At 38.7% G+C, this 72,089-nt stretch overlaps 3 protein-coding genes and 2 pseudogenes across 4 annotated transcripts; 1 reads left to right on the top strand and 4 right to left on the bottom strand.

The window, feature by feature from the left end:
* Positions 1 to 16,587: 16,587 nt before the first annotated feature.
* Positions 16,588 to 19,120, bottom strand: LOC116133327 (annotated as a pseudogene).
* Positions 19,121 to 26,054: 6,934 nt separating this feature from the next.
* LOC116133329 (pentatricopeptide repeat-containing protein At3g49170, chloroplastic) lies at positions 26,055 to 28,722 on the bottom strand. The gene has a single exon (XM_031419037.1). It carries the CDS (start codon positions 28,717 to 28,719, stop codon positions 26,134 to 26,136), a length of 2,586 nt encoding a protein of 861 aa, XP_031274897.1. The 5' UTR covers positions 28,720 to 28,722; the 3' UTR covers positions 26,055 to 26,133.
* Positions 28,723 to 29,233: 511 nt separating this feature from the next.
* Positions 29,234 to 34,288, bottom strand: LOC116133301 (annotated as a pseudogene).
* A 274-nt stretch (positions 34,289 to 34,562) lies between these two features.
* On the top strand, positions 34,563 to 36,359 carry LOC116133344. Its single transcript, XM_031419056.1, has 3 exons — positions 34,563 to 34,731; positions 35,578 to 35,744; positions 36,178 to 36,359. The coding sequence occupies exons 1-3, from the start codon at positions 34,674 to 34,676 to the stop codon at positions 36,193 to 36,195; spliced, it is 243 nt and encodes an 80-aa protein (XP_031274916.1). The 5' UTR covers positions 34,563 to 34,673; the 3' UTR covers positions 36,196 to 36,359.
* An 852-nt stretch (positions 36,360 to 37,211) lies between these two features.
* LOC116133280 (glutamate synthase 1 [NADH], chloroplastic) lies at positions 37,212 to 48,290 on the bottom strand. Of its 2 annotated transcripts, XM_031418988.1 has the most exons (22): positions 47,904 to 48,290; positions 47,686 to 47,805; positions 47,418 to 47,531; positions 47,162 to 47,314; positions 46,819 to 46,919; positions 46,632 to 46,728; positions 46,031 to 46,140; positions 45,758 to 45,861; positions 45,380 to 45,559; positions 44,959 to 45,302; positions 44,784 to 44,854; positions 44,215 to 44,684; positions 43,248 to 44,117; positions 42,758 to 42,912; positions 42,298 to 42,459; positions 40,477 to 42,078; positions 39,774 to 39,989; positions 39,427 to 39,695; positions 38,917 to 39,222; positions 38,479 to 38,746; positions 37,832 to 38,089; positions 37,212 to 37,555 (listed from the first exon to the last, which is right to left on the bottom strand). In XM_031418988.1, the coding sequence occupies exons 1-22, from the start codon at positions 48,288 to 48,290 to the stop codon at positions 37,265 to 37,267; spliced, it is 6,648 nt and encodes a 2,215-aa protein (XP_031274848.1). In that variant the 3' UTR covers positions 37,212 to 37,264. The 2 variants fall into 2 exon arrangements, with proteins under 2 accessions (XP_031274848.1, XP_031274849.1); XM_031418989.1 differs by lacking the exons at positions 46,632 to 46,728; positions 46,819 to 46,919; positions 47,162 to 47,314; ... (1 more) ...; positions 47,686 to 47,805; positions 47,904 to 48,290 and adding an exon at positions 46,428 to 46,550.
* Positions 48,291 to 72,089: the final 23,799 nt, after the last annotated feature.

Genomic DNA, 72,089 nt, shown 5'->3' with positions numbered 1-72,089 from the left:
CACACATAGTGATATTATTGTATAGTTCGTTTTTGCCTGGTCCTACAAAATGTTTTATAATTTTAGACCTTGAAATTTCCATATTTCTTTTTTACCCCCAATGTGCTGGTTTGGTACTTGCTTAAATTTTTTTGTTTTCTAATAACTAGTTGTCCAAACCACACCTCGCCTATTCCTTAAGGAAAGCTATTCCGTAATAACCCATCTTCATGGTTCTTTAGATGAATCATAGGCGAAGGTATTTAGTAACCTTTGAGTCCAATAGAATATTGTACCTAAAATTGTGGGTTCTACCCATTTGCAGCTCCCTTTAGAATTACATTTTAAATGGACATTGCAAATAATTCTTATATTAATGTACCATATTCTATACATATGTAAATAATATACAAAATGAAAATTCTTTGAGTATAGTTTTTTAATCTAGACCGCGATTTCTCTTATAGAAAATCTCTAAAAGATAAATTCGTACCAAATTTCTCATATCCAAAAATTACAAAATTTTGTCTTTCAGCAAATTCTTGTCATCAAAGAAAGAATTCAGACTGTATACAACTAATATTTAAAATATAAATTATATACATAATCAACACATTATTAATTTATGCTTGATTATTTTGTTTTACAATTATTTATATAAACTTATTTCTTATTATTAATAAGAATAGAGTAACATAGAATGAACCCATTTACCAAATTTGTTGTTATTTAAGAGAGAATTTAAAACTTATAAAAGAAACAAAAAAAAAAAGATCATTCATTTCCACATCGTGTGAGGTTATAAAGTCACAATCACTGTGGATTTCAAAACATGGGAATAGTTTGTCCACCACTAGTAAAATTGTGCCACGTGTCCATTAATTGAGATCAAATCCAAACCCTAAAAATAGATAGATTTTATAAAGATTAAGAGTTAATAGGCAAATCACGAATCTAATTTATTCGACTAATTTCTCGTGGGTATTAATATTATTAAAGGTAATCATTCCTCTCCAGTTTAGAATTTAACCTTGTAAAATGAATGAGATAAGGGAATCCTAGATTATAAAAAGAAAAAATTATAATTGATATGAAAAAAATATAAAATAATATAACTACCACTGGGTGGTCTGATGGTAAAAAAGCAACGGGGAATCTAATATAATCTCTCAAATTCGAGTCCTCACGGTTGCTAGTAAGGGTGACCACTGGAGCTCGTACCCGGTTAATAGTTTTAAGGTCTCAGAGGATTAGTTGAGGTACGTGTAAACTGATATGGATACCCCTGGTCATCAACAATATATATATTGTTAATTTTTTTGAATAATTTATATAAAAAGCAATAGTTATATTCGTTATTCTAAGAAGCAATTAATTAATGTATGGTTAGATGGATAATATTATCTTTAACTTTATGATTGTTTTGGGTAAAATTGAAGGCAGCATATAGAATAATTTCCAACTTTATGCTAAGTGCTTTTTCACTTTGATACATATATATAGATTAAAAAGAGTGATTGAAATTAAATATAAATTGACATGGCATAATGTTTATGCCTCATTTGTTATTGTTAGTGGGACAATGCTTGTGCAAGTTTCTTAATATCGTTACCATAAACAACATGCTCAAATCTTATCCTTTCAAAATTGAGATATACACAATCACTATTATTGACTCACATTCAATTCAATATTCACAAATAACTAGTCAAAAACTTTAGAATAATTCTTCATATATATAAAATTAGAATCTCGGTTAATGTGACTATCGATATGTCAACTACATTAATAGTACAAAATAACTANGGTTTGGTACTTGCTTAAATTTTTTTGTTTTCTAATAACTAGTTGTCCAAACCACACCTCGCCTATTCCTTAAGGAAAGCTATTCCGTAATAACCCATCTTCATGGTTCTTTAGATAAATCATGGGTAAAGATATTTAGTAACCTTTGAGTCTAACTAAAAATCGAACCTAAAATTGTGGGTTCTACCCATTTGCAGCTCCCTTTAGAATTACATTTTAAATGGACATTGCAAATAATTCTTATATTAATGTACCATATTCTATACATATGTAAATAATATACAAAATGAAAAGTCTTTGACTATAGTTTTTTAATCTAGACCGCAATTTCTCTTATAGAAAATCTCTAAAAGATAAATTCCGACCAAATTTCTTATATCCAAAAATTACAAAATTTTGTCTTTCAGCAAATTCTTCTCATCAAAGAAAGAATTCAGACTGTATACAACTAATATTTAAAATATAAATTATATACATAATTAACACATTATTAATTTATGCTTGATTATTTTGTTTTACAATTATTTATATAAACTTATTTCTTATTATTAATAAGAATAGAGTAACATAGAATGAACCCATTTACCAAATTTGTTGTTATTTAAGAGAGAATTTAAAACTTATAAAAGAAACAAAAAAAAAAAGATCATTCATTTCCACATCGTGTGGGGTTATAAAGTCACAATCATTGTGGATTTCAAAACATGGGAATAGTTTGTCCACCACTAGTAAAGTTGTGCCCCGTGTCCATCAATTGAGATCAAATCCAAACCCTAAAAATAGATAGATTTTATAAAGATTAAGAGTTTATACGCAAATCACAAGTCTAATTTATTCGACTAATTTCTGGTGGGTATTAATATGATTAAAGCTAATCGTTCCTCTCCAGTTTATAATTCAACCGTGTAAAATGAATGAGATAAGGGAGTCCTAGATTATAAAAAGAAAAAATAATAATTGATATGAAAAAAATATAAAATAATATAATCACCACTGGGTGGTCTGATGGTAAAAAAGCAATGGAGGATTTAATATAGTCTCTCAAATTCGAATCCCCATGCTTGCTAATAAAGGTGACCACTGGAGCTCGTACCCGGTCAATAGTTTTAGGGTCTCAGAGGATTAATTGAGGTACGTGTAAACGGATATAGACACCCCTGATAATCAACAATATATATATTGTTAATTTTTTTGAATAATTTATATAAAAAGCAATACTTATATTCCTTATTATAAGAAGCAATTAATTAATGTATGGTTAGATGGATAATATTATCTTTAACTTTACGATTGTTTTAGGTAAAATTGAAGGCAGCATATAGAATAATTTCCAACTTTATGCTAAGTGCTTTTCACTTTGATATATATAATAAAATGAGTGATTGAAATTAAATATAAATTGACATGGCATAATGTTTATGCCTCATTTGTTATTGTTAGTGGGACAATGCTTGTGTAAGTTTCTTAATATCATTACCATAAACAACATGCTCAAATCTTATCCTTCCAAAATTGAGATATACACAATCACTATTATTGACTCACATTCAATTCAATATTCGCAAATAACTAGTCAAAAACTTTAGAATAATTCTTCATATATATAAAATTAGAATCTCAGTTAATGTGACTATCGATATATCAACTACATTAATAGTACAAAATAACTACAACATAACTTCGTAAAATCATGTTATTAATATAACATTAACACATTACCAATTATATCAGTTGAGATCTGTTGCATTCCACCGCCATGATTTAAGCAGAATATTACTGGTAAAACATTAACACGATTTGCCTTCAACCGTCGTTATCACTTACTTAAATCCTAAGAGTCAAGTAGATTCGAACCTGAGTTCGTGCACTTTAACCACCCATTCTAGTATTCGTCATATGACTTGAGTTACCCAAAGATAGATAAATATCTATAAACCCTATATGAAAAATAATGAACTTCCTCTGTCTATTGAAATGATTCAAATTATAAGAAAGAAAAACAAAAGAAATTATAGATGAAAATTAAGAAACTGTGCTGAAAAAGCTCTGTAGAAACTAAGATAGTAAACAGCTATTTCTGTTCTCTAACAACGACATAAACTAAGATAGTGGAGACATGGCTTCGGTTTTTTTCCAGTTCTGGAACATCAACCTTTGGATATTAGAATTCTGGTGGTCTCAGTCGAGTTTCAAAATATTAAAAATCATATCCTCCTCCCATTTTTTTCCCACGCTCTTATTGTTTTCTCAAAACTGTCTGTGATTAACGGTTGCCTAAACCAGAAGCTTTAATTAAATAATTTAAATAGCGTTAATCAAAGTCATCAAGTTTGGTTGGAAAAACGATAAGTACACACTCTCGCTTTGACAACGTGTCTAGTTTTTTTTATATTTTAAAGGTAATTAATTAATTAAATCTTTGTATTTGTTCAAGCAATCCGTATCTCAGTGATTAATATTATAATTAATTTTTTATTTAAATTTGTACTGCTAATTAATTAAAATTAAGGCATTGACTTGTGTAAAATACATTATTCTTTAGAACCGGAAAATAATACAGTTATCGAAGGATACGCATCGAATTCGTGCACCGAATGACGTAACAAAATCCTAACCTTCGATTAATATTAATTTATAATTAATCGACGATCAGGATTGCGTCACGTCATTCGGTGCACGAATTCGATACGCATCCTTCGATAACTGTAGCATTACTCTTTAGAACCTAACTATACCATGTGTCATTTAGGTAGATAGATAAGCTTATTAGTTAAACAAAGATTAGATTAATTAAATATGAAGAGAAATTAATTAACATAAACAATGTACAATATACTATATACAATGAAGAAGATCAAAATTTCAGAGATTTTTGTTCCATCTCTCTTTTGAAAAGTAGATTAAAGCAATTTCAGAACCATTATGCTAACTAACGTGGTTGGTTTCTAGGCAAAGATGCTAAGAATAAGTTTAATATTGTATTCAATTAATCAACATCCTCATAGATAGAATATGAAATCCACTTCATATATGGTTGTCACCCATAAAGAAAACAAAAATCATGGAATTTGGAATCAAATTATCGGGACATTAAAAATACATGTCTTCATTAGTTTTCACATTCTACACGTTTCTAATCATATCATATTTGTTGAATATGGTTCATACTTTACATAGCCTTGATAGATTATCAACTTACATTGGCGCATTCGACGGTCCCGCTTGTCATTGAGCAAGCAAGGGGACAATGCCCCCTTCATGGTAAACCCAATTAGTAATTAGATTTATAATTGAATTGCAAATATTTGGGTCTAGGTCAAGTTAGATTGGATAGCCTAAATGAGATTAAGTTTACTATTATATGCATATTGTAATAGTGAAAAACCTATTGTGAGAAATAGAGAGTAAGAGTGAATTGCCGATACTTTTGATTATTGTATTATGCAGATTTCTGAAACTCAATAAAATACTCTATTTGAATGTCAGACGTAGTTCCTTTATTTGAACGAACCAAGGTAAATCAATTGTTCTTTGTTATCTTTCTGTTTTTATTGTTATGTATTTTTACTATAGTTTCAATAATATATGATATTAAGGGTGTTAGATAAATCAAATATATCACCTTATTTATATATTTATTAAATAAAATCATTTTAGATATAATGTTGTATGAAAAATTTTCTATTATGAGACAAGAATATAATTTTTTCATCTCTGTTGTGTGTGATTTCTCCACCAAGCTCAGGGAGTTGCGAGGTAGTAGCTAGACCCAGAATCAGTCCGACTCTACTAGTTGTCTGACCTAGCATAAGCTCGTTGAGATATAGCTTGACCCAGCATAAGCTAGTCGTGAACAATCTAAATGATCATTCAATCAATTCTCAGATAACTTCAAATCCCAGATATTACAGGAATGATCAAATTGACAGCAATCCTTGTGCAATCATAGCACCCAATCGCGAGAATATTGACGTTACATTTCAATCTATTTGTAATCCCTTTAATTTCGCTTTTGCTTCTTATACAAACTTTGTATATAAACCCCCTCAAATGATTAAAAAGGGGTTAGGAAAATCTGATAGAACTTAGACTATAAGCTGTCACAGCAAATACAAAGAACAGTGGATGGAGGCTTAAGAGTTTATCTCGTCTAGCCACTTTAAAAATCTATGTGTCATCTTCTTCTTTACATTCATTATTTGTTCATTGTTGATTATCCGTAATCACGCATACACCAGTTCCGATCCCACCAAGGTTGATCGGATCACTCTAGTTGGTGTAGATTTCTATATCAACAATTTGGCGCTAAAGGAAGGGCCTCCGCCAACATCTCAGAAATTTCGGCTAACAACCCTAGCAATCTAACCACTCCAAACTCAAGATGGTACGTACAATATCAAAAACCACCACCGAAAACAATGACGACATGGAAACCACCCATCAAGAGGTGCAACAGGATGCCGTTAGACATCGACCACAATTGCCCTCATCTTAGCATACCATGAATAACCAAGGGGCAGGAACGTTAAACCCCGAGAATGGCCAGCCAGTGGAAATTATCAGAACTATGGTTGCACAGCTGGTGCAATAGAACGTGGTTGAGTTAAGAAATCAGCAACCAACCGCCCAAAATCTTGATCAGCCACGCTTCACCAATGCCACCCCAATAGGTATGAATTCAGCAGGTGGCCAGTCTGGTTCATCAGCACCAAGAGGCGATCAACACCCCCGACACTCACTCATGAGCGTGAGTCTCGCAGGCAAGTTAACCCTAGGAGGTGACCAAGGAAGCAACCATTGGGTGAAGGCAAAGGAAACAGTCACCCCCAAGACGCTCGAAAATATCCCCAGCGTCAGCGTGCTGGTCTTAACACATGCCTAAAACAAGCTTGATCCTCGCAAGCTCGCGAGATGAGTCATGCATGCCAGTCTAGCAATGACTAACGTTCTGGTTATAACCGACGTCGCGAGCAACGTACCGATAAACATGATAACACTTATCAACCTAGCCATCATGACTCAACTTCGCACATCAATGTGTGCAATGGAAGGGCTTCACAAGCAACAGACTTGCGAACACACTTGCTCGAAGTAAGGCTGAATAGGGCCAGCCAGAGCAATCGCAATAAATATTTGGATTGTGTGCAAAAAATGCTCGATGATCTAAGGGGCCGCCAGAATTGTGCGATCGAAGAAATAGTGAGTTCCCCCTTCATAGAGAAGGTTCGCCAGGCGCCACTCCCATAGGGATTCAAGGCACCAGAGAGTAAGTTCGATGAGAGAGAAGACCCTAGAGACCACCTCGACAATTTCAATGACTTGATGGAGCTACACTAGGTCTGTGACCTAGCGAAATGTCGTTACTTCGCGGTCACATTAATAGGAGATGCCAAGAGGTGGTATAAAAGACTCAAGGCGAACTCCCTCAGTTCTTGGCAACAGTTATCCTCGTTATACTTGCGACAATTCCAAGTGAGAAGACAGTTTGCGATGCCGCTCAGCTACTTGAGCAATATTCATTAGGAGAGAGACGAAACTCTGACCTCATATTTAACGAGGTTCCAGAACAAGCAAGCGAAGTTCGCGGATGCACTCGAAAAGTCAATTCAGACTTTGTTAATTGTTGGCATCAGGCCAAACACGGAGCTGTGGAAAAAGCTCCAAAGCAAAGACCACGTAAATCTGGCCAAGTTTTACTAAATAGTTGCAAAACACGAACGAGTGGAAAGCTCGCTGGCAGCATTGCCCAGAAGCTCAACATGAGGAGCCCTAGATAGGCGACAAGATCGCCCATCAGACAAACGCAGGGGCCAAGACTGCAATGATAGGGATCACAACAGGTCCCAAAAAAGACGAAGAACAGATAACCGCAGGGATAAGTAGCCCTTCCCGCAGTATGCAGAATAAACCCCCCTCACGCGAGACATAGCCCACATCTATGAAGTCTCCCGCGAGGCAAAAAGATTGCCCGTTCTAGAAAGGATAAGAGGGGCTCCAAGTAGAGGAGATCGGCAAAAATATTGCCGATACCACCAGGACATCGGACATAACACCAATGAGTGTCGTGTTTTGAAAGATGTCATCAAAGACCTGATTCGAAAGAGCCACCTAAAGGAATTTGTCAAAGAGGCATCGGCTCGTGAAAGTGCTAGCGAGCAAAACAATCAAGCCTAGAACCAGGTCCAACAAGCCCCAACAAACGCCAACAATGAGGTCCTAGTAGGCATGATCTACGGGGGGCCCGACACAACAAACAGCTTAAGGTGTGCCTGCGAACAATATGCTCGTGAGGCTAGAACATGATCAAAGAATGCAAAGAATCCCCTCGCCATAATCATGATGCGATCGTAATCGCAACAAGAATTAATAATGCCAGAGTACTAAGAGTGATGGTCGACAATGAGAGTGCAACAAACATCATTTTCTTGAAAGCTTTCCAAGGAATGAGGTTCACGGAGAGAGACCTGAAGGCGTGCCCTTTGTCGCTTTATGGATTTACTGATGACAACCTGGTTCCCAAGGGGATGATCGACCTCCCTGTGACTCTGGGGACAGAGCCCAAAATCAGGATGGTGATGGTCGAATTCCTAGTGGTAGACTACCCAACCACATACAATGTCATCCTCAAAAGACCGATCTTGGATGACTTGAGTGCAGTCACATCAGTGCGTTGCCAAGCAATAAGGTTTTTGACTCTCGAGGGAGTTGCGACAATCAGCAGTTGTAGAAAGGAATCTCGGGAATGTTACAACCGGGCCATCCATGCAGCATAAAAATGGTTGCTCCTGAGAACAATGGTTATCACAGAATCTAAGCCAAACCTCAGGCCTCTCGAGGATACCATTGATCCTCACATACATAAAGAAGATCCCGTAGTAGGGCCGACAGAAGAGCTATGAGAAATATGTGTCAGCGAGGAAGATCCAACTCGCATACTAAAAGTTGGCAGCAACTTAAGCAAAGACATGGCCGACAACCTGGCCGGGTTTTTGAAGAAAATCCTTGATGTTTTCGCATGGGTGCATGCGGATATGGTAGGGATCAGCCCCAAGGTAATGTGTCACAAGCTGAACATCAACCCGAAAGCTCGACCGATAAGGCATAAAAGAAGGTTTATGGATGTAGAGCGTTCCAAAGCGCTCAAGGATGAAGTTGACAAACTCCTGAACATCAATTTCATTAGGGAAGTGAAGTACTCGGATTGGCTCGCCAACCCAGTCCTGGTTAAAAAGTCGAATAGCAAATGGCAGACTTGCGTTGACTTCACGGATCTGAATAAAGTCTGTCCAAAAGACAGCTTTCTGCTATCATAGATCGACCAACTTGTAGATGCGACAACTGGAAACACACTACTTAGTTTCATGGATGCGTACTCAGGATATAATCAAATCCCGATGTACTAGCTCAATGAAGAGCATACCTTATTTATTACTGACTATGGAATTTATTATTACAAGGTTATGCCATTTGGCCTCAAGAATGCTAGGGTGACCTACCAGTGCCTGGTGAACAAGATATTCGTTGACCAAATCAACAGGACTATGGAGGTATACATCGATGACATGCTCGTCAAGTCAAAGGTTGCCAAAAGCCATATTGAGCATCTGGGGAAAATGTTTGACATCCTCAAAAGATACCAAATGAAGCTCAATCCCTTAAAATGTGCTTTCGGAGTGAGCTTAGGAAAATTTTTGGGCTTCCTCGTACATCAACAGGGTGTCAAAGCCAACCCAGAAAAGATTCAAGCTCTACTCAATGTAAAAAGCCCGACCAGCATAAAACAGGTACAGAGCTTGACGAGGCGTGTGACCACACTCAACATGTTTGTTTCCCGAGCCATAAATAGATGCTTACCATTCTTTAAGACCTTGAGGGAAGAAAGGTTTCAAGTAGACAGAGGAGTGAGAAAGAGCCTTCTAGGAGCTAAAGAAACCTCCGAGACAACCTCTTTTGTTGTCAAAGCCCATACAGGGCGAGTCATCGCTATTGTACTTATTGGTATCAAAGTCCGCTATCAGCGTGGCATTGGTACGCGAAAGGGAGGAGTGCAATGGCCAGTATACTGTGTGAACAAGAGGCTACTCGATGTGGAGATGAGATACCCTGAAATGGAGAAGCTCGTCTTCGCCCCTGTCATTGTTGTCAAGAAGTTGCGACCTTATTTCCAAGCACACTCCATTCACGTGCTAATCAACTTTCCCTTGAAGAAAATAATACAAAAGCCCGAGACATCGAGTAGATTGATCTAGTGGACAATGGAAATGAGTCAGCACGATATCAAGTACATCCCAAGAACAACAATCAAAGGTCAGGCCTTAGCGGATTTCATATCAGAATTCTCTTATCAGCCGGAAAGGGAACTAAGCCCGCCAAGGGCAAATACCTTGGGAGAAGTCAAGCAACAGAAACCAAAGCTCGATGACCTATAGCAATGGACTATGTTTGTGGATGGCTCCTCGAACGAGAAAAGAGCAAAAGCAGGGCTTTTGATCAAAAGTCCAGAAGAAAACCCGATCATAGATGTAGTAAGATTCAGGCTCGCAAGGATCTGCCTCGCCAAGGAAATGGGGGCAGAGTCCATTAAAATTTACAGTGATTCACAACTCATAATCCGCCAAATTACCGGGGAATACCAGCCAAAGGAAGATAGGATTGCATCCTACCTCCAGTTAGTGGAAACAAAGCTCAAACAGTTTAGATCCTTCACAATTCTCCAGATCCCAAGAGAGAAGAACTCGGTAGCTGATGTTTAAGCCTGCTTAGCCTCGACAATGAACCAAGAGAAAGCTGATTTCATTCCATTCCAGTTAAGTTCCTCCCAAGACCAAGCATCTCCGCTCCACAAGAACCAGTTTTAGCCACGAGTCGGAGATACAATTGGATGGACGCAATCGTTGCCTACCTAAGGGATGGTACACTGCCAGAGGGGAGAATCGAAGCTAGAACACTCTACGCAAAGGCTGCTCGATACACACTCATCAATGATAAATTGTACAAACGCGGATTCAATGTACCACTGCTACGATGTATCGACCATAAGGACGCTGATTATGTTCTAAAGGAGATCCATGAGGGGATTTGCAGGAACCATGCAAGAGGCAGATCTCTACATACAAAGTGCTTCGCCAAGGGTATTACTGGCCAACAATTTTTTACAATGCAGCGGGCTATGTGTGCGGATGTGATAAATGTCAGAGGTTTGCAGTTACTTCTTCTTAAGGCCTTTTGGCTTCTCAACCCTAGAGGTGGGCATTTGGGATTGGGTCAAAAAACCCAACCCAAAAACCCAGTCTTCGGAGGTTTGGTCCCACTAAGGAGGAGGGCCCGGTCCCTCCACTGGGCCCTCCTCCAAGTCCCAAGCCTGGGCCCAAATCTTTTTAATCATTTTCTTTTTAGTCTCTTGTATAATTACATAAAACCCCCTATAAATTTTGAAATAAACATAAATTATAGGGGTTAAAAGGAAATTTTATAAAATTTAAAAAAAAAAAAATTTACTTTTGTTTAATAACCATTGGCTGCCAACCAATAGCCAACGGTCATTTGGATCTCTCATTTTTTCCACACCACTCAATCTCTCTACCCTCTACTTCAAATCTCCAATCAAATTCTCATTCAATTTATATTTATATTTATAATTTATTCATATTATTAATATTATTTATTTATTTATTTATTTATATTATTCAATTTTTTCTATTTTTCAATATCATCTATTATTCATATTATTAATTAATTTTTTTTCATTTTAATTATTTATTATCTTATCATAAATTCATAATGGATTCCCGAAATGATGCATTTGGAGGATCATCCCCAAATGAGTTTTACATTCCATCCACTGAAGAAATAGAAGGGTTCAATCTATTTTCACCATTTCCTCCAGAGGCAACAACTGCAATTCCACAACCACATTCAGCCGGGACGAGGGGTATGTAATTTCTGTGGAACCATTATTAGCGTTGAGAAGGGGACTTCGATGATGCAACGACACTTGGAGAAGAAGCACCCCCAAATAATGCAGTTGCCCGGTACATCTTCAACCGGATCAGGTAGACAAATGCAAACTCAACTTAATTTTAATCCACAATCCTCAACTCTCTCAACATGGCAATACAATGCACATGTTGCATGAGAGGAAATAGCAAGATTCATAGTTGTTACGGACTCTCCCATTTGTTTATCTAAAAATCCTTATTTTATTCACATGATTAAAACTGCATTTTGTCCAGCATATACCCCTATTAGTAGAAGTACAAGTAAAAGAGATATACTAAAACTTTATAACAAAATAAATAATAAACTTAAAAACAAATTTCAAAATTTTAGGAATATATCTATTGCACTTACATCAGACATATGGACTTGTAGATCAAAAACCGATTTTTAAACTATCACAGTACATTTCTTAGATCATAATTGGGGTTTACAACAAAAATTGATGGGTTTTAAACAATTATATGAAAAACATAGTGCTGAAACTATTTATTTTACAATTCTTGAAGTTTTGCAAGAATATCTATTAATTGATAGAGTTGTAGCGCTAACACTTGATAATGCAGCTGCTAACACCACGACAATCTCTTTATTTGAAAAGAGATTGGATCCGCGTGGTGAAGGCAAATTTTTTCACCAGAGATGTGCTTGCCACATAATCAATTTGATAGTTAAAGCAGGTTTAGATGCTATACATTTGAAGATGGAGAGGGTGCACAGGGCTATCGGATTTATCGTCGACGGTAGCAATAAAAGATGGCAGGAGTACATCAAATATTGTTTGTAAGAGGACCCACCAGTTCGACCTTTAAAGTTATGTACGGACATGCCTATCTGTTGGAACTCCACCTACTTGATGTTGGAAAAAGCTTTGCTAACTGCAAAATAAATTACAGATTTCGTCAACCGAAAACACTATCCAGAGGAAGTTGTCAGGTATGATGATTAGACGGTTTTTGAACTTTTTTATTCATTTCTTAAAAAAATTTATGATTCTACTAATATATTAAGTGGTATATGTTATTCGATTACTAATTTAATGTTAGATATTTTACTTCAAATTGCTAAAACTTTTGCTAAATATAGATATAATAACGTTTTAAGGGAAATTGTTTCAAAGATGAAAGAAAAATATGAGAAATATTGGTTAGATATTCTATTCTTATATGGATTAGGCCTTGTTATAGATCCTAGGTTTAAATTACACGTAGTTAACTATATAATTACTGAGTTAGGCCAGCATTTAGGACATGATTGTATGTCTTATTTGACTGACTTTAAACAAAAATTGAATAGCTTTTTTTCTTTATATGAGAACAGGTACAATGAAAGTGGAAGTGGAACGTTTAGGAGAGATGATCAGGACCCTGATGCAGACCTCCATCAAGGATCGAGCAAGTGGACGTATATGGAACATGGCGGAAGTAGCAGCTCCAGCTCGTACATACATGGACCAAATGAGCTGAATCGCTACATACAAGTGGACCTGTCCTTCATGACGATGAAGTAGAAACGTGACATGGATATTCTTTAATGGTGGCACCAACATGAAAGTCGATTCCCCATTGTAGCCCAAATGACACGTGACATTTTATCTGTGCCGGTTTCTACAATTGCATCCGAGTCAACATTTTCAACGAGTGGCCAGATTGTTGAAGACAGAAGATGTTCTTTAACCGATGAGATGATTAAAGTGATAACATATTTACGGGATTAGACTCATGCAGAAAGAAGACTACAACAGCACCCTAAAGATCCTGAACTACTCGAACTCTTTAGGAATACAGATTTGAATGATGTAAATATTGTTGACGATGAAGAAGAATAATTTAATTAAAAAAATTATTTAATTGTTTATTTGTGAAGCGTGAATGTGTGAAATGTGAATATTACATTTTTGTTAAAACTAACTATTAATTTATTTATTATTTTATAAAATTAATTAAACTTTTAGAAACTTACTAATCTAACCCTGAAAAATACTAAAAACCCCCTACAAAATTTCACTTCGCCCCTAAAATATAAAAAAAGATTAGGGGGGAAAAGAAATTTTTCAGGCCTCCAGGTCCTAAAATTGCTCATGGGTCCTAGGCCCAAAGGACCAGGCTCGGGCCTGCTTGGGACTAATCCTTGACCACCTCTACTCGACCCACATTTCTACAAAAAAGAGAAGCAAATAGTGAGCAACTATCTGTGTGGGACAAATAAGCGCGAGCAAATGATAACTTAACCTTTTTCAAGAATGGTGAGAAACTTGGCATCGACCTGACAGAAGTTGTATGCCCTCAAGTGAGGAAGCGTGATGATCTTGTTGACGTTACGCTGTCCATCAAGAAGGTCGCTAAATCGCTGAAACCTCTCAATGCTTGCAGGAGGGAGATAGTTTTATTCGAGTTTAACTGCAAAGCAAAGCAACTCAGTTAGTTTAAACATAAAGCTTGAAAACGACCTTTGCACGCACTGGAAGTTTGAAGTCTTACTCGCTTCCGAAGTAAAAACGCCGGTCTCCTGAGCCTTATAAAAGAAAAATTCTAAGTCCCAATGCATCCGTTGAAACGCATGGACGTTAACCAGCTCGTTGAAACGCACCTTTCTCGCCTTGGAAAGGTAGTACGTCTTGTCTTGCCCTTTCTTTAGTCTATACAGATGGACGAGCTCCTCGACAGATGGCTCACCCAAATCGGCAATCATATATGCTATATACAGACCTATGATTATGACGTATGAGTTCGAGGATAGCTAGAGAGGAACGATGTCGAACCGTCTTAGAATGCTATCAATAAAATAATGAGGGGGAATAGATACCCTGCATCTCAAGAGGGTCTTAGAGGTCGCTACCCACCCGAGTGGAGGATTCTTCCGAGAAGAATCCCCAGGAACCATTAAATTGAGTTACAGCGCATGAACCTCTCTTATGCTCCTCAGGTCCCCGACATTAATCGAGGATTGTGGTTCCCTCCACAGTCTATGAACTAGAGACCGCTTGCGATGAGCCAGCTGCACTGAGGCACAATCGGACGAGCTCGCTGCGTTAGGGTCTAAGTTCCGTGCAATGATTTCCTCTGAGACCTCGAGAATTATACCCCTGAGGATTGTTGAGCCTGTGGGTGAGTCAAACATGCAATCAATCGGGTGACTACTGGAAGAAGACATAATTATAGCTCGTTCTTAGGTACTTGAAACAGAAGCAAACGTGTATTAGAGCTCAAAAAACTCGGTGACAAATCTACACTTGCTTTCAGTTCAGACACCCAAGATAGCTCACGCCACATAACGAGTGTACACGACCTACCCAGGGTTCCGACGGCCACCACAATAAACCCTCCTAAAACCCAAGGCCACCGAAGATGCGCTTAAAACCCCCTAAAAGGCTCAATGTGGCCATGATAATGACCACCCTTAGCCGTGAAAATCAAGAAAGCAATTAACGAGAAGGAAGGAAGTCTTATCCGAATAAGAGAATGGGAAGAACTCGCCAGAAAGAACACCGTCATGATTATGCAGTGACAACATGATAAGCAAAAGACGTCAAAGAATTTTTGCAAGATAAGTTTCTAACGACTTCACTCGCTTTTATAGTGGCTTGCACGGGAGACAAAAGAGCGGGGTTTGATCATAGCCGTCGATCTATAGTGAATCTCGACCCCTCATTCATCAAGCAATCCTAGCCCTTGGACGTGGCCACGTGTCATCCATCGCAAGGGGCGACGAACCATCAGACTACTACAATCATAACTGTCATCGCACGTCCCTTCGACTCTGTGCGTGGACAGTTGTAGTCGCCCATGCGGGATGAAATGTGACTACCAAAGGCTGCCGCACTTAATGCGACATGACCACATGGAATTTACATAATTGCCCTAACTTTTCATATTTTGAGTTTGTCAGGTATCACAGAAGATAAAAGATCCAAGTGTTGAGTACGTCGATCAGGCTCGAGGACGACCCTTGGAACTCGACCGAGCCTGGATCTAATGGCCTACTGACAACACCAAGCTTAGTATCAAATCAAGTAATAGTCTTCGAAACTCGAAACGAGCATCAAACACTAGGGGGCAGATGTTGTGTGTGATTGTTACACCAAGCTTGAGGAGTTGCGAGGTAGTAGCTCGACCTAGAATCAGTCCGACTCTACCGGTTGTCTGACTCAGCATAAGCTCGTCGAGATATAGCTCGACCTAGCACAAGTTAGTTGCGAACAATCTGAATGATCATTCAATCAATTCCCAAATAACTTCAGATCTCAGAATTTACAAGAATGATCAAATTGAAAGCATTCCTTGCGCAATCACAGCGCCCAATCGCGAGAATATCGGAATAACATTTCAATCTATTTGTAATCCCTTTAATTTCGCTCTTGCTTTTTGTACAAACTTTGTATATAAACCCCCTCAAATGATGAAAAAGAGGTTAGGAAAATCTAATAGAATTTAGACTGCAAGGTCTCACAGTAAATACAAAGAACAGTGGACATAGGCTTAAGAGTTTATCTCGCCGAACCACTTTAAAAATCTATGTGTTATTATCTTTTTTACATTTATTATTTATTCATTGCTGATTATCCGTAATCACGCACAGACCAGTTCCAATCCCACCAAAATTGATCGAATCACTGTGGTTGGTGCAGATTTCTGTATCAGCAATCTCTATTTTACAATGAGATAAGGATCCATTATTTGTACAAGGGTAATTAAGAGATGAAAGTGGTTGAACCAATGAATCAAGAAAGGCATCAAATTAATTAAGAAGCAAAGCAAATTACAATATTCTTGCAAGGCTTATTAAGTAAAGCCGAAGTTTAGAAGGTCTAATTAAACAGGATCAAGCTTAATTCATTTCTACAATTCCAAGTTCGGTATTGCCTTAATATACATAAAATCTGCTAATTAACGGAAGATTAATTGAATCAAAAGTTATTAGAATTTAGAACTCCCCCAAATCATCATCATCATCATAGCAACATTGCCAGGCTGCAGGCTATAGCTCAAAAGATCGAAGAGATGATAATTTTAATTTGAACTAGCAGGGGAAAGTGGAGGTGGGTTTTTTAAGTTCAATTACTACAACACTAATATTATCACTGCTACCGCGAGCCATGGCGAGCTCGGCCAGCACTGCTGCCGCTCTAGTAGCTCGATTTTTGATCACGACATCGAGCGTTGATGACGCCCATTTTATGTGGCCATTGAAGCATCTTCTCACCACCTGGCATGCAACTTCGTTTGATACAACATCCCACAACCCATCACTTGTTGGTATCAGAAATTCATCGCTCTCAGTTCGCTCACTCACCATCACTTCTGGTTTCGATATCACAAATGGTTTCAGATATTGATCACCTGCATGCATGAAAGTTTTGATTAATTTTCCCCATTTACTTACTCTTTTGCTGCTAATTATGTAGAAAGGTTTTGCTTTTACATACCTATGGATCTTGAAGTGGCAAGAACTCCAAGTATTCCATGTCCATTCCAGTTTATGACTCTTCCCCCAGCAGCTTCAACTCTTTGCAACTCATCAGGTCTGTCGGGCTTTGCCAAAAAAAAATCCATTTCAATAGACGGAATTAAAACTGTAACTATATATGAATAGAACTGCCGCTAGAAGAGGTCATGCATTATTCCAACGCAAGATTGGTATCGGAAAACACCAAAATATTAGGCACAAAGCAGGAAATCACGTTGGAGTTTCATTTCTACCTCGATGTAAAAGAACCGACATCATCTTTCATCAGTTCTTCGTTTAATGTAACATAAAGATATTGACATATGATAGAATTGTAGTAATTTGATGGAGATAAAAGTCCACATTAACAGCGAGGTAAAGTAACAGGAAATTAGGGGAAACATTTGACATAAGTAGGGGACCGTTCACATTGTAAAAGGAAACATAAATATTGAAATTAACAATCCATGAATTAGGTTCGAAGTCGAACGAACCCCACTGTTGTTATTACATTTCAACAAATGTATCTACCAAAATAAATCACAGCATGCCACATGATCATCTAGATCTAAAGGTTGTCTGGCTTAATTATTATTCTAATAATGTTAAACAGTTGAAAGGATTTTTTATACTCATGATCGCAGTTTTCTAAGTACCCATGTATATTATGATATATTAATTACATCAAAGCCGTAAATCGTAATTAGCTGCTTAATGAAGACTTGGTTCTTGACCTCTCCTCATGTAGAGCTACAATATATTATAAGATTGCCCCAGATTATTTTCACATTTATCACGTGGAATATAATCATATTTTAATCTCCAACAAGGCATAAAGCAGACAAACAATGTAATGTCTCCAATAACAAGAATTCTATTCAACAATTGAACTGACAACAAAATCTCAAGACATAAACAACCATATCCCTACTCAGAATTTAATATAAACAATAGCAAATTCCCATAAATTAATCCTTTTTTTTTTTTTTTTATTTGTATAAATTTGAAGCAGAGGTTAATATTAATTAGTACCTTGTGATCAACAGAAAGAGGCACCACAACACCACCCCTAGAGAGCACAGCCCTTGAGTCTCCACAATTAGCCACCACCAACTCCTCCTTCACCACCACAGCCACCAACGCCGTCGACCCTACCATATCCTCCTTTAACCTCCCTTTATTCACCTCCTCATCCATTTTCTCAAAACAACTCTCCATCACAGTCTCCCAAACAATCTCATCATCTTTATTATTATTATTTCCTTCCTTTTTATAACTTTCTTGATTCTCTGTTACCGTCTCCACCAACACTCTGTGCAGCCTCTCTTTACACGCCTCCGCTACCCAGGACCCGCCGTGCCCATCGTACACCGCAAAAAAAAAAAAATCAAAAATTTTCCCTCCTTTTACCATTAACCCTTTCTCAACTCTCACCGTATCCTCCATCTCCCTCCTCCTCCCTATCACGGACACCATCCCATGTGACACGCACGTGACACTCTCCTTCTCCTCATTGCCCCTAATCTTCTCCTCAAACCCCATCGAAACGTCATAGTTTTCTAACGAATGATCAGAAGCAAAAGATATTGATAACGACAAAGACAAAGCCATCTCCGTTTCTTCTTCTTCTTCTTCTTCTCATCGTAGTTCTCTCTTATGCACAACACCATTACTAGAGACACGTGAACTTTGACAAGCGTACTTTTAACCCCCGGATTTGCAATCTTTTCCGACGACCATTCTTCACTCTCATCATAACAATTTTCTCGCCTGTTCTACCAGAATCTGATGCCATTCGGCGGGGCGGCTTCATTGGGTTTTTGTTGTTTTTAATGTTGGTGTTAGTCTTCTTCTTCTTCTTCATCTGAATCATTGCATGACAGGTGAAGTAAACAAGTCACCAAGATTAGAGATTACATTTAAAAGTGAAAATTTTTATTTAAATAGGAAGGCGTGAAAAGCATTGAATCAAAGCCATGAGATTAAATGTGGTCCAGTTGGTGGTTGCCACATGGGCCTATGTACGCTACTAGGCTTGGATTTTTCAACAAAGACGTGGACGGTTTAGTTTTGGCGGGCAGCATGTGGTGCTATGATCTACTGGTAAGTGATTCGATACGGTGACAGTGGGGCCCACCTGTGGACTCTAGTCTCTAGAATGGCCACTACGTGGCGCCTCGTGCTGTGGTGTTATGATGCTTTTCCAGTTTCAGTCTTTCCCGATTTGCTTTTGCAACTTTGTGTTTTCCTCTCACAAGGAATGTTCGATTGTCAACTTTTCCACTACNGGTGCTATGATCTACTGGTAAGTGATTCGATACGGTGACAGTGGGGCCCACCTGTGGACTCTAGTCTCTAGAATGGCCACTACGTGGCGCCTCGTGCTGTGGTGTTATGATGCTTTTCCAGTTTCAGTCTTTCCCGATTTGCTTTTGCAACTTTGTGTTTTCCTCTGACAAGGAATGTTCAATTGTCAACTTTTCCACTACACGTGTCCAGCATTTTCGTTCATATCTTTCGTGTCTGCTGTAGATAGGACAGCCATATTTCGGGTCGGGTCTAACCCGAATTTATAATGATCTACTATTAACTAGGCTATTGAGATATTAATTTGTATAATTTTACAAATTAATACTGACCCACTTATGGATAGTCTAACAGTAAAAACGAATCAAGAAGGTTGTTTATGAGTTTAACACTGAATCCTGGATAACATTGATGGGGTGAAAATGGCAGTAGTTAACTGAAGAATCCATAGAAATTGGCCAGCTTACGACATTTTGATGATGATACTTTGACAAACACAAGCAACATGTAAAGAATTCTAATAGCTTTAATTACTAGAATACAAATAATGATCAAATACTTTTCTTATTTATTGCGTGATTAAAAATCAAAGACCAGTACCGGATTCTACAAAAAAAACAAATTTGTTGATTCGAATTTTAACATGTATCGACAAGTTAAAACACTTTGAAAGATTCTTCAATATTTGGGCAACTGAATGGCTGGCAAATCAAAGGGCTGGAGTCAAACAAAACTGCATATGAAATATAAGTAAAGATTTCTAACTCCAAATAGCAACACATCAAAGCTCGTAGAGGGGTTTTGGTGGAGCTCTGTAATTGGCTTCCTTGGAAATGTCCTTATCCTTCAAGATACATGTGACTCCATGTGGCAAAGTTACATAAAGCTCTGTTCAAAAGCTTGTCATCACTTTAAGGGTGTGAAATTTACTTTCCATATCATAGGAAAGAGTCTTGACAAAAAGACGAAAGGAAGGGAATCCAAGAAAAATGTACAGGAAATTGAAGTTATAAGACGACGTTATTGGAATATCTTATCATCAGTAAAGCAATTGAATGTGGGGTGAATTATTACACAATCATGGTAAATAATTGATCAAAAGAGTGCATACATAGTAGTATGAACAAGCTACAAATAAGAGCTACTAAAATTACAATTAGCAGAACAAGCAAAGGATGCTTCAAAAATGAAAAAATGGGAGTATACAAATTACACTTACTTGCCAGCTAATTGATGGACCACGATAACCAAATGGTATAATCGAAAAGAGCAGAAAGAGAAAAGCAATGATTGACAGGTGGCACATCAATACAATAAGTGTGATGAGTTAGTTAGAGTAGGAACCTAGAATAAAAGAGAGGACGTTGGATAAGTGTGATATCATGGAATTTAGTGGGAAATTGTATAAGAGGAGCTGACCCTTGAAGATCAGCCTGTTATCTGCTTCTTTTATGTTCTTTTCCATTTGTAATACAGTTCTATTATTCTCTTACTACAAATATCAGTTTTATTTGATTGAATATTGTGTATTAGCATGTTTGTTTGATGCTTGTTGGCTGTAGTGGTGAACTAAGTGTGAGATTAATTGAAGAATTAGAGTCAAGTCCCAACAAACTGGTATCAAAGCTAGACGTATTCTGGGTATGGTTGGTGCAAGGATTGAAAATAGATTAGACAACGTTGAGAAAGATGTTGCTAAGGTGACAGAGACGGTGAATGCAATGAGGGAAATATTGATGGATATGCATAATTGGATGCGTAAACAGGATGAAGAAGAGGAGGAACGTAAAAGAAACTTAACTGGGAACTCGAGTCATGGCCGGGAAAGTCACAGCGAGCTAGAACTCCATGAAAATTTGGGAAACCAAGGCGCTAACGGAGGAGGTCGAACTGAAAATGGGCTTCACGGAAACTAGGGGAATCAAGGAGAGAACCCATCAAAGGATGATGGAATCAAGATGCAGAGGGATGGTATTGGCGTGATTGGAGTGGCCGGAAGCTGAAGTTGCCTATCTTTTTCGGCAAAAACCCATATGGGTGGATTTTCAGGGTAGAACGCTATTTCACATTCGACCAAATCGTCGATGAGCACCGAGTGTCGGCGACAGCGTTGCGTATGGAGGGAGAAGCCCTCCACTAGTACCAATGGATGGAGACTCGATTGGCGATGACCACTTGGCAAGAATTCAAGGTAGCCCTCTCTCAAAGATTTATTGGAACTCAAGAGGTGAGTCCTTTAGAGCTGTTGATGGCGAAGAAGCCAAATGGTACGGTGCTGGAGTACCACCACCGATTTGAGGTGGTGGTGGCGGCGTTAACTGTCGGAGAAAGAGAAGAGGTGATGATTGTTGCATTTTTTAATAGGCTCAAACCAAAAATAAAAGCTGAAATAAAACTACAGCAGCCCAATACAATCACTCGGCTCAATTCTCTAACTCATGTGACCCAACTGGCCCAAAGGTTGGAAGAAAGAAACCAAATTGTGGGTAAGGCCAGACTTGGACCAGGCCAGCAGAACAAGTGGGCTTATTCATCTATTGGACCATGGACTTCTTGCTACCTGACCTGACCTGAAGAAATCAATAGGACCCAAACCCCAAATGAGTCAACCCGATCTACAACCCCAAACCCACCCCTAAGACGAAGTTAGAGCAAGATTCATTCCAGTCCCAACTCATCCTCATCGGTCAACTTCCAACCAAACCCATTCCGGCGAGAGTTTCCTTATAAGAAAATGACCGAAGCTGAGATCCAAAGAAAAAGGGAGAAGGGTTTATGCTACCGGTGTGATGCCAAATACTCACCAGGCCACTGATGTGCAAACAAGAAAATCCAAGTGCTATTAGTGGAAGATGATGATCCAAAGATGAAAGAGATGTCCATGAAGGAAGACACAACTAAGGAAGAAGTACCGAGGACCATTGAACTTTCAATTAGTTCGATGGAAGGCATAAATGGACACAAAACCTTGAAACTAAAAGGTGAAATTGGAGGTAAGGGTGTTATAATATTAATTGACAGCAGGGCCTCTCACAACTTCATCAATTAGAAAGTGGTAAAAGAATTAAAAATCCCAGTGGTCTAGACTAAACCTTTTGGAGTCAGAGTTGGGGATGGTTATAGAGTGAGTTGTCAAGGAAAATGTCGTGAGGAAAGTTTGAAGTTGTAGAGCATCATCGTGGTTCAGAACTTTTACCCTTTCAACATGAACAACGCCGACGTCATTTTGGGCATTGCATGCCTTGAAACCTTGGGTGAGACCACAACAAACTGGAAGGAGTCGGTGATGAAATTTAACCAGTCCAGAGAAATGGTAGCTTTTGTTGGGGATCCCTCACTGAGTAAGACAACGGTGTCGTTGAAAAGGATGATTAAAACACTACAGACAAAGGGATCAGGATATTTGCTCGAATTGGAAATTTGCAGTTTTAGGAAATGGGTGAAACTGTGGTGGACAATAGCATTTCTGAATTGTTGAGGGAATATGAAGTGCTCGCAAGGGCGCATGATCATGCCATCACGCTAGAACAAGGAGCTTCAGTCCCTAATGTTAGACCCTATCGGTACCCATACTATCAGAAAAACGAGATAGAAAAGATTGTTCGAGAGATGATGGCCTCAGGGATTATCAAACCAAGTATCAGCCCTTTTTCCAACCAGGTACTTCTGGGAAAAAAGAAAGACGAAGGGTGGCGCTTTTGTGTGGATTATCGAGCACTTAACAAGATAACCATACCTGACAAGTTCCCCATCCCAACTATAGACGAATTATTCAATGAATTGGAAAGAGCCACGATGTTTTCAAAACTAGACCTCAAGTCGGGATATCATCAGATAAGGGTCAGGGAGGAGGACACCCATAAGACAACCTTCCGGACACATGAAGGACACTACGAATTCCTCGTAATGCTCTTTGGGTTATCGAATGCTCCGTCAACCTTTCAAGCTCTCATGAATGACATATTCAAGCCTTACTTGCATAAGTTTATCTTGGTTTTTTTTTTTTTTAAATAATATTTTGATCTATAGCACTAACCTAGAAGCACATTTGCATCATTTGAGGCTCACCTTTCAAATATTGTTAAGGCACCAATTGGTAGTCAATACAAAAAAATTGCAACTTCGAGCAGACTCAATTGGAGTATTTAGGCCACCTCATTTTAGCCCAAGGCATGGTTATATTGCATTGCCTCTAACCAACCTTCTTCGCAAAGATGCTTTTGTTTGGACTAAACTAGTGCAAAAGGCGTTCAAGGAACTGAAACCAGTCATGACCATAATGCCCGTCTTAGCGATGCCCAACTTTTCAAAGACTTTTATCATCAAGACTAACACTTCGGGGTAAAGGATTGGGGTTGTCGTAATGCAAGAAGGCAAGCCCTTAGCATTTCTTAGCTAAGGTCTTTCCACACAATCGCGACTAAGATCAGTCTATGAGAGAGAGTTGATGGCTATTATTTTAGCTGTCCAAAAATGGCAGCATTACTTGTTGGGCAGACACTTCATCATTAGAATTGATCAACACAATCTCTACTATTTGAATGAGCAAAGACTACAAGGAGAAGAGCAACAAAAGTGGATCATTAAGCTGCTTGGGTTAGATTATGAGATTTAATAAAAGTCGGGGTTAGAAAATTAGGCAGCTGATGCCTTATCCAGGCGTGATGGGACAGTAGAGTGTAATGCCATCTCAGTATGTTATTTTGCCAAAAGAGAGGAATGGGAAGAGGCCATTCAACAGGGTGGCAAGCTGAAGAAGATCTGTCAAGATTTGATTATCGATCCTACCAGTCACCCACATTTCAGGTTAGTTGGCCATCAATTATACTATGAAATCATCTAGTTATGCCTAAATCTAGCCCCCAAGTTCAGCAACTTCTGCGGGAATTTCATTCTTCCCCCTCATGAGGTCCTTCTGGATGTTTTTGGACTTATAAAAGATTGGCACAAGTGGTGTTTTGGGAAAGAATGAGGCAGGACATCCAGGCCTTTGTGAAAGTTTACCCAATCTACCAACAGAACAAGTATGATGCCTTGTAGCCAGCGGGACTTTTACAACCAATACCTATCCCCTCTCAAGTCTGGGAGGATGTATCCATGGACTTCATCGAAGGTCTTCCTAAAGCTCATCAGGTAGACATTGTTTTGGTAGTTGTTAATCGCCTTACGAAATACAGTCATTTCCTTACTTTGCGGCATCCCTACACAACCAAAGAAGTCGCCAACTTATTCCTTAAAGAAATTGTTAAGTTGCATGGGTGTCCTCGCACCATAATATCTAATCGGGACAGAGTTTTCATGAGTCTTTTTTGAGGAGAAATGTTTAAACAATCCGAAACATAGCCCCACATGAGCACTACCTACCACCCCCAAACGGATGGGCAATCAAAAGTAGTAAACCGTTGTGTGGAGACTTATTTATGTTGTTTTATAGGACACCAGCCGCAACATTGGCCGAAATGGTTGGCTTGGACAGAGTATTGGTTTGACATAACATATAATCGCTCTTCTAGCATGACTCCTTTTAGAGCCCTATACGGTAGGGACCCTCCCATCCTTTTGAAATGCAGTGAGAATAGTTCAGTTGTGGCTGTCGTTGATTAACAATTGGTTGAGCGCAATCTCATCTTGGAAGAATTGAAAGCCAATTTGGCTAAGGCCCAGGAAAGCATGAAGCTTTATGCCGATGGCAAGAGGCAGGAAGTTCATTATACAGTGGATGACTCGATCTATTTGAAGATCCAGCCCTACCATCTTAAGTCCTTGGCCCGCAGAGTCAATGAGAAGCTCAGCCCTCACTTCTATGGACCTTATATGATCACTGAAAAAATCAATCAGGTTGCTTATAGACTCAATCTACCTCCCACTACCCGTATACATGATGTTTTTCATGTGTCCCAGCTTAAGAAAGCCACCTCCCACCCCTTGGCAGCACAAGCCACCTCCCACCCCTTGGCAGCACAACCTCTTCCAGACATCCTTATAGGTGATATGGTGTTACAAGTTGAACCTAAGCAGGCCCTCCGAAAACGACACTTGTTAGATGGCAACTATGAAGTGGAAATCACTTACAACCTGTAACAACACTTGGGAAGCGTATGACTCCATTTGCCAATTCCCTTCCTTTCACCTTGAGGACAAGATGGCACTCCTTGGGGAGGGTAATGATGGACCCCCGACAACCAAATAGTATAACTGAAAAGGATAGAAAGGGAAAAGCAAGGATTGACAGGTGGCACATCAGTACAATGAGTGTGATGAGTTAGTTAGAGTGGGAACCTAGAATAAAAAAGAGGAGGTTGGATAAGTGTGATATCATGAAATTTAGTGCGAAATTGTATAGGAGGAGCTGACCCTTGAAGATCAACCTATTATCTGCTTCTTTTATGTTCTTTTCCATTTGTAATATAGTTCTATTATTCTCTTACTACAAATATCAGTTTTATTTGATTGAATATTGTGTGTTGGCATGTTTGTTTGATGCTTGTTGGCTGTTGTGGTGAACTGAGTGTGAGATTGACTGAAGAATTAGAGTCAGGTTCCAACACTGATCATTAATTGTAGCTGGATCAAGATTTTTAGAACTTCAAATGTAGCAAATCACCAGTAATCGTTACAAGAGCATGCTCCATCCTTGATATGGTGAAAACGATTGGAATCCCTTAACACTATTTCCCTGCCAGTAGCGGCTGAAATGTATTTTATGGCAGTATGACAGTCTCTGCAAACACGAAGATTCTTAAAAACCCGGATGGGCTTTGATTTTGATGTGCTAATAAGACCAAATGCAACAGCAATTTTCTCACTGTGTTGAAACAAATATTGAACCTTCTGTTCCTCCTCTAATTCATGAAGAACAAAACTGGTGTTAGGGATATAGCCCAGTTCTTTTATTTTAAAAGCCAATTGGTCCAGTTCAGCATAAATCTCCTGTGCTTGTGGGTGACATGTTTCTCCAACGTGGAACTTGTGTACCTTATTTTCCACCTCTACCCAGCTACAACCCGCTTCTTTTATCAAATTTCTCTCTTTCATGCTCTTTCTGATATCTGCCACATCGTCCCATTGACCTGCAGAAGCATACAAGTTTGACAATAGGATATATGCTGCTGGATCGTTTGGATCCTGCTCCAGAATCATCTTTGCAGCATGTTTCCCAAGTTCTGTGTCACCATGAACATGGCAAGCTCCAAGAAATGTACGCCATACTAGAGCATCTGCCACAAAGGGCATTGATCTAATAAATTCAAGGGCTTCCTCAAGGGATCCAGATCGGCCCAACAAATCAACCATACATGCATAATGTTCCATTCTCGGAACAATCCCATGTTCTTCATACATTGACCTGAAGTGTTTCCATCCGTCAGAAGTTAAACCCACATGACTACAAGCTGACAAAACAGCAATATAGGTAATCCCATTTGGTCGTATTCCAGCCTCAAGCATTTCGTGGAATATTTCCAAAGCTCTGGCTGCAAATCCATGTTTTGCAAAAGCAGTGATCATTGAAGTCCAAGATATAACATTCCTATCATCCATCTCCTTAAAAACTTGGAAAGCAGCTTCTATGCTGCCACACCTAGAATACATGGATATCAAAGCATTACAAGTGCAGCAGTTAGACTCAAACCCAGATTTTATTATCCGAGCATGAATTTGCTCACCCTTACTAGTTGCAACAATACTTGATGCCCCATTCAAGAGACTAGCAAATGTGTGAGCACTAACCCCAACTCCTGAATCTTCAATTTCATTAAAAAGTTCAAAGGCCTCTTCTGAATTCAAATTTTTGGCATACGCATCAACCATTGTGTTATAAGAAACTAAATTCTTCTCAAATAAGGATTCAAAAGCCTTCCGAGCATCATCCATCCTACCAGATCGAGCATACATGCTAATAAGGGAATTTCCCACACAATTATCTAAAGCAAGACCCCTTTTCACAGCATGGGTGTAAACCTGTTCACCTAAACCTGAATTCAAAAGATTTCCACATGCTTTCAATACACTAGCAAATGTGAAATGATTCGGCGCAACATGTCCCCCCTGTATCATGTCACAGAACAGCTTTATAGCTTCCTTATCACACCCTCCACTCTGCACATATCCTGTAATAACTGCAGTCCATGACATAACATTATGTTCAAGCATCCGATCAAAAACCTTCCTAGAATAATCCATAGATCCATCCGCTGTGCACTTTGCATACATGTCTACCAAACTACAACCAACACAAACGTCTAATGCCAATCCTGTTCTTATAATCCAAGAGTGCAATTGCTGCCCTAAACTCAACACCTCTAACTCAGAACAAGCCGAAACAACCCCACTTAATGTAAACATATCCGGTACAAAACCACTTAAAATCATATCCTGAAACAAACCAATCCCATCTCCCGGGTACCCCAATTTCGCACATCTTGTAATCATCAATGTCCACGAAACCACATTTCTCTCAGGCATCTTATCAAACACCCTAAAAGCTGACTCCAAATCTCCACCACCTTTCACAAACATGTCAATCAATGCACACCCAACACACACATCACTCTCAAAATACCCACATTTTAGTAAAAACCCAAAAACTATTTTCCCAATCGAAAAACTCATCATGTTCGAACAGGCCCTAATCACAGCTGTAAAGCAATACTCATTAGGGTGAAATCCGCACTCAAGCATTTCAACGAACACAAGAAGTGCTTCAAATTGTTTCCCATTATTTGCGAAACACGAAATCATTGAACTCCAAGAAACCAAGTCTCGTTTCTCCCCCATAGTTTCGAATATCATACTGGCTTCATTCAAGTCGCCGCATTTAGAGTACAAGCTAATTAAAGAATTGAGAATAACTGAGTTGGGCTCCGGTTTTGAGTGAGTCATCAAATGCGAGTGCACGTGTCTGCCGAGGTGGAAGGCACGTGACCTGATGCAGGATTTGAGGAGGAAAGAGTAGGTGAAGCGGTCTGGGTGGATGTTGTGTTCAGTCATTAGATCAAGAGTGGAAATGGCCTTCTGAAGATGGCCCTCATTGAGGTGGTGGATCAGACGGCTGTTAAGAGGCTCAAAGTTGTGGGGTTGTTTGATCAACGGGGGTGATGATAGTTGAAGGTTTTGGCCAGAAGGCTTTGAGTGTTTGAGAGAAGGTGGAGGGAACTTGGCGGGAGCGGGAAGTGAGAGAGTTATCATCCTTCTTCCTCTTAACGGCTAACCGCTATATCTCTTAGCTTCATCTAGATTTATATCCATAATTTCTTTTTTATTTAAACCTTATAAAAAAAAAAATTATGATTTTTTTTCAAAAGAAATATGAATAATTTTCATTGATTATGTTACATTGTCTCTAATAAAAAAAAAAAAATTATGAATATATTTAAATAAAAAATTCACTTGATTTATCAATAAATGTATATAAAAAGTTTTTTATTGAATTATTATATGAACAACGCATCGTGATAGTATAATACTAAAAATGTATTATAAGTCCGAATACTTATATTAAAAAAAAAAAAAAAAAAAAGGCCACCAATACTTAAGAAAAATTATATATACAAATTGATGAATATCTTCCTTTAAAACTAAAATTCCAAAGAATTATGTAAAATCTAAGGGCACAAAATTTTTTAAGCTACATTGTGTGGTGTGTGTGGTGGTAGGGGCGGCGATGGTGGTAGGTGTCATGAGGGCAAAGGGGGTGGTGGTGGTAATCTTTGAGGAGAACCAAAATTGGGCAAGAAGCATTCAAGGTAAGCCATTCATCGATGCACTCAGCATGGAAGCAATGGAGGCAATGTGGCATTGTTTTGAGGGTCTCTCTTGGCTGTATTCAGACAAGCAAATGGAGCAAGTATTGTCATCAGGTTGGCAAACGGCGGCTCTCACCCAGAACAATTTTGGGGTAAGAGTCGATTGTGAGGGCATCAAGGCCTGTTACAAATGTGTTTGGTTGTGGCGCAATTGAGGGATTGAACTCTAGAAGAGTTGGGTTACTGTTTACAAACTTGAGCTTCCCACAAAGCACACATGAAAGTCCCAAAAGACATAACATTGTGGTACTCCGCTCCCACTATCACTGCAAAACGAGCACTCCTTGGAATTCCTGAGAATTATCAAATAAACTATTAACCCACTAAGAGATTAGATTAGTTGATTAGATTATTAATATATACATAGTCAACTCTATCTTTAATGATTGCACAAGCCTTGCTCAAAGTCAATACAAATAAGTTGCTATCTACAAACAACCAAATAAGGGATCTGCCGACTCTTTGATTAACAGTTTCACATACTCAAAATAAAAATTGTGGGAAATTTTATGTATATTAAGACTGACATCATGACTTTAGTTATCTATCATTAATGATAAATCTAATTGAATTACTGAACTACCTATTATATCCAAACATTATTCTTTCTTTCTTGATTGTTATTGTTAGAATGTAGGGTCTACTGGGTGTCTCAAATGAATTAACAAGAGATTATTGGATAATCAAACAACTCTGAATAATCTGAACATCCTAATCATTCAATCAAGGCATGAAAATCAAAAAGAAATAAAGAAAGCAAAAAAGAGCAAGACACAGTAATTTAGTTGACATGTTTTTCCATAAATTCGAAAAACAACAAAACATAAAAGAATACAAGAGGTAATGAAATCAATCGAGTGATAGGCTAAAAGAAGAACAACTGAGTAAAAACCCTAACAAAGCCCTGAACCAGGCTCTAATACTACCCTGCACTGCCATCACACCTTCTTTTTCATATTTTTTCCTATTTTCTCTCAACACAGTCTCTTCTAAGGTGACCCTCCTTATGACAAAAAAAAAAAAAAAAAAAAAAAAAAAAAAAAAAAACTTCCATTTTCCTAATTTAGATTTCATTATGTCTATTTTGCCCTCTTTTTTCCAGTTTTTCCTCTTAGACCTTTCTCTAACAATAAGACATTCTCCATCACTGCTATGTTTATCTCTCATCCTATTCTCACTATCCTTAGCTGAAATAGCTTTAACCTCCTCTAATTTTGTGTTTGTCTACCATATTTTAGGGTTTCCACACAGTTAAGAGTACGGCTTTGGTAAAGAGTTTAACAATGTTACAGCTAGATCCTCATCATCAATCTCTACTAAAATGCTTTCTAGATCTTGTATAATTTTTAGAAAATCATCCTGTTATCTTTCAGAGATTTTTGTTCATCCATTTTAAACCCAAATAATCTTTGTTTTAAAAACAAACTATTGGACAACTTTAGATTGATAAAGGGCATTAACATGTTCTAGATTTTAGCAGCTGTTTTCTCATTCTAAACTCTCGAAAGACTTTGTCAACCCAATCCAAGGATAAGGAGCTTTTAGCTTTATTCACACATCCTGCTTCTCAATTGCTACCATCGTTTCAGGCAGTTCAATTTCCCCTTTTAACGTAGAGCTAACCCTTCCTTTATCAACACAGCTTCATCTTCATCTTCTATAAATTGAAGTCGTTTTCTCCTGTATACTTTTCTGTTTATCTACTCTGTGAGGAAGAATACACCCAAATTGAAAACCCAAGTTCAATTAAGATCTGCCTCCTCTTCTGCAACAGTCACACTTAAATACACCATCATCCTCTCTAAAACAACCTCCACCTGTCTTTGATTTCTCTAGCTGTGTTTTGGTTCTTCTTTGCTTGCTTACTTCTTTCCTTTTGGGTAATCAATTAGTTTATTGATTGGTGTTTGGGCTGAAGTGTTAATCAATAAACTTAGGATCTAATAGTTATTATTATTATTATTTGAACAGGGGTGTCCGGACCAGCTTGCTTGAAGTTAAACCGCATATATTCTCCGATGTTAACCCTATTAGCAATCAAGGTGATTCGAACTTAGGACTTCTTGAGTAATATGCTCAAGAGTTTTTATCAACTACTCGGCCACCCAAGGGTGGTTTATTGATTCTTTGCTTGCTTAAAACTCACACATGACAAAAATACTAAATTCTTATAAGAAATGCCAAGGACACCCTATTATAATCTTCTCATTTACATCCCAATCTCCCTTATTAGAAAATAATTCCAATTTACTTGGTCTTCAATTTCTTGTTCGAAGCCAATAATGAAGGAATGAAAGAAAAGAAACCTATACTAAACAAATTTAAAAAAAAAAAAAAAAAAAAAAAAAAAAACCAAAAAGCAAGTGATAATAAATAATAATATGAAAGAACCATCTAAAATATTTAATGCAATTCACGTTTTTCCTAAGATATGATCATTTTGAGCCTATTTTGAGACTAAAACTTGAAATATAATAAGCAAGAAAAGTATATGGTAAAGAGATAATTAATTGAAGTTGCATTTAGATTAATTATTACCTTCTTGAGATGAATATGAGCAACCAATTTCAAAGGTAGAATTACTCTGAATCACACCCGTCCATTCCGTCTTCACATTTCCCGCACTTGGGTTCACCCCAGCCAGCCTCAGATTATCACTGAGGTCGACGACGCAATCTGCTCGTAAAACGGCCATTCAACCGGCACTTCAACCGCGGCAAGAACCTTGCAAGAGATGAAGACGACAGAAAGTTGACAACTCTTTGAGATGACGAAGCAAAAACGGTGTAGTTGAGCCACTCATGCAAGCAATAGGGTTCAAACGATACAACAAATAACTTAAAGAGCAATAAAGAAGGTATACTTCTGATTATAACAGCACTGAAGGGCGACCGAGAGATTAGAGACAAAATACGTCAGGCAGGCAGATTTTAGGATCATTGATCCATATTTCTTGTTTGGAATAATCTATAGCTTGGAGTTTGAATTTTCCTGAATTCGGTAACTCAAGTACTGTTTGGTTCACAGTGCACAGGTTACATTAAAGCCTGGATAGCCACAGGATTTGTGTTGCAACATCCGGTTGACGATCCGAAAAGGGAAGCGAATCACCGGCTCGTAGCGACGGCAGACGGTGGATCTGCAGGTGGGTATGGTGGCTGCAGTGGTGGAGGAGAGGAGGAAGAAGAGATGATGAAGAGTTTGAAGATGTCCATTTGTAGAGGGGAGAATGTTTGAGGCATGATGGTAAATAGATATTGGATACTAGCAAATTGATATAATAATGAAAGTTGAATTTATTATAAGGCATAATATATTTATTTTTATGCAAAATGTATGAGCTCACTTAGATTTGGGGTCATATTGGCTTTGTTTAGTTTATTAATAATATATGGTGTGACATGAACAGGAGGCAATTGCCAATTTGGGTTGCTGGAGATTTTGTTTTGAAGTTTGTCTCTTGGCCAACCAATTAGGTAATTCTGACAGACTCTAATATTATGTAATCTCAAATCATCCTTGGGTTGTGCAAATCTAGTGGTTAGATGACCAAATCATTTTTTGTAACTTTGAAAGGTAAGAGTTGAGATTTATACACAACTATTGTGAAAAAGGACATCCTCTATGTTTATATATGTAGGAACGTGACGCTTCTGATTATAAAGAGAAAATGGTTAAAAGTAAAAAATTATAGTGCTTCTAATTGTGTTCTATATTTAAGAGTATCTTTGTATGAATAGAGAGCATCTTTATTAATTTTTAAATATAAAGAACACAATTTTTATTCAAATCTAATAGATTTTAAATTTAATAAATATACTCTTATTTTTAAGAAAAAAACTTAATGGAAAAGAAAATAGTAATAAAATGCATAAGAACTATAGTTTAATTAAAATTATGATAAAGAGTAAAATTTAACTCTTTAAATATAGAAAGTCAAACTTACTCTGTAATTTATATTTAAAAATAAATTTTTATTTTTATGAATAAACTCTTTATAATGAAAAAATTAGATTACATAAAGAACATTTGAAAATGCTCTTATAAGTGTGTTTACTCATGTGTGGCTGTTTTTCTCTTTTCACTGAAGTTCGGCCCAACTAATCGTCGAGGAGGCTAATACAATAACTCATCACGGCCAAACTGATGCTCATGTAAAAAATCTTTGATGTTCAAATAGAGAATTAAACTTGAAACTATGTGTCTATTCACACCATCTTCAATTCACTCTAATCATAATCATCTTATGACATCTTGATTGTTATTGAAATTTACATTTAAGGTTGGTGATGATCAAAATATTTCAATGGGAATTGGTTGGGAAGATTGAAGCATTGGATTTAATGAACCCACCAAGAATCCTTCTAAAACACGCTCAAAATTTTTCATTTTCAGCTTAACAACATTATCTCTTTGGTTCACCAACCCAAAACCCATTTCCATTTTCTGCTGTAAATAACAAGAATTTTCATCATTAATTTATAATTTTAAACATCCACAAAAATACAACTAAAATTAAAATTGATCTTCAATTGAGTTCTCGATTGAACCCATCTGGGTAATTCTCCAATCAAAATTTATTCATGTAAAATATAAATGAAATGGTAAAATTAAAAGTCGTAACAGCGACCGTTTCGTTCCCAGTCACCGTACCGAGTTGGCTCAGGGCCTCTAGGCCCACCGACTTCTCCAGTCTGTTTATTCACCAAATCGTCGTCTTCCTCTCCATCTTCTTGATCTTCTTCGTTGTGATTTTCAGAGTTTGCTTTGAGGGTCTCTTCTTGCTCTTTATTGGGGGTTTTCTCTTGGTGCTGCTGTTGAGGCTGTTGAGTTGACGAACTGATGAGTCGGCTCACAGAGTTTGAACAGATTGAAGACTCGGATATAGGGAAAGGTGAGGGGAGTTTGGGTGAGATTGATGTGAATAAACGGCCAAGATTGTTTCTTGCCATAGTTTATGAGCTCTGGATCTTGTTGAAGAAGAAAAATAACGCCAACAACAATAAACCCTAATTTGATTTGCCTTGAAACTGATATTGAAATGGAATTTCGCCACGTGTTAAGCTGTTGCAGAATCCACGTGGCGACAGGCAGAGCTTGCAGCGTGTTAGGCTTTTACGTGCTCGTTTGGTCATCAATTATCATCCTTTTTAAAGAATAAAAGTTAATTACGAAAAAGCCCTTTAAAAATGTTCTAAAAGTGCTTCCGCCTTAAAATTCCCAAAAAAAGCAGTCCGATCAAAATACCAAACAGGCCCTTAGGCGCATTATACATGTTATTCTGTTATTCTGTGGAAGACCCAGAGACGCAGATAAGTACAGTGAAAGGAAGAGATCATGAAGAGAGTTCCACGCATTAAATTCCCACAAAGACACAAACAATCCCCATCTTCAGGTCTGTGTTTAATTTTTTTTATTCTTTATTTTGCTTCACTGTGCATTTTCATGTCTGGCTTTTCAATGTTTTTTGTAAATTGTTGTTGGGAAGATATAAGAAAACTGAGCTCAAGCTGATTATGTAAATGCTATATCTGTTCTTTCGTGGAAATTAGTTCTGGGTTAATTTAAAGTTTTAATCTTGTCCAACAATTTGATATTGGAAAAATTGTTTGCTACTTATAAGTTAAATTTAATTTGACAGAATGATCTTCAGTTGGAGACCTGTTTTGATCAATGTGATTCGATGAAACTGATGAGTTAGAGGTGCTGGATTTAGTATGCCATGTATTATTTTAAAGATGTTTAGAGTTATAATATGCTAATCTGTGATTTTGTGTAATAATAATGGATGTCAAGAGTTTGTATATGGCTTTTGGGATTGAGGTTATGTCAAAAAGAAATAAACAAGAAATTAGGTATGGTCAAGTGTTATAAAGATTTGAGAGAATTTTGTGTTCACCGTTGTTCAATTACTTCTACTTATGCTTCCTCATCACTCAATGTCTTGACAGAAGATAGATATGATCTGTGAAATTGAGGTTTAATCGTTTTTAAGTATGTAAAAGGGAATTTCTTATCACCTTGAGGACGATTCTATAATTTGCAAATGCTGATATCATATCCCATCCACTCTGAAAATTCCTAGTCAAATCACTTATGTGGGCATGGTTTGTAAGAAAGTGTGTTTATGCCATGATAACTCTTTTCAAAATTGTTTTTGTGTTCTGTTTTCTTTTGTTAGGCTGGATCTTTGTTTCATATTTATCAACATCTTAAAAGTATCATGATATTCATTGAATAGGTTCTGCCTCCCAATCTACATCGACAAATGGGAGCACTGATAAAAATCTCAGTTCAAGGTCAAGTTCAGATGTTCCAGCACCACCTATAAACACTGCTGTGGGAGGAAAAGCTTCTCTTCAGCCAAAACGTACACCCGTCTCTGAGAAGGAGATAGAGGCCATTCTGGTGAGAAAAATATCCTTTACCATATACTATGGTGGAACTAACTGTACCGTTAATGCTTAAGATTTTTGACAAGGAGTTATGTCAAGTCATGCTTCGAAACAATCTACATTCTCTAAGCTTCTACTTGAATCTGCCTAGTTGAACTATAAACAATACAATTTTACAATGTTCACTTTACTGGGAACAATGAGATCTCACCAATGAGCTTTTCAGGGTCAAGGGGTGAAGCACCAGACAGGGCTCGATATTGTTTCTGTGCATAGTAGTTTAGACTTGAGATTCATTGTAGTGTCAATTTGAAAACTTCAAGGCGATTACGAAATATTATGCAAGGGGTGACTCATAGAACAGAGTAAAAAAATAAAAATTGGTTTGGCGTTTTAAGCCAGTAAATTTTCTGTATGCTGATTTTAGCTTCTTGTTTCTGATGCAGTTGGGAGGTTGCTTCTGATCTTAGGATTGGTATGCTGTATTGAGGAAATGCAATCTGCAATAAAAAACTTCTAAGGGAATCTTTAGCATTTTCATATTTGCATGTGAAGAGGTTGTAATCTCTTTTATTCCTTTAATCATAAATCTTATCGATGCTTATGAAGGATATATATGTTTTCTGAATCAATTGGTTATCCTTTACTACTGTCCTTTCTTTCTATACCTGCAAAAACAAAACAAAAGCAATTCTTTTTGGTTAGAAACTTAGGTGTTATAATCAAGTAAAAAACAATGTCTAGCATTATTTGAAGAAAATTCTGGACACCGCTATCCGCCACCTCTCCACACCGTTTTGGTCTCATCAATGGCCAATGTCATTGATTGCATTCCTAACATTTTTTGTAGTCTTTTATCCCTCGAGTCTTTATGCCCATTGATTAGAGCTTCTCTAATGGATTTTTGTTGAGCTTATTCAAGCTCTACTAAACTTGTTTGGAAAATTCTCCCTACACAATTTATTAACCCAAAAGATTATCACCAATTTTTGCTTAAAGCTACTGCATATACTGAAGAAGCAAAGGATGTACTATTTATTTCAATAATCTCACAGGGAAAATTACAATTACAATTACAATTCAGCTCATAAATTTAATAGGAAACGCTTGGCAACCTTGAAACCTTATTAAAGAAACACCCATAAATAGTAGCATAATAGTTTCTTTCCCAAGCAAATAATTAAGAGCCAAAACTGTACATTGTTCCTTCCCATCACAATAGATAGCTAAGCTAACTCAAACAAAAGCTGCAACAGAAACACTATAAACATGCTGTAGATAATGAACACCACAGTATCCTAAACTAACACCAAAATCCCTAATTCACCGCCCCATCAGAGCTACCCTTACGTTTTCTGTTCAACCTTTCCAACTTCCCCCAAAGATCCATAACCCGGGAGATTGATCCCTTGCTGGTTTCTTCGATATGTACTTCACTCTTTCATATTGTCCACGGGATTTGATTTGGAGCCAGTTGTGTATCAGTTCTACCGCTTTTGAGCACTGTATGAAGAAGGAAAGAATCCAGTTCACTTAAGTCATAACTCTCTGTTTGTCTTGTTGCCTCTTGGTGAAGTCCTGTTGCCTCTTCTCAACATCATCTTCATGACTGCCACTGCCAGATTCGGACTCTTCTCTCGTGAGGTATTTATCCACCTGTTCAGCGGCTTGGCGACCCTCTGAGATTGCCCACACCACAAGGGACTGGCCTCGCCGGCAATCCCCAGCTGCAAAGACCCCTTCCGCACTGGTTGCAAAGCGGCCATAATCTGCCTTGAAATTTGACCGGTTGTCTCGCTCCAATCCCAGCTTCTCTGCCACAGTCTGGGAAAAACATCAAACCGCATGAGATTCAGTTTTGCCAGCTCCTTTCCTCCTCCATTTTTTTTTTTTTTTTTTACTGATCAGTACAACTCTGACTAATTAAATTGTATATTTTATTCGTCATAATCTTCCAACTTAGATTAGTAATTTTGTATTTAACTTAGTAATGTGCAAGTTCAATCATGGTCAAGCCAATTGTTTTAGGTTAAGCATTTTCCTATGCGCTCTTCTTGTAGCAAAGAAATCATAAAGAGTTAAGGGATATAAAATACTGACCGGCTCAGGACCAAGGAAACCCATGGCTAAGAAAACTAGGTCAGCTTCAATAATTTCTTCGGAGCCTTCAACCTCCTTAAATTGAAACTTCCCACTAGCATCCTTCTCCCAATGGACGCGTACCACCTCAAGTCCTTTCACAACACCATTTTCATCTCCCACAAACCGCTTAGTCAATACCTCATAAGATCTTGGGTCTTTGCCAAACTTGGCAGCAGCTTCCTGGTGCCCATAATCTACACGGAAGACTCTAGGCCACTGCAAAAGCAAAATAGAAAAAGATAAATAACACAAAACACCTAAACAAATGGATGCAATGTCAATTTACTTGATCCTGCCTTTCATTTAATATGCGTAATTAACTTTTATTCAACATAAAATAAAAAAATATTGTGAATTTTATATATGTGAACTATAAAATATGAATGAAAATAGAAGCACCAATCAGAGCAGGGACTCAGAAGAGGCATGATACCATCAAGGACCCAAACCAAATGCAAGGAATAAATGTGACCACATGAGGGACCATACAACAGTTAATAGCCCCAAGCAGGACAATTAATACTCCCAAGCAGGTGTATATCCGAACATAAACTAAAAATGCATGCTACAATGCACAAGATAGGAGCCTGGAGGAATATCCATACCTGGGGCCAAGGGTTGCCTGGAGCCCTAGATTTTGGTGGCTGAGGTAGAAGCTCAAGATTAACAATGCTACTACAACCATGCCGGATGGATGTCCCTATGCAGTCTGTACCAGTGTCACCTCCACCAATGACGACTACTTTCTTGTCCTTAGCAGAGATGTAGTTACCATCCTGAAGATTACTATCAAGCAAGCTCTTTGTGTTTTTATGAAGGAACTCCATGGCAAAATGGACGCCTGACAATTCCCGTCCAGGTACAGGAAGGTCCCTGCATCAAGTAAAACTCATAGATTTAAACATGTTCACATATTTTTATTGATATGATGGGTTGAGCAGTTATGTTCTGACGTTACAGACTGACAAAACAAAGACATGACAGCAAAAATGTGATGTCAAGTTCAAGAAATTATTCGACTTTCCAGTCCCAGTGACACCTACCTCGGTTTTGTGGCACCTACTGCCAAAACAATGGCATCATTCTCCTCTCGAAGCTGATCAAGAGAAAACGAAGGATCAACTCCAACATTAGCATTCACAACAAAATTAACACCTTCTTCAGCCATGAGGTTAACCCGCCGCTGAACTACATCCACTTTGTCAGTCTTCATGTTGGGGACTCCATACATCATAAGCCCTCCAATTCGATCTGCACGCTCATAGACAGTCACCAAATGACCCATTCTGTTAAGCTGATCAGCAGCAGCCAAGCCAGATGGTCCACTTCCAATAATAGCGACCCTTCTCCTGTAATAATAAACATGATAACGACACTCAATATATGCCCAACATTGAACATAAAGCACTTGAAGTTGAGATATTTGAGTTGGTAAAATTCCATATAATATGGTCATTTTATTTAATTTCCTTGCTCCAGAAAATTATTTTGCCAATGGAATCACTGCAGAAAAGAAAATATCTTCAATATAATGAGAAAAAGAAAAGGCATACCCAGTTCTCCTCAGAGGAGGCCGTGGCACCATCCAACCCTCCTCAAACGCCTTGTCTATGATGCTGCACTCGATATTTTTGATAGATACTGGATTCTCAATAATGCCAAGTACACAAGAACCTTCACAAGGTGCAGGACACACTCGACCAGTGAATTCTGGGAAGTTATTTGTCTCAAGGAGTCGATCAAGTGCTTCATGCCACCTATTTTGGTACACTAACTCGTTGAATTCTGGTATTTTGTTTCCAAGTGGACAACCAGAGTGCTCCTACATTTTTGAAAGAGGAACCTTATTTAAGGTGAAATTTCAAATTCAAAGAACTAGTAAAACTATTTTAAAACATACCTGGTGGCAGAAAGGGGTACCACAATCCATACAACGGGCAGATTGAGTCTTTAAAAGTGGGCCAGGCGTTGATTCCTCCATAACTTCCTCCCAATCATTCATCCGAACATTAGGATCCCTGTATTGAACGCCCTCACGCTCATAAGCAATAAAACCCCGATGTTTAACAGCATCAGCAACCCGACTAGGCCTTTTGGTTTCTTCAGCTTGATCAACCTTCCATAAATTTCATCATTCACATTAGTACAAACAGACTAAACAGTAAAAGACATCAGTAAGAAAATGTAAAAAAATATATCAATACTCCCAACTATCAAGCATGAGCAGACTTCTTCTGATTACATAAAGTTTGTTATATTTAATGTTAAGTTGTCATAGAAACAAAAATATCAAACTCCCAAAAGGTCTAAACCAAAATGATTAGCGTAATTGAGGTTACTGCTATATAGTCTGTAGTTTAAATGATATATTAACCATATAAATAAGCGAACTTCAAAACCTAACCACCAGCAAGAGAGAATGGAGAAAAGAGGTACCCAGTTCAGGGTATAAATGTACCCACACAGGGAGTTTGAAGGTAACTCCAACTGCTCACAAGTTTTTCATGATAAGAAAGAGGGGGAAACATAGCGTCATGGCCAAATTCCAAAGTGGTAAAGTGATGTGGGAAGTTTGAAAGAAAATTTGGTGAAATAAGATTTACCTCACTGGATTTCTCATTCAAAGATGCAGCAGCCAACTTCTTGAGCTCTTCAAAAGCATCTTTTTCCATTAATTCTGCCTCATCTTGTTCCTCAGCTTCTTTGTCAGAACGTTCCATTGCCTCTTTTGAGGCAGCTTCTTCTTTCATGTTTGCAAGAACTCGTTTGTAATCCCTTGGAAAGACCTTTATAAATTTAGGCAAAAGATTCTCAAAGTCGGAAAGAACTTCTTTGGCCAACTGGCTGTTTGTGTATCGCTGATGTTGCTGTATCATCATTCTCAGAGTCATAATATCCTCTTCCTCTTCGACCTTATCAAGATCTACCAGCTCAGGATTGCATCGAGAATGAAATTTTCCATCCACATCAAGAACATAAGCAATACCCCCACTCATACCAGCCGCAAAATTCCTTCCAGTTTTTCCAAGCACAACAACTGTCCCGCCAGTCATGTATTCACATCCATGATCACCAACACCTTCAACAACAGCTTTCGCTCCTGAATTACGGACACAGAATCTTTCTGCCGCCATTCCATTGAAATATGCCTCCCCATTAATGGCCCCATAAAGAGCCACATTTCCAATGACAATGTTTTCTTTTGGATCAAAACGACTTCCCTTTGGTGGATAAACTACAACCTTGCCGCCAGACAATCCTTTACCAACATAGTCATTGCTGTCACCTTCAAGCTCCAACAAGATGCCAGGGCAAAGGAAAGCTCCAAGGCTCTGCCCTGCACTTCCACTAAGTTTGATGTGAATGGTATCTGCAGGAAGCCCTGCCAAGTGGTAACGCTTAGTCACTTCATGGCTAAGCATTGTTCCAACAGCACGGTTCACATTGCAGATTGGTGTTTCAATGTACACAGGAAGACCTTTCTCCAAAGCGGCCTTGGACAAAGCAATGAGCTTCTGGTCCAAAGCCATGTCCAAGCCATGATCCTGTTTTTGGACACAGTACTGGGCAGCTTCAGGCCGAATATCAGCAGCAGGTCTAAGTAACAGGGAGAGATCAATATTCTCCAGCTTCTCATTAGTCTTTGCAACTTCCTTATCAACCTCAAGCATGTCTGAACGACCAACCATCTCATTCAATGTCCGGAAACCAAGGTTGGCCATGATCTCCCTCACCTCCTCAGCAAGCATAAAGAAGAAATTAATAACATGCTCGGGTTCGCCAGCGAACTTTTCTCGTAGAACAGGATCTTGGGTAGCAATGCCAACAGGACAGGTATTCTTGTGGCACTTCCGCATCATGATGCAGCCAAGTGTAATAAGAGGTGCAGTGCTGAAGCCAAACTCTTCTGCCCCAAGAAGTGCAGCAATGGCCACGTCTCTTCCAGTTTTTAGTTGACCATCTGTCTGAAGAACTGTGCGGCCACGGAGATCATTAGCAACCAGAGTTTGGTGGGTTTCAACCAAACCAAGTTCCCATGGGAGGCCAGCATTTTTAATGCCAGTCCATCGAGAAGCCCCTGTACCTCCATCATGACCCGAGATCAAGACGTGGTCAGCATGCCCCTTCACAACACCACTTGCAATTACTCCGACACCAGCTTCAGATACTAACTTCACACTAATTTGAGCCCCTGGATTGGCATTCTACAGGGAAAAAAAAATTCTAGTAGACTGGAAGACCAATTGGAAATAATAAAACATAAAATTCACGTCACATAATGAACAAGACCCACATCATTACTTCATGAAGAGAATGATAAACAAGACAAGGAGAAAGCAAGAACAGCTCTCAGAACCCATAACAGCAAGACATCACAGTATAATCCAAACATAGAAGTACATGAAGCAGAAATATGCATGTACCTTAAGATCATGGATCAATTGAGCAAGGTCTTCGATTGAGTATATATCATGATGGGGTGGGGGACTAATAAGTCCAACTCCAGCAGTAGAATTTCTGGTCACTGCAATGTCTCCTATAACCTTGTGGCCGGGAAGTTCACCTCCTTCACCGGGCTTAGCCCCCTGTTCAACAAGGCAGAGCATACTTAAAATAAAATACTTCACGGAGAATAAAAGAACCCAGTTCATATTTAACCTCACCAAATCAAAACGTAGGTATCATTAAAGATGCAAAAGCACCCAGGGGTGCCAAGGTGCTTTTGCAGAGACAGCATCATCTGCCATGAACATAAAACCATAAACAAGAGGAACCTCTGTTCCAAAAGGAATACAGGGGCTAACTAGGAATAGCTGACATCAACAGCATAACTATAGCCTAACAGCTTCTTGAATATTAAAGGTTATATCATTAAGCACATACCTGTGCCATTTTTATTTGTAGTTCATCAGCATTTGTGAGGTAATAACTCGACACTCCAAATCTCCCACTTGCAACTTGCTTGATGGCACTCCTCTTTGGATTCATTGAACCATCAGGAAGAGGCTCCATACGAGATGGTTGCTCACCTCCCTCACCTAAAGCAAATATTAATAATAGTTATTACATAAGATAATATAGACAAACTCTTAAAAATAACAGAGCAAAGTAAAGCCTGGAAACCAGCACTTTTGATCCAAAAAACATAAACTAATATTGGTAGCCCTAACTTCAGAAAATACACCACGTATTTTGACCAAAAATCTCCTTAAAAATCAAAGCTTGGACATAGGAAAGCCATGATATGTAGTATAAAAATGTTCAGCAAGCGAAAAAGGTGGCTTTGATGAAAGTTATAACAAACCTTTACCAAATATTTAAATGGCACCACTGTGATTTAAGTAAGACCATGACATGATATAGCAAAACATACCTGTGTTAGATTTCCCACCAATTTTATTCATGGCAATAGCCAGTGTTGTGTGCGCCTCCAATGATATCGATCCATAACTCATTGCCCCAGTACAGAACCGTTTCACAATTTCACTTGCCGGTTCCACTTCCTCCAGGGGAACTTTCACCTCTGCCTCCTTAAACTTCAACAGACCACGTAAATTGCAGTTTTTGTTCAACTCCTGAATGCGCTTGGAGTATTCCTTATAGGCAGCAACACTGTTACCCCTGGCAGCTTCTTGCAGCTTTGCTATAGCAAGAGGATCATTCAAGTGAATCTCACCATTTTTCCTCCAATGATAATCCCCAGGATTGGGCAGTGCTACAGCTTCCGCACTTCCAGGAGGGAACACCCGCGTAGGAAATGCCAACTCATGCAAGTGAAGCGCATCATGGGCAAGCATCTCAAATGTTGCCCCCTCTACCCTGCTTGGAGTTCCAGCAAAGCACTTCTCAATCACTTCTGATGAAAGGCCCAGGGCTTCAAAAATCTGAGCACCCTTATATGAGGCTAAAGTTGATATCCCCATTTTGGCAAGAACTTTCATCATTCCGTAGTTGCTTGCCTTGAAATACTTCTTGACCAACTCCTCCTTTGAATGGAACTCACCATTAGATTTCGGTGGGATCTTGCCATCAACCTGTAATCTCCAAATTGCCTCTATGGACAAGTATGGGCAAATAGCATCTGCGCCAAATCCAACAAGCGTACAGAAATGGTGCACCTCTCGTGGTTCAGCTGATTCAACTATCAATCCTATACGAGTGCGCTCAAGCTTTTTAACAAGGTGATGATGGACAGCACCAACAGCCAAAAGGGAACTCACAGCAACACGGTTTGATGAAAAAGCTACAAGTTCAAAAAACAAAAAGGTAAATTAATACAATTATTGGGAGAAAGATAATTGTGTATACAAAACTACTGCTCTTAAAACAAAATATAATACCTCTGTCTGAAAGCACTAACAATGTATAACCCTCCTTGATTGCTTCCCGTGCCTCAGCGCAAATCCTATCCAAGGTTTCTTCCAATCCCTTCCTTCCGCGGTTCTTAGAATAAGTTATGTCAAGAACTTTACTTCGCCAACCTCTGTAATTCATCTTTCTAATTGCTTCCATTTCTTCAATGGACAACAGAGAGCCTTTCAGAGATAAGCGGTGACATTGTTCTTCTGTTGTTTCTGTCAGATCACCTTCTGGACCAATCATACATTCCATGGAAGTGACTATTTTTTCTCGAATAGGATCAATTGGAGGATTTGTCACCTGAGCAAACATTTGCTTGAAATACTCAAATGTGAGTTTTTCTCTATCAGACATAACAGCCAAGGGTGCATCATTTCCCATTGAGCCAAGAGCTTCTGTGCCATCTTTTGCCATGGGTAGCAATAACATCTCCAAAGCTTCAACAGTGTAGCTGCAAACAGAATCCAGAGTTCGAATATTATATAAAAGTCGATATAAGAAACAGACTTAAGTAAAAGTTGTATCAAATGCAAGAAGGAAATTAACATACCCAAAAGCTTTTAATGGAGCTAATAACCCATGAATTCCCAGGTTCTCCATGCTATCATCATTATTAGATGCCTATAGTTACAGTATACATTATACCACAACGAGCATTAGCCATAATGAGAATAAATCATGAAGTAGAGAAAAAAATAAATGCACCAAAGTAGAACAAGACTTACAGGCACAACTCCAGATATTTCTGGAACAACCCTTTCTGATTCTTTAACAGACTCAACTATATCCTTCAGTTCAATCTTTTGCCTTTTAAGCCACTCCCCATAAGGTCTTGCCAGTGAATATTGATGCTTCAAGGCTTCATCATCCACAACAACATGCTTCTCAAAATCCACCAGGAGCATCATTCCAGGGTTCAGTCTTCCTTTCCTGAGCACATCTTCAGGAGGATTGTCCACTACACCCACTTCACTAGCCATGATTACCCGTCCACTGTGTGTGACGTAAAACCGACCAGGACGCAGTCCATTGCGATCCAGAGTAGCTCCAAGATAACGGCCATCAGTAACTGCAAATGACATATGCATGAGTAAAAGACCACAAACTGATATCTGCAGAAAATTTTTCAAAGAATAAACAAATTACATGATATAAGAGCAGGTCCATCCCATGGCTCCATAAGAGCTGAGAAGTACTGGTATAAGGCCTTCCGCTCAGGATCCATGTTCTTATCATTTTGCCATGCTTCGGGAATCATCATCATTATAGCTTCAGGTAGACTTCTACCTGCTCGAACAAGAAGTTCAAGGACACCATCAAAAGCTCCTAAAGAAGAAAAAAGATTTTCAGACAAATGCCCACCAAAACACTAAAAATCAAACACACAAATGGTACAGTTCTTATTTATTCATATCTCCATTACTTTTCATGGACAGTATGAAGGGGGAAACACAGCCTCATTTTTAATTATTCAAATAATTGGTGTGCGAATGGTCATAAGCAATTTGTCAAGTTCAAATTCACCTGAATCAGATGAACTAGCATCCACAATTGGCAAAAGTTTCTTCATCTCATTCTTTGAGAGTCCAAGCTCCTTACACTTCAATAGACCCTCACGTGCCTTCATCCTATATTACATATAAGATAAATTAGCCAAAAATCCTCATATATCAGCGTATAGCTCAATTACAGTTATATCAATTTTATTCTCCAACTATGCTAGTGGACTAAAGTCATACACACACACCAGTTAACACATTCAACAGAACAATCAACTAGTTTTTTTTCAGTAAATACCAGTTCACATTGCCTCGTAGTGTATTAATTTCCCCATTGTGGCCCAAGACACGCATAGGTTGAGCACGATCCCAGCTGGGAAATGTATTTGTGGAAAATCGTGAGTGTATCTGCATAAACAACAAAAAGAACAAAGATTATTATTCACAATTCCAGCCATACCAGACAAATATCGGAAACTGATCTGAAACTGCAGAGATGAAATTGTGTTCAGAGCACTTCAGTAGACTTCATACTACAGTGCCAATAAAAAAATCATGGAAACCCTAAGCTACCTTGACCTAACACAATTTCCTTTCCACCAATAAACTGGAAGTTTCAACCCCAAACAACTGTCATAGAGAGCACTGCAGCAAGTTTCTGCAAACATGATTTACTTGGCAATGAGGTTTCTTACCAACTCAACCAAGGCATCCAATCCAGCATCCAAATTCAAATAGTAATCAAGGGAGTGGAAGAACTTAAGAGATCATTCAAACTTCAATGCCTCAGAAGTCATTCCTCAACCTTGCATCTCTTCAGTTACCGATGGTTCCTATGCTGTTTGTTAAAGTATTGAGTTAGTGGACAAAGAAGGAAAGTGAATGGATTATTTATTTACCAGGGCCATGTAGCTCGTAAACCTTTCATTGCCAAGATCTGCATAATAGTAATCCCTCAACTGAATCGGCTTCAATTGACCTTTGTAAACAACAGTCCTGCATAAACCAAAAACCCATATTAACAATCTAGTCAAAGCCAAATAGCACTAATCCCACTCAAACAACCCAGCTTTCTGCAGTACACACCGTGAGGAAAGAGAACATATATAAAAGTCCCTCACACCACCGTGTTGGAGGTTTAATGCAGCTCTTATTGCGACCATTGAAACCCTTCTTAGTATGTACATCTGTAAAACATAAAACATTTATTAAGCAAATGCTACAAGATCAATACAAAAATTAATCAAGTGAAATTATTCATCATTCAAATAATTCAAATTCCTGTGAGATCCTGTGACTGTGTCTCAAATGTCATCATTGGCTTATAATTGGAATTTTCTTGTCAGAATGAAAACTTAATTAGCCTTTATTTTTTGATAAACTGTTCCAGGAAAAAGCAAAATAAATTTTATACTTCAGTGTTTAATACCTGCTGTTCAAAATCAGCTTTTGACCTGGGGGTAGGTGTAAGGAAAACCTGTTCAATCACAGGTTCGGTGTTCAAAGCAGCATTTCCCAACCCAGAATTATCAGTTGGTACTAATCGCCATCCAAGGACGGTATGTCCAAGAGACTCAGCGACCTTCATAAAAAACACGAAACACTCTCATCAATTTCCACCAAAAATGGAAGTATAAATAATCTTACAATTAGACAAACAATGCCATGTAACACCAAAAAATTACCTTGGTAAATACATTTTTACTTTCTTCCTTCCGGCTCTCCGATTGGGGCAAAAAGAACATCCCAACAGCATATTCACCTGGTGGCGGAAGCTCAAACCCAACATCCTTGGCAACCTTAAATAAGACAATTCAATAACAATCATTATCAGCACTTCAAACCCCTATCACAGGAAATCCTAACAGAAGAGTGGACATATTTTATGTTAACCCAAATAAATCAAAATGAAATAAACCAAAACGGCAGTATAAATTAACAAAACGATAGTACCTCTTTATAGAAGTCATGAGGAAGAGCCACGAGAATTCCAGCTCCGTCACCGGTGTTCGTTTCACATCCACAAGCTCCTCTATGCGTCATCCGTATCAACATCTCCAAAGCATCCGATATCTACGCATGCAAATAATAATAATAATAATAATCAGAAAACTAAGCACAAAAGCAAACCAAACACATGCATGCGCTTTATCAGATATGCAAATACGCACCGTTTTACGGCTGCTTTCACCGGACAATTCCGCGACAAACCCGACCCCACACGAGTCCTTATCAAAAGCCGGATCGTAGAGTCCAAGCGGCTTCTCGGGGGCTCCTGACAATGCGGACCGGACCATCACTCGAAGCTTCGGCGACTTTCCTGGACCGTCCGATTGCCAAACATGTACCCTCTCCGATCCGGACGCGCGTAACCGGTTTCCGAAGAACTTCTTCTCCACGACCGTCGATTTTCTCAAAGCCGAGCATCTTGCGGCCCTGCCTTTGCATCGTGACAGAGTATTGACGTTAGAGTGAGGTACAATGACCGTTTTGCTCGGCAACGGAAGCGCGCATGAGTTCGCTCGGAACTGAGCGACAGAGCTCGAAGTCGCCGACATTATTCAACAAAGCGGTCAAGTCTATCAATAACACACGTTTCTTATGATTCAGATTTGATTTATTAAATCCTTTTAGATAAAAGAAAAATCTTATTAATAAACTGTTACAGATCCGACGGTCGAAATCAGAATTAAATTAGAAAATCAAACTCCCGTGAACAACAGATCTATTAGATAGTTTTCTCAGGTTTAACGAGCATGTGGAATCACGAAAATATCCTCAGCTGGCGCGAATTCTTCGAGAGATTGAACTTCAAAGGATTCGGAAGAGAACTGAAGAAATCTGATATTTTCCGGGAAAATGAAAATTTTTCCGGGAAAAAGGGCGAAGAGCGAAGGGAAAACTCGGAACGAGATTGGGGCAGAGCACCGACCTTATAGAGGCAGCTCTTTGCGTAGTTTGTTTACAAGAGAAGATAGCGCTGGATTTATAGAGAGAAATGTAGAGAAAATAATTTTGAAAAAAAAAAAAATTAAGAAAAGTAAAGAGTTGAGAAGAGAGGGGGTTGTGTGGGGGCCACGGACTTGTTCTCGCCATCTCTCGTTACGTGACAGCTCAGATTTCAGAAAATGCCACGTGGACAAGAAACTATGCGGCACGCGACAGCCGCTCATGGTGGGACCCACGTAAATAGGATAACAACGGTGGCCCCTATCTAGCTAGGCTGCTGCTGTGTAATGGTTAACAAATTAAGTTTTAGCTTCGGCTCCGAGCCTCCGCAGGCTAACATGGTAAAAATTAGAAAATATTTTAATTTTATAATTTTAATTAAATGAGTTAATGCCGTATTGGGAATAACAACTCAGCTCAGTTTTTAAAAAAGAAGATTTGAAATCGCTTAAATGACTATTCTATCCTCCTATCAGATTGTTAATTACTAAAAAGGCCTTTTATGTTGACTCGTAGAGTCGTAGTCTATCTTTATCCCTACAGAAGTTTGTTATACTGCTGATGGTATTCTCATCTGGTGACAAAACAGTTATTAAAACTGAAAATTTAAGTTTAAATAATTGTTTTTTGGTTTTAATGTTTAATACATAATTTATTAAAACAAATTTTATTCATTTATCTAAAATATTATTGTATATATCTCTAGAATATTCTAAAAATGGAAGTAAAAAATTATGTAAGCAAAAGCGGGTGGTTGGGGACGTAATGTGACGCTGGGAATGACGAAATGAGGCACGGACGCGGCCAATGGTATGTGTAATGGTAATGGAGGCGGCCGCTTGAATTTTTATGTGGCCAACAGTAACAACTTTGTTGGTTTAAGTAATTAATTATATGAATTAACTTGCCTTAAATATGTTCTTGTATGTAGATAGACCTGCATCATTATTGTGATTATTTAAGGAAAATATTTTTTAATCTTACCCTTAATTGTAATTTATTAAAATCTTACTCTCACTAATTCTCTTTACCAAAACTGATTGCGCCACTTGTTTCATCTTGTTGCTTTTGGTTACTACTACATTCTTAAAAGTTAAAAGAATTAAAAAATTAAATTCTTTTAAATGGTAAAGATAATATTTATCATCTAATTATGGAGGTATTTGTCTAAATTTATAAGCGGGTCAAACTAGCTTATAAGCTATAAAATTAAACTGACTTGTTTATTTATAACTTTTTTGAGCTTATAAACTAAAAAAAATAAGTTGGGAGGAGGTACTTTTTTTTTTTTTTCTTTGACCAAGTATATTACTACATTATCCTTGTTTAATTTTAAAATTTCATAGTATACCCTTGTTTAATGTAGTATCTTTTTTAGTCATTTTATAACAAAATATACTTATAAGCCACATTTTATCAAACACATCAACTACTTATCAGTCACTTATAAATACTTTAACCAAACACGTAATTGCTTAAAATTTCAAATGCTTATAAGCTTATAAGCTAATTTTCATAAACTCATACAAACACCCCCATATTCTTAAAGAACAAATTAAGGGATAACCCACTACTGGGTAGCTTAAGTGATAAGACGAACGTTGGGATATGTAGTCAAGGCACAAGGTCTCAAGTTTGAATTCCTTTGAGTTTTGAAATTCAAGTGGATAGTCATTATAGTGGGTCGTGGCAGTTGATCCCGATGACCAAGATTTATTCCACCCGAGTTATTGCATATAGAGCAGCAACCACCTATTTCCTGCTCAAAGCATCAGCAACCTAATTGTGCCTTCTCGGCTTGTGTTGCCATGCAAAATCATACTCAGCCAAAAGTTCTTGCCACCGAGCCTGTTTTTGGGACAACTTCTTATGTGTCTTGAAGAAGGTATTTGGCCACATTGTCTGTCAATACTACAAATTTCATGCCCAACAAGTACACTTTCCACACCTGCAAACAATGTACAACAGTCACCATCTCTTTCTCATGTGCAGAATATTGTTGCTCTGCCTCATTCAACTTTCGGCTCTTAAAAGCTATGGGATGTCCCTCATGTACCAACACCCCACCAATTGCTTTCTCTGAAGCATATGTATGCACTTCGAAAGGTAACTCAAAACTTGGCAATCTCAACATCGGTTTTGAGGCTGGTCAAACTAGTTTATAAACCCTAAAATTAAGCTGACATGTTTGTTGATGGGGGTGTTTGTCTGAGCTTATGAAAATTAGCTTATAAGCAATAAATGCTTATAAGCTAATTTAAGCTTATAAGCATTTGAAATTTCAAGCAATTACGTGTTTGGTTAAAATACTTATAAATGACTGATAAGTAGTTGACGTATTTGGTAAAATGTGGCTTATAAGTACATTTTATTATAAAATGACTAAAAAGTGTATTACATTAAATAAGGGTATACTATGAAATTTTAAAATTAAACAAGGATAATAGGGTAATATACTTGGTCAAACTAACTTAGGGAGTGTTTGTCTAAGCTTATAAGCTGGTCAAACTAGCTTATAAGCTGGTCAAACTAAGGGGGTGTTTGTCTAAGCTTATAAGCTGGTCAAACTAACTTATAAGCTCTAAAATTAAGCTGACCTGTTTGTTTATAACATTTTTTAGCTTATAAGTTAAGCTTATAAGCCAAAAAAAATAAGTTGGGGGGGAGGTACTTTTTTTTTTTGGCTTATAAGCACTCTGCTTATAAGCTAGTTTGACCAAGTATATTACCACATTATCCTTGTTTAATTTTAAAATTCCTTAGTATACCCTTGTTTAATGTAGTACTTTTTTTAGTCATTTTATAATAAAATATACTTATAAGCCACATTTTACCAAACACGTCAACTACTTATCAGTCACTTATAAGTATTTTAACCAAACACGTAATTGCTTAAAATTTCAAATGTTTATAAGCTAAAATTAGCTTATAAGCACTTGTTGCTTATAAACTAATTTTCATAAGCTCAGACAAACACCCCCTTATAAGCAGAGTGCTTATAAGCCAAAGAAAAAAAAGTACCTCCCCCCCAACTTATTTTTTTTTGGCTTGTAAGCTCAACTTATTTTTTTTTTTGCTTGTAAGCTTAACTTATAAGCTCAAAAACGTTATAAACAAACACATCAGCTTAATTTTAGAGCTTATAAGCTAGTTTGACCAGCTTATAAGCTTAGACAAACACTCTGCTTATAAGTTGAGTTTTGAGCCAAAAAAAAAAAAAATAGTTAAGGGGGAGATACTTTTTTTTTTTTTTTTTCCCTTATAAACACTCTGCTTATAAGCTAGTTTGACCAAGTATATTACTACATTATCCTTGTTTAATTTTAAAATTTCATAGTATACCCTTGTTTAATATAGTACCCTCTTTAGTCGTTTTATAATAAAATGTACTTATAAGCTACATTTTACCAAACACGTTAACTACTTATCAATCACTTATAAGTACTTTAACCAAACACGTAATTACTTAAAATTTCAAATTAGCTTATAAATAATTGTTACTTATAAGCTAATTTTTATACGCTCGGATAAGCACCTCCTAATTAATGGGTTGTAGAGGAATTCAAAGATAAGTCAAGACGTGGATAAACTAGATTGGACACGTTGATTAAAAAAAAAAAAATTAAGAGATAACATAATACAATACTTTTGATAATTTATCTCTCTTTTTAATCTCAATAAAGTAAAATCTATTGCATTAAATGTAGCATTGGTAATGCAAAATAGTAAATACCCAAAAATNTGTAAAGAATGGCCGAATCCCCTTAATGGAGGGGTCTTCTTCATTTTATAACAAATTGAGACGTGTAATCATCATTAAATCCATGGGTTGGTGTGATTGTCAGGATGTAATCCGGCTTTACGTCCCATTTTCCTTTTTCCAAGCTGATTTCGCACGACTTGCTGCAGAGGAATGGACGCGTGTGAGCTCCACATTACTTTGTAGATCTGACGCGTGCATGTTGCCCTGACGGGAGCAGGTCACCCGTAACGTGACTCTTCCCACGTCAGCCCTTTGTTTTCCCGGGTATAACAATAATGTAGGAGGATTGAGGCACTATATGTTAGATGAGAAATTTGCATCAATCAGAGGTACATGATTAACAACATTAGAATTATATAAGATGTGTGCGTGATCTCAGTTGATCAGCAATAGAACGATATGACAATGAATGTGCAAGGATTTATATAAAACACAAAGGAACTAAAATACTTTTTAAAGTGGTTCGGTTGTTCATAACGCAATGCCTACCTCCACTATTTTGTTATTGAATGTGTTGAAACAATAATTCGATTTACAAAAAGTTTGCAATTGGCCTTCTATGACCTATTCTTCCTTTAGAGACAAATTACAACTGAGTTTATATACTGCCAAATACACGGTTGAGTTGAAAATGAATTCAAATTCAATAAAAACGAGAAGTTATGTAATCTTCCCATGATCATGGGATCCATGACTAGGGCTGCAAACGAACCAAGCTGTTCATTTGATAACAGCTCGATTCGATTCGATAACAAATGGTTCGCAAACAATTCAATGTTCGTTTGATAATGTGTTCAATTTAAGTTTGAACATGGGGTGTTCTTTTGATTATGTTTGTGAACATACTGCGTTCGAGTAATCAATCCGTTTGTGAACACCCTGTTCACTTATTCGTTCGTTTATGTTCGAAAACATGATATACATTATTAAATATATTTATAAGGTGCTAAGTTTATCAAGGATTTTCTATGGCTTAGTGTTAAAAATGTAATTCTTTTTACTTTAAGATCTTTAGTTCGAGTTACATTAATATCAAATTTATCTTTTTTCCTTTTTTTTCTTTTTTATGTAATGTTTGATTTAGTTTGGATGAATATTTTTAATGGTAATCAATAATAAAATATTATTATGCTTTTGTTTTTTTTTTTTTATATAATATGTTTGGTTTTTTTTTTTTTTCAAATGTCATCAATAATTAAATATATAAGTATATAACATTTTAATTAATAAATAATAAATTATTATAATACAAAGCATGATAAATTTAATAACATAATAAATTATATAATCAAGTGATCTGTAACATAGCAAATCTAATAACATCATAGCTTCGTATTTTTTCAAATGTAATCAATAATTAAATATTATGAGATAACATTTCAATTAATAAATAATAAATATAGTATGGTAAATTGATGAACATAACGTATTGTATAATTAAGTGATAAATAACATGACAAATTTAATAACATAATAACTTAACTAAATATAGTGTGACAAATTTATGAACATAACATATTGTATAATCAAGTGATATATAGCATGACAAATTTAATAACATAATAGCTTAATTAAACCTAAATTATATATATCACACATTTTTATTGATCATATATTACAATAAACTCTTATACCACTATGAATTTATGGGTGTTGATACTATATATATATAATAAAATAAAAACCCAATAACCAACAAACTAATCTGGCCCAGCCCAGATTTGGTGTATATTTTTTATTCGAATGAGTTATTTGAACATATATTTACAAGTTATTCGAACAATCACGAACAACTCGTTTTATTAATCGAATGAACTTGAATGACCATTTTGTGTTTATTCGAGTTCGAACAACCTTTTGTGCTTATCGAACGAGATGTTTGTTCATGTTCGATTCATTTGCAAGGTTATTGGTAACGCGAGATATCTACATGTCAAAAAAGAAATTTATCTGCACCAGATTTCCTGCACATCATTGCAAAAGAACCGTTATTATAATATATTAAGTAAATAATAATTTTTTAAATCATTAAAATTATAAAAAGGTAATGTGAAAATAACAGGAAAGTGGACCTTAAAAAGGAGAAAGACAAATGAGCACGTTTCAGTGGCAATAATGCTGAGTCAGACATTCACTACAGCTTCTGAATCTGATATTAAATTAAAAAAAAAAAAAAGTTTAAAGCAATAAATCCAAATGGAGTCAGGATTCAGGAAAACTAGACAAAGATTTCAACCATTTCCATGTCAGCATGTAATGTAAACAATCACAATCCAACACAATAAGAACTGTAAAACGACATCACTTCAAACATGATGTGAAATTTCTTTAGGGTTTAGGTTTTTATGGATTAAAAGCAAAAATGTATAGATTTCTCGTTCCCTTTAATCATTTCTCTTTCATCTTTGTTAAAATAACAATAGTACTCATACTATACTTATAGTATCTTTATTATGCTTTATATTTATAAAAATGTGTAAGAAAAGTAAGTAGGGGAACAGTAAGGCTAGCATACTCTTTTAGAAAACCATTTGGACCATATCTCGTGTAATTTGTCTGGAAATTATAAAATTATATGTATTTATTTGATAAAACTATGGCTTATGATGAGATGGCAGTACAGTATTACTTAAAGATCTTGTGTTTGAGTTATATAAGGTATCATTCGAGTATCTCAAATGACCTTTATATGATAACCTTTATTACAAAGTTTGTCCATAAAAAAAATTCAATATACTCTTTATTCTTTAAATATAATTAAAGAGTGAGTTTAGCTATCTATATTAGAGAGTCAAATTTCACTCTATTCTCTTTTTATTTAATAATTCAAGTTTATATGTATTTTATTATTAATTATCTCTCCTATTAGTCTCTCTCTTATTTTGAATTCTAATTTAAGATCATTAATTTGAATAAAATTTGTTTTTATATTTAAAATTAATAAATATAATCTTTATATTTATGTTAAAATATTTTCTTTAAAATAAAGACACATAAGATGTCTTACCACATTTGTGATTTACTTAGCTTATGCTTTGGGTGTTCAATAAAGTGCAACTGGCTCAAGCCAAGTCCTTTAAGTATCTAAAATCGAGACAAATTTGGGATACCCTTGATTATTAAAAAAAAAAAAAATTTGTGACTTACTTGACCTATTAGCTTTTAGTGTGTTCATGGAACGCAAACTACCGAACACCTGGTTACAAAAAAAAAATCCTGATTCAGGTCTTTCTTATAGATAACTAGATAAGTATACACATACAACTTTGTTGCAACCTTGTTACAAAAAACAAAAAAAAAAAAAAAAAAAAAAAAATCCCGTTCAAGTCTTTATTATAGATAGTACACATACGAGACAAAATTTAATTTTCATTAGATGAACAAGATGTAGTTATGTCTTGTGGTTTATCCAAGACTTAATGCGTATTGCTTTTTCTCTTCTATTTATCAATACATATTAGAAAATTTGAGGTTTAACTTTTTTCCAAAGTATTATGCAAGTTGTTAGATATTGACTGCACTAAATTTAAATTTTTCTTCTTTTGGGGCAGGTTTTTCGTAATCCTTGAATTTGAGTATGCTAATTTGAAAGGCAGCATGGACCTACTGAAAAGCACTCCTATAAGGAACATAAGGGGGATTAGAAAGAAGTTATGAGTCTTGAATTTATAGAATTTGTGTTGCAATTCAATGTCAGATGTGATGAGATGAAAACAATTGACTTCGATAGTCACATTGATTAACTCATTTCAAGCCTTAATTGATTTCTCTCGAAACAAGTACGGATATGTGGTGAACTTCTTCTTTGAAATTTATCCGTTATCCATTTTTTTTTACTACAAGTCCTTATTATAATCAATAAAATTCAATATAAATTAGTCAAAATAAGTTTGAGGATTGAGGCACTTACATGTTGATGCGAAATTTTGTATCATAAGTAAAATCTATTGCATTAAATGTAGCATTGGTAATGCAAAATAGTAAATACCCAAAAATATTACAGAACAAATGATATATTGGGATTATTTTCTTAATCTATTCACTTTGTTAACCAATGGTACCTTTCCTTTCTCTTGAATTTCTAAATAATTAGAGCATGAGTTCCACGTTTTCTCCAAATGGGTATAGTCAATAAAGCAAAAATTAAGATAAAAAAATAAAACATAATAATAGTTAAAAAAAAAAAAAGTACACTTTTAAATATAATAGTATGGAGCCACCACTAAAATTACATCACAAACTAGAAACAACATGAAAGTTTCACTATATATTATAAGAGCAATCCTGGGTACCCGACACAATCTCACAACCCCTAACATGATAGTTGTATGGGTAAAAATCGTCTTGGGCCTGATGAGACCTAATAACGAAATAAACATGTCACGGTCCAAGACCTTAACCTAATTTCGGTTGGGTCTACGCTTAAAGTCATCTTGTGAACTGTCCACTCTATGAGATAGGTTATCTTACAAGTTACGCTGAACTGGGTTCCAGCCCATTAGCCTACAACAGTTCATAAATAGGAAATCAGAAACTCATTCTATTTCCTCTTTTGCTATGATCCTAAATCTTACTCAAACTATCAAATCAAATCTGATAAGGACAAAGAAAAGATCTTTCTTTACTGATAGAGATTATCTGCCAAAGGAGGACTCGATGTCATTCTAACCCCTTGTGTTCACTATATAATCAGAAGTCTGCCCTCTCATAATTCATGCAATTTTCACTACTCAAAACCACCTACTTGTTCCTAAGTTCTTGCTCCCGAGAACCTGACGCCTTTACTCCCGGTAATCATTCTTTCCCTTAATTCTTATTAAATAGCATTTTTCAATCTTGCTAACTTGAGCGTCAGAATGTTTAAGGCAAACACCACCTCGATGTTTCCTGTAAGCTTCATGTTTATCTCTTCATGTGTGCAGGTCCAACGAATTATCAGTGACCTCACCTCACAGGATCCATCATTTCTATAACCGTAGATTTTTAGCATCTACAATAACTCGTTATTAGTCGACTTGCAAAATGGGTCTCCCTTGCCTATTTGCGAAATAATAAATCACAAACTATCACGTCAGAGGTTGTGAAAGAATGTTATAAATGAATATTATAAACCTAGCATTATTGATATTATAATGTCAGGTGAGCGTTTATTTTGTTAAACTAAGGACTAATTGTTACCAATTAATAAGTTAAAAACTTGATGACGTAAGTACTAGAAATTGACCATATGGAAAGATTTGAACCAGTATTAAACTACAAGCTGTTTCGTCCAACTATACATTATCTTCAAGATCAAAATTTTTTGTAATCATACAGCAGAAATTTCTAGCATAGAGTCATGATCTCTTTTGTTCAAATGATTAAATCAAAGTTGAATTGTAACATTGTAATTCGTCAAACAAATGTTTGTTGTTAGTTGTCACCTACTCTCTAGTCTCAATCATACCAAACAACACAGTGAAAACCCGAAGCCTCAAAAGGGGTTAAAAAGTAAACTTTCAAAAAGTCAGGGTAGTTTGGGGGACGCAAAGTTATAAGGATTCCTTATTATCAAATCGAGCGAAAAGTACGGAGACTTTAAAAAAGATTTACGTCCTCGTTAATAGAACAAATTTCACGTCTTTTCATTCAAGTCCATCACTCTTCGATGAATGCTACAGTTTCTGCCTGTTGTTTGGTTAAAAGATATTCGTGTCACACAATGAGTAACACGTGGCCCAATCAACAGTTCAGAAGAAACAGCCACCAACCTCCGCCTGCATGATTGAGTTGAATCGTTAGGTAGAGCGACGGTTAAAAGTCAAGGGAACATGGTGGACCATTTTGTCCCTACATCCCATCAAGTTTTTTTTGTTAAATTTTACAAAACCATTTGTACCTTCAATAATGACCATATCCTCTTGGTAATGTCTGAAAATTATAGGACGCGTTTGGTTTATTATTTTGGATAAGATTTTAGAATAATATTGGATAGTTGGATAGGAGTATTACGAGGTAAATTTAAAAATTTTGAAAAACCCTAGGGTTTGTTATATTTATTAAACACCCTAATATATAAAATACAAAACAACCCCCACCACCTGCAGTGCCAAGATCCGGCCACCGAAAAATTTTGTTACGACACAGACCGACCAGATCTGTGTTGTAACGCTTCGCTATGGCTTTTTCCGACCAGTCCACCAGGGATATGGTCGGAAAAGGCCAAATCTAGGGCTAAATATTGTCGTCGACGGCTAAAAAATGTCTAAGAAGTCCATCTTTGGCCGTCGCTGACCGCCAGATCTGGCCTTTTCCAACCGAATCCGTGGTGGATCTAGCCAAAAATGCCAATCGGTGAACTTCCGCCATTTTGGTCGGGCAGGTAGCCGTTTATATATTCCGATTGCCACCGCTGGTTGCCGAAATCTGACAAGTATGGTTGATGGGGGATGTTTTTGTTAATTTTTAAATTTTTTTCTAGGGGTAATTAATGAAATTATAAGCTTAAGGGTCTAAAAGTAATTAAAAAAATATAATAATATCCCTGGAATAATGTGTCAAACAATATTTGGGGAATATGGATATAAATACTGAACCAACCACCTATAAATATTTATTTTATTTATTTGATAAAAATATTACTTAAAGATCTTGTGTTTGAGTTATATAATTAGCACTTCAATGAATTTTTTTATATGATTCAACATTTTGTATAAAGAGTTGTTCATAAAAAAAAAAAATTCAATAACTCTTTATTCTTTAATATAAATTAAGAGTAAGTTTATCTTTCTATATCTAGAGAGTCAAATTTCACTCTTTATTCTCATTTTATTTAATAAATTATAATTTTTTATAAATTTTATTATTAATTCTCTCTCCTATTAAGTCTCTCTCTTATTATTAAGTCTAATTTAAAGGTCATTGGATTTGAATAAAAATTTTATTTTTATTTTAAAAATTAATAAAGATGCTCTTTATTCATGTGAAATATGTTCTTAAAATAAAGCACTAATGCTCTTACCACATTTGTGATTTACTTAGTCCATTGGATTTGAGGGTGTTCATAAAGCGCTAACTGGCTAAGCAAGCCAGCCTTCTAAAATCTGACCAAATTTGGGACACCTTGATTATTAAAAAAAAAAAAAATTTGTAACTTACTTGACTCTTATTATTAGGTTTTTTAGTATTGTTCAATGGAACGCAAACTACCGAAACACCCTAATTACAAAAAAAAAAAAAAAAAAAAATCCTGATTCAGTCTTTCTTATAGATAACTAATAATTATACATAAAATACAACTTGTTGACACCTTGTACCTAAAAAAAACAAAAAATCCCGATTCAAGTCTTTATTATAGATAATACACATACGAGACAAATTTAATTTTCACTGATGAACAGATGTAGTTATGTCTTGTGGTTTATCCAAGACTTATCGTATTGCTTTTTCTCTTCTATTTATCAATACATATCTTAGTAAAATTGAAGTTTTAACTTTTTTCTAATTGTTCATGCAAGTTGTTTAGATATTGACTGCACTAAATTTAAATTTTTCTTCTTTTGGGGCAGGTTTTTCGTAATCCTTGAATTTGAGTAGTTGCTAATTGAAAGGCAGCATGGACCTACTGAAGAGCACTCCTATAAAGAGAAAACATGTGTGTCAAATTAAGGGGATATAGAAGAAGTTATTGAGTCTTGAAATTGATAGAATTTGTGTTGCAATTCAATATGTCACATGTGGATGAGATAAAACAATTGACTTCGATAGTCACATTGATTAACTCATTTCAAGCCTTAATTGATTTCTTTCGAAACAAGTACCAGATAATCGTGGTGAACTTCTTCTTTGAAATTTATCCGTTATCCATATTTTTACAAGTCCTTATTATAATTGTGATGCCGTTTTCGCACCAACCAATTGTCACGTGGGTTTTGCTCTTTGATAAATTATTGCACGTATGCTAGATATATGAAATGAAATAAATGCAGGGAAAACTTTTAAAGTGGTTCGGATGCTAAGGTAGCAAGTCCTACGTCCACTGAGTTGTATTGATTTTATGTGGGTCAGGTCGCGAAGCGGACTGACGTATAAAAGTTATGAAAGTAAGTGTTTTCTTTTACAGAAGAGAGTTATTTTTTTTTGTAAAGAATGGCCGAATCCCCTTAATGGAGGGGTCTTCTTCATTTTATAACAAATTGAGGCGTGTAATTATCATAAATCCATGGTTGGTGTGATTGTCAGGATGTATCCGGCTTTACGTCCCATTTTCCTTTTTCCAAGCTGATTTCGCACGACTTGCTGCAAGGAATGGACGCGTGTGAGCTCCACATTACTTTGTAGATCTGACGCGTGCATGTTGCCCTGACGGGAGCAGGTCACCCGTAACGTAACTCTTCCCACTTCAGCCCTTTGTTTTCCCGGGTATAACAGAAGCCCCCTATTTTTTAAGGTTCGGGAACGAGCCTTGGAAACTAAGTCACACTGGACCTTGGTCGCTCCGACCTGGATGGGGTGAGCTCGCCTCAAGACTCGCAGCGAACACGATCTCGCGCGATCCTTGCCTAAGCGACCTGACAATCTTTATCTCAGCGACCTGGACTTGACTGACGCTCCTTTCTGCACCTTAGTGGTTCAATGAATCTGTCACTGCGCTGTCAGGCGCTCTGCATGCGTTACAGCGCTTGTCAGACACATTAAATGCGCGGTATGATGACCCACCCGTTTTTGACAGTATTGACCGTTTAACGCATTTGAAACCGACAGCCCATATTAACTGCATTTAATGCGACGTGGTTTTAAAATGGCGCCCCTTTTCACGGCTTTAACGCGACGTGGGGGCGCATTTAATGCGGAGGGAGAGGAACTGCCGTTTCGACTCCGAGGGGTGGTAACCGTCGTTTTCGCTATCCATATAAAACTTTGTATTTTTCAGATGAGGTCACCGAAATTTCTTTCGCTTCGAGTGACAACCTTTGGCAACCAAGAGTCATTTCTCCCGATCACGCTTTTCAGGCAACCGGAACGACTCTCGGCCCTAGCTCCATATACCACAGAGTAAGTTTATCTCTCTTCTTTCTCTTTTTTTTTTTTTGAATTGGTTTGGTTGAACCACGGCGTTGGGTCTTCCGGTGTTTCACCGGAGTCGCGACGCCGTTATTGTTCGAGCCATGGATGGCGCTTGAATCACCACTAGTTTTAAGTATTTGTCCCTTGCTCCGTACGGGACAAACATAAGGCCCAAATGACCGTGGTCTGTCGATGTTGCAGACTGAATGGAACCGTCAACATCCAGGACCGAGGGAGAGCCAGCTCGTCCTCGCGGGAGCTCCCGTGAACCAGCTCTCGACGTCTATTCGTCCTTACCCCCGAGGACATGCTAGAATAAAGCGACAGTTCGATATCCATAAGGAGGTGTTCCTCGACCACACTAGGCGTCACGGGCGCCCACCCGACGCCTTGCCGCGATCTCTGAGGAGATCTTCAAGGGGGGTGGGAGGATTCCCTTCCATCCTTTTCATCAGGTCGGTCCTGGTCATATTTCGGGATCGAACCAATGCAGCTGACCCAAACGCGTATGTCATCGCCGTCGCGATGTACATTCGTGCTGCAGAACGGCTTGGGGAGCCTTCGCGTGGAGCTCGTGTCGCCTACTACCTGAAAGATTAGGGACAAGGATTCTTACTATTTGTCTCGGCGACCTACCATTACTGCAAGATACACAGCTATCCCAGCAATGCAGGGCCTAGCAACAGTTTTCTTTTTTGTTTATAACGTCACCGTCACTTCCAGGATCCAATAGGTTTTCTTTTGCTGGATTTGTTTTGCTCGCACGATCGTTAGCTAACGACCTGTTTCTTATGCATTTAATAGAAACGACCAGCCAAGAATTACTCGCCGACCCGAACAGGCTCGTATCTTTTGGGGTACTAGACAGGAACAGCGGACGCAGGAAGCTTGTGACGACCGCGAACCTGCGGAAGTACGTTTTTTTCACCGACAGGGGCATCGTTAGAACCCTTGGACGGTAAGTTATTGCTGGTAGCTTTCTGGTCGTGATATAAATTCCCTTACTGACAAGTTTAAATGCAGAGACCATGCCCCCAAGAGAGTCCGGGCAGTCCCGCCGAGCGCCATTTGTTTTCCCTCGATCAGGAGGGAGAGGAGAGGGAAAGGGAGGCCGAAGCTGCTCGTGCCATTCCCGCACAACCGCTGCGAACTTCCGCGCCTTCGCAGCCTCGTCTGCACAAAAGCGACTAGAACAGAACAGGTCGTCCAGCACCTCCTGCCGCCCCAGGCGGAAGGCTCGGCCCAAAGGTCCAAAGAGGAAATAGGTTCCAGTCGAGAATCTGAGACCGAATCCGAGGATGACCCCTCAGGACCCAAGAATCCAGGAGGTCGGGAAAGGAACCCGCGAGCGGGGGCGTGACTGGCGACAAGGCGAAGGATGCGCCTGTTCTGGACTCGTTGTGAGTCTGCCCGAGTACCTGCAGCCAATTGTATATGGCTTGCTCAGAGCGAGCTATCGGGTGTCCACGATTGCAACGCGCGCACCGGATTTGCCACCTCGTTTCAGCATCTGAGCAAGGTAAACCAGCTGTACCTTGAATTCCCATTTGGATTTTATTTCTAACTCGTATACTGCTCGCAGGGGTTGCTTGCGATGAGGATGCCTGATGAAGACGCGGCTGGGGCCGCAAAGGGAACGAGCACCTGGAGGCGGAGTCGCGAAACTGAAGCAGAACTTGGAGTCCGGAGCGGAAAGAACCCAGCGTTCGAAGCAGCGAATAGGTACCTGAACCAAAAGGACGCTGCTCAGCGAACAGTGACTTCCAGAGGCAGAGCTCGATCGACGTGCTAGGAAGTCAGAGAACTCCAAAGGACGACCCAGGCTCTCTAGAGAAGTCGGAGAAAAGTACCAGGACTTCAGGCGACACTTTGCACGGGCTCATCGAGCTGAAGAGGATAGACAGGCCTCCGAGCAGGAAAGGCTAGCTCTTGAGGCCGAGCTCCAGGAAAGTCGATACGAGGGTCGCTTCCTCCTGATGAAATGCAGAATCAGTCGAGGGGCTGGAGAGAAGGCACTCGGACTGGGCGATTGGGTGTATCTACACCATGCGAGCAAGGAACCCGGATTTGACATGTCCGCCCTCCGGAGGGTTGGCAGCGACCTTGCGGATTATGGCCGAAGAGGACGACCAGGCTACCGCTGCCGCCCAGGACCCAAGGTCAGCGGTGGCTCTGGCTCGAAGGATCTCCCCGACCACCTTAGGCGTAGTGAACTGTCTTTGTTGTAATCGGATTTTTGGAATTTTGCTTGTAAATGAAATTATCTTTTCAATTCGCAGTTCGCTCTTTTCATTATTGTGTGTACAATTTACGTTTGCGATTTACATAATTGTCTACAAATCGAACGAACACATACAAACTGTTTTAAGCGAACAAGGTAATACTTAAAAGAATTTACAAAATAGTGAGAGTTGAGTTCAGGATTACTGATAGTACAGCCGGAGGTGCTCGGCATTCCAAGCTCGGGTACTTTGAAACCGTTCAACCTTTTGAGATGGTAGGTCCCCGGTCTTATTACTTTGTCGACCCGGTACGGACCTTCCCAGTTAGGTCCTATGTACCCCCGCACTCGGTTCCTGGTCCCTAGGAGAACCTCCTTTAGCACAAGGTCCCCGACCTGGAAGTCTCTTCGTTTGACCTTGAGTCGTAAGATCTTTTTGCTCGCTGTTGGTAGGCCTATCCTTAGTGAGGCCTTGTTGCGGTGCTCTCGACCAGATCCAAACTTCTCTCATTAGCGCTTCGTTTTCGTTCTCATTGTACAAGTCCCTCCGAAGAGACCCGGTTCCGACCTCTACAGGGATCATTGCTTCACAGCCATAAGCTAGCGAAAATGGAGTTTCCGAGGTGGAGTCCTTGGGAGTTGTCCTGTACGCCCACAGACTTCGGGGAGGTCGCACCCAATTTCCTTTGGCTGCCCCGAGCTTGGCTTTCAGAGTGTGCTTGATGGTTTTGTTGACTGCTTCGACTTGGCCATTCCCTGGGGTCTGGCGACTGAGGCAAATTTTTTATGGATGCCCAGCTCGTCGCAGAACTGCCTAACTCCTCATTGTCGAACTGCTTTCCATTATCTGAGAGGTTGGGGTTAGGAATTCCGTAGCGGCCACACTATTCTGAAAACGAAGTCTTCAGCTTTCTGGTCGTGAGTCGCGGCTAGCGGCTCGCTTCGACCCATTTCGTGAAGTAGTCTACCGCGACCACGGCATACTTGACCCCTCCCTTTCCAACTGGCATGGGCCGATGAGTCGATTCCCCCATGGAAAACGGCCAGGGGCTAGACATAGTGATCAGCTCGTGAGAAGGGCTCGCGGAATTTCACGAACCGTTGGCATTTGTCGCATTTTCCTGACGAAGTTGTTCGCATCTTCTTGGATTCGGGGCCAGTATATCCCTGGCGAACAATCTTGTTCGCCAAGAGACCGAGCTGCTGTGTGGTTTACCGCAGATCCCCTCATGAATTTCCCTCATGATGGGTCTGCTTCTTCGCTGGTCACACATCGAGGAGTGGGGCACTGAATCCTCTCCTGTACAGCTGATCCCCGATGAGTGTGAAACGAGCAGACCTTACTCGTAGGACCCTTGCCTCGACCCTTGTCGCTGGGCAAGTTCCCTCCTGAGGTACTGGACATAGAGTCATCCAGGAATCTGGCTGAACCTCGTTCACGGCCTGTTCGGTCGAGCTGATAGTTGGAGCTTGACAAAGCGAACAAGAATGCTATCAAGAGCCTCTGAATCTAGTGACAAGGCTATCTTTGCCAATGCGTCTGCTATTGAGTTGCTTTTCCCTGGGGATCTGAGCGATTCTCAAAGTGCTTAAACGACCCCAGAGAGACCTTAGCTTCTTTTAGGTACGGACCAGTTTCTCTTCCTTGCTTGGTATTCCCTAGGATCTGGTTGACGACTAGCATAGAGTCGCTATAAATGCTGATCGCTGGTTGCACCCATGTTCTTTGGCGAGTCGCAACCCGGCGAGCAGAGCTTCGTATCGGACTCATTGTTGGTCGCTTTAAACCCGAACCGGAGAATACCATGAATTCGGATCCCCTCGGGGCTTACCAGGAGAAGACCCGCCACCAGCTCTTTTCCTGTTCGATGACCCTCGACGTAGAGGTTCCATGTCAACAGGTTCTGGATAGTTTCTTGCCCGACTTCGCTAGACTGTTGCTTCGCTGGGAGATAGGAAAATTCCGAAATGAAGTCTGCAACACCTGCCCTTTGATAGTCGACCTGGGCGTGTACCTTAAATCGAACTGGCCCAGCTCCATGGCCCATTTGATCATTTACCCAGGCCTCCGTTTTCTGGAGGACCTGCCTGAGAGGGTAACTCGTCATCACATTGATTGTGGGCGTGGAAGTAGGTCGCAGCTTTCTGACCTACCACCAGGGCAAAAGCTAGCCGCTCCATTTCCGGGTACCGCATCTCGGCATCCGATAGACGCTTACTTGCATAATATACGCCATTGAACTTTTCCTCTCTTGTATTAAAGCCGCACTGACCGCGAATGAGCACGACAGGTAGATTAGAGGATTTTCTCGTGGAAGAGGCTTAGAGAGGAGTGGTGCTTCCCAAGATGCTCTTTTATACTTTGGAATGCCTGCTCGCATTCGAAGTCCCTCGAATTTCTTATTTGCTTTCAGACATTGAAGAACGGTAAACAGCGGTCCGTTAGCCTCGATATGAAGCGACTAAGTGCCGCTATTCGCCCTTCAGACTCATGACCTGCTTCTTGCTGGTCAACTTTCCATATCGAGCAAGTTGAATCTTTTCGGGTTTACCTCTATGCCCCGCGGATTAACCATATACCCAGGAACTTTCCTGACGATACTGCCGAACGAACATTTGAGGTTCAGCTTCATTCTGTAGAGTCGGAGTAGTGTCAACATCTCAGCGAGATGCAAATTGATCTGTGGCGACCTGGTTTTGACCAGCATGTCGTCTACATAGACCTCCATTGTCCTCCCATCTGGTCGGAGAACATTCGGTTGACCAACCTCTAGTAGGTCGCACCTGCGTTCTTGAGGCCGAAGGGCATGACTTTGTAGCAGTATAGTCCCCCGGTCCGTATGAAGGTCGTATGCTCCTCGTCTGGCTTATACATCGGGATTTGGTTGTATCCCGAGTATGCATCCATGAGCTTAACAGCTCGTGCCCCGAGGTGGCGTCAACGAGCTGGTCGATCCTTGAGGGGGAAGCTGTCTTTCGGGCAAGCTTTATTCAGGTCGCTGAAGTCTACGCAGGTCCGCCACTTGCCATTTGCTTCTTGACCAAGACCGGGTTAGCAACCCAGGTCGGGTAAGAGCCTCGCGAATAGATCCATTGCGCGAAGGCTCTCCACTTCTAATTTTAATGCGGCGTACCGCTCCGGATCCTTTGCCCTTCTCTTTTGGCGAACTGCTTAGCTTCACTGTTGATGTTTAATGAATGGCATATAACGTTCGGGCTGATCCCGACCTATCCGCATGCGACCAGGCAACACATCAATGTTCTCCTTCAAGAAGCTCACCAGCTCGGAGGCGAGCTGAGGGGGCGAGCTGAGGGTTAAGACAGCTTTCCGATCTTTAGCATTCGGCTCGCTCTTTTGGATCAACCGAAACTTCGGACAGATCCTCAACCGGCCCTCGGGGGATTTCTTAACTCGCGATCTATATTATCCTCTCCGCCGGACCAGGCTGTGGCTCGATCCGGCTGATCGCCATAGCATGGCGGTGCACAACGCGAAATGCCCTTTCCTTTGTCGGCCATTTGGACTGATTTTACATAGCATTCGCGAGATGCAGCTTTGCGACCCGCTTACCTCCCCTATCCCCGATGGAGTGGGGAACTTCATCTTGAGATATAAATGGAATGACTGCCCTGAAGGTTCTCAGTAAGTTCGCCCCAGGATGCCGTTGAAGCCGACGGACAGCCACGACCAAAAATTCGGTACCCTGTCACCTCGTCGTAGTCGCCGCGTGACTAGGAGCTGGATTATCCCATTGGGGATCAGGTGATCCCCCGTAAAACCATACAGAGCATAAGGCCGGTTTCAGGTCGGCCTCGACCAGGTTCATTCTGTCGAAAGCGGATTTGAACAGGATTTCACGCGCTTCCGTTTCTACAACATTCTGCGACTTATGACACCCTATCAGGGCGTGATCACCAAGCATCCTCGTGGGGATGGTGCAAGCGACTGCCTCTTTCTCGCAGAAGGATCGGTTCCCTTTCGGGCTTTTTGAGGTCGCTGCGATGTATTCATTACCCTAATCGGGTCGTGGCGACTTCGCGAGCATATCTTTCCTGCGCTCCTCGCGTGTTTCCGCGAGGTGCGGACCTCCGAAGATTATATTAACACTGTCGTACCCGCTGCGATCACGGCGCTTTTTTTTTCGCTCCCCTTGGTTTTCTTTTGGAGTCATCAATGTACTCTTTGAAGTGCCCCTTCTTGATGAGCTCTTCGATAGCCCTGTCAGAGCTCGGCACTCATCGGTGAGATGCCCATTTTCCCGATGTAACGGCAGTACTTCTTGTTGTTTCTAGCCGTAGCGGGGTTTTCATTGGTTCAGGCTCGCCGAGCAGGCCAGCTTCCTCGGATTTGTCGAGGATCACAGATATGGACGCATTCAACGGAGTGTATTGGTCTCGTCGCGGTCGCGACGGGACAGGAGCATAGGACTTTTTTCTGCTCGTGGCGGGGTTTCCTTCCCTTTTCTGACTGTCAATACTCCTTTGTGATCAGTACTACTGGAAGTGCCGTGATCCGACGGCGGAGCGCCGCCAGCGAGTTCTCTATTCGAAGATACTTTTCTGCCAGGTTATAAAATCTGGTGAGAGAGATACATCCTCAACCTGCAGTTCTTTCCACAGTTCGGTTTGCGGCGAACTCCAGCTATTATAAGAGTTCGATGGATTCCTCTGGTGCGTGAGCGACTTGTGACTCCCTGTGGAAGCGACAATGTAGGCCTGCAAGGATTCGTCTCTCTCTTGCCTTATATGCTGGAGGTAGCCAAAGGCATTGAAAATTTCGGCGTTGGCTTGGAAATGCCGCAGGAACGCCGTGCTCATCTGAGGCCATGAACTGATGGATCCCGCTGGGAGCGACCTGAACCATCGTTTGGCGTGAGAGGTCAGTGTCACGACCAAACAGCGGCCCTTCGCAAGGTCCGAAACCTGGTGGAGCTCCATCAGGTCGTTGAACTCATATAATGATCCTGCGGATCATAGTTTCCATCAAACGGCCGCATACTGGCTTCTGAACCCTGGTGGAAGCGGAGCAGCTAGCACTTCAAAGAACAATGGGGATGTAGAGGCGACCTGCGCCTGCTCGTTTGCTGCTCCCTTAGCCTATCTAGAGCTCGCTGGAGCTCCTCAATTTGCGGTAAAGGTGCCATACCTGGGTTGTTTTCACCCATCGGGCCCGGCCTTCCCTGTTGCGTTCAGGAGATTTCAGAGGTCGGTATGCCTCCTCGCCTCGTCCGTATTGTCCAGCCGCGCTCAGACACACGCTGACTAGAGGCGTGTGAGCGATGTATTGTGCGGGGCATTTCACGACCTCGCGGTTGGTACGAACCGCCCGCGAGTGTGGGGGCACCCGCATGGGCGATCGGGTCGTTCTGCTGGTGATAGGAATCATCGCGTCCAGCATTTTCGCTTGGGTTTGCCTCTAACGTGGCTGGGACAGCTCGGGATCTACTTTTCACCGAGTCTCACTTGCTGACACCCTGCTCGGGGCGCCCTTTGTATTCGCTGGCCCTTGGGAGCCCGTAGGCTTACTTTTTGCCACTTGCTTACCCTTGCGTTATACGCGCTGCAGTGCTCCGCACGTGGCTATCGACCTTTGCCCGCGCTTTCTCGCGACCTGCGGGCGTTTTTGGCGGTTGTACCGCTCCGGCTGTCGCGGATGACATGTCCTTTGTCCAGACGGTCCAACGCTGTTGACCGTCTGGAGAGTATTGTCGAACCTCTCCCAGTAGCTTCGGATGGCAGGGTCCAGTTGCGAGCTGCCGGTATTCCCAACGACATTTTGCGATACGGAGGTACTCTGGAAGGGGGTCCCTCTGGGTCGCGGGGAACTCCTTCAACATGTTGGTTCCCCTGCTCAGTCCAGATTGGCGGGCCATTGTAGCTGTAGACCAGTAGGTCAAAGATTCTCCTGTAAGGGTACCGCTAAATCAATGCCCTCCTTCTAGCGCCAAACTTTTATGCTCCGTTTTCGCACCAACCATTGTCACGTGGGTTTGCTCTTTGATAAATTATTGCACGTGATAATGGATATATGACATGAAATAAATGCAGGGAAAACTTTTAAAGTGGTCGATTGCTAGGTGCAAGTCCTACGTCCACTGAGTTTATTGATTTTAGTGTGGGTCAGGTCGCAAGCGGACTGACGTACAAAAGTTATGAAAAGTAAGTGTTTTCTTTTACAAAGAGAGAGTTATTTTTTTTTTGTAAAGAATGGCCGAATCCCCTTAATGGAGGGTCTTCTCATTTTAAACAAATTGAGACGTGTATCATCATTAAATCCATGGTTGTGTGATTGTCAGATGTAATCCGGCTTTACGTCCCATTTTCCTTTTTCCAAGCTGATTTCGCACGACTGCTTGGCAGGAGGACTGGACGCGTGTGAGCTCCACATTACTTTGCAATCTGACGCGTGCATGTTCCCTGACGGAGCAGGTCACCCGTAACGTTACTCTTCCCACGTCAGCCCTTTGTTTTCCCGGGTATAACATATGTAGAGGGATGAGGCACATATGTTAGATGATAAATTTGCATCAATCAGAGGTACTATGATTACAACATTAGAATTATATAAGATGTGTGCGTGATCCTTGATCAGCAATAGAACGATATGACAATGAATGGCAAGTATTTATATAAAACACAAGAGAACAAAATACTTTTTAAAGTGGTTCGGTTGTTCATACGCAATGCCTACCTCCACTTTTTGTTATTGAATGTGTTGAAACAATAATCGATTTACAAAAGTTTGCAATTGGCCTTCTATGACCTATTCTTCCTTAGAGACAAAGTTACACTGATTTATATCTGCCAAATCACGGTTAGTTGAAAATGAATTCAAATTCATAAAAACGAGAAGTTGTGTATCTTCCTGATCATGTCTGACTAGGGCTGCAAACGAACAAGCTTCATTTGATAACAGCTCGTTCATTCGATAACAAATGGTTCGCAAACAATTCAATGTTCGTTTGATAATGTGTTCAATTTAATTCGAAATGGGTGTTCTTTTGATTATGTTTGTGAACATACTGCGTTCGAGTAATCATCCGTTGTGAACACCCTGTTCACTTATTCGTTCGTTTATGTTCGAAAACAATGATAACTTATTAAATATATTTATAAGGTGCTAAGTTTATCAAGGATTTTCTATGGCTTAGTGTTAAAAATGTAATTCTTTTTACTTTAAGATTTTAGTTCGAGTTACTTAATATCAATTATCTTTTTTTTTCCTTTTTTCTTTTTTAGTATTTTGATTTAGTTTGGATGAATATTTTTAATGGTAATCAATAATAAATATTATTATGCTTTTGTCTTTTTTTTTTTATATAATATGTTTGGTTTTTTTTTTTTCAAATGTCATCAATAATTAATATATAAGTAATAACTTTTAATTAATAAATATAATTATTATAATACAAGCATGATAAATTTAATAACATAATAATTTATAATCAAGTGATCTTAACATAAGCAAATCTAATAACATCATAGCTTCGTATTTTTTCAAATGTATCAATAATTAATATTATGAGATAACATTGTCAATTAATAAATATAAATATAGTATGGTAATTTGATGACCATAACGTATTGTAAATTAAGTATAAATAACATGACAATTTAATAACTAATAACTTAACTAATATAGTGTGACAAATTTATGAACATAACATATTGTATAATCAAGTGATATAGACATGCACAAATTTAATAACTATAGCTTAATTAAACCTAAATTATATATCACCATTTTTATTGATCATATATTACAATAACTCTTATACCACTATGAATTTATGTTGTTTATACTATAATATATATAAAAATAAAACCCAATAACCAACAACTAATCTGGCCCACCCCAGATTTGGTGTATTTTTTTATTCGAATGAGTTATTTTGAACTATATTTACAAGTTATTCGAACAATCACGACAACTCGTTTTATTAATCGAATGAACTTGAATGACCATTTTGTGTTTATTCGATTCGAACACCTTTTGGTGCTTATCGAACGAGATGTTTGTTCATGTTCGATTCCTTTGCAAGTTATTGGTAACGCGAGATATCTACATGTCAAAAAAGAAATTTATCTGCACCAATTTCCTGCACATCATTGCCAAAGAACCGTTATTATAATATAGTTAGTAAATAATTTTTTAATCATTAAAATTTATACTAATGTGAAAATAACAGGAAAGTGGACCTTAAAAAGGAGAAAGACAAATGAGCACGTTTCAGTGGCAATAATGCTGAGTCAGACATTCACTACAGCTTCTGAATCTGATATTAAATTAAAAAAAAAAAAAAAAGTTTAAAGCAATAAATCCAAATGGAGTCAGGATTCAGGAAAACTAGACAAAGATTTCAACCATTTCCATGTCAG

The sequence above is a fragment of the Pistacia vera genome, unplaced genomic scaffold, assembly GCF_008641045.1.
Source record: "Pistacia vera cultivar Batoury unplaced genomic scaffold, PisVer_v2 Contig268, whole genome shotgun sequence".
NCBI lineage: Eukaryota > Viridiplantae > Streptophyta > Magnoliopsida > Sapindales > Anacardiaceae > Pistacia > Pistacia vera.
Note: the sequence above shows the minus strand (reverse complement) of the source record. Positions and strands in the feature narration are given on the sequence as shown.

Excerpts from the sequence above, each read along its gene's own strand:
- LOC116133329 (XM_031419037.1), bottom strand. The coding sequence starts at position 28,719 with ATGATAACTCTCTCACTTCCCGCTCCCGCCAAGTTCCCTCCACCTTCT.
- LOC116133344 (XM_031419056.1), top strand. The coding sequence starts at position 34,674 with ATGAAGAGAGTTCCACGCATTAAATTCCCACAAAGACACAAACAATCC. Across the intron at positions 34,732-35,577 it reads CAAACAATCCCCATCTTCAG|GTTCTGCCTCCCAATCTACA; the intron begins GTCTGTGTTTAA and ends TTCATTGAATAG.
- LOC116133280 (XM_031418988.1), bottom strand. The coding sequence starts at position 48,290 with ATGTCGGCGACTTCGAGCTCTGTCGCTCAGTTCCGAGCGAACTCATGC. Across the intron at positions 44,118-44,214 it reads GTTAGTGCTTTCAGACAGAG|CTTTTTCATCAAACCGTGTT; the intron begins GTATTATATTTT and ends TTGAACTTGTAG. Across the intron at positions 42,460-42,757 it reads TACAAATAAAAATGGCACAG|GGGGCTAAGCCCGGTGAAGG; the intron begins GTATGTGCTTAA and ends CTTGTTGAACAG.